Below are 72,089 nucleotides of genomic sequence, written 5' to 3'. Positions count from 1 at the left end.
TTTCCTCTCCTTTGTCAACCCCTCTTGCTCTCTGCCACATTCTCTTGCAGGAGGTTCATATAGCTTTCAGTTCACCTCTTCAGTCCCCTCCAGGAAGGGAAAGGGTGGAAGGGAGAAAAAAAACTTCCTTTATTACCTCTTTTCCCATTGGTTTGGCTGGTAAGGGGGTAGGAGCATGTGCCATGAGCTACCACACTGTTCACACATCCTGATACCCATGAGGATGGAAGTGTACAGTCCCACCACAGTGTGCCACAGCAGTTGAGCTCAGCTGTTGATAAAGGGTCTGATCTGCTGCAAAATTCTGAACACTTGAACAAATGCAAATATGCCTCATTTGCACAGGTGATTAAGTTTTCTCTATGCCTTTTCTCCTAATTATAGTAATTCTACATGACATTTTTATCACCTGCCTAACATTTCAAATGAAATGTTTTATTGCATTTGATGTTATTTAAACACTTACCATATACTCTTCAGTCCTACAATTTTCAATGTGTTCTGGTTATATTTTAAAAAATTTTAAAAAGAGTTGGGGTATGTGCTGTGTTTTTTTCCATTTTTAAGTGTTTAAGCTGTAATAAACACGAAGTATGTTGCAAATACATTTCATATATATATATTTCTTTATGTATTGTTAGGAATATATTTGTTGCATTGTCTTAGTTAAGTTTGTCACATTTTCCATTACAAACTTTAATTCAGGGTTTATAACTTCTCCATAAAATGTGTCCTTCAGTAGCAAACCCGACATTTAATTCTCCAGCTGAAAAGAGGAGGTAGGGTTTTTCCTTACAAAAAACAGATTAATAAAATAATTGTTTAGCAAAAATTTATAGTACTCAGAAATGAAGTGACAAAAAAGTTTGCAGCTTAAATGCCTTCTCTTAGACTGCTAAAAAGGTTTAATGCAAAAAAATTCCAACACTGAACTGGAATCTAAATGCAGTATATTTTAATTCTATAAAAAAATAAGAGCTTTCCAATATCAACTACTACTGATTAGAGTTTGAAGCAACTTTTTCCTCCACCGCAAAGCAATATAGTTCCTGATCCAGGAAAGTATAATTCCTGATCAAAGAAATAATTTCTGATCCAGATCTCAAGCTGCCATAATATAGTATATGTTCATTGTCTGTCTAGATCACTAATAATTTCAGCAGTCAAACATACTAGCCCAGACCAATTTTGATCTTACAAAATTAGGGCTAACAAAATAATGGCAGTCCATCCCTGATTGTATGATTTAAATTCTACTTCATATACCTTTTTGATATTCTACAACCCACAATAAAAGAATATTTTTCCTCACCTCTAAAAATGTTATACTAAAAGCAGACTGCTTGTCACTTTTTCTGTTTGTAATCAGAACAAGAAAATAGAGTAGAAGACAAATAATACAGGATAAAAGCATAGATGAAATTAAAAACTCAGATGGTTTCTTGATAATTTATAAGTAAATAAATATTTATGAAAAACAAATACATTCATTCATAAAGCAAGAATCATTTGTGAGTGAGTCAAATATCAGAAGTCTAAGCTTATTGCAGCTATTGGGTTCAGGTCTATGCATGATGACTGCTATTTTTATAAAAATTATACAGTCTTATTTTCAATTTCTCACATACTGACTGCCAGCAGTTTTCCTCAACTACAGTACTTTTCAGATTAATCTATCTCTGCATTGCCAAATTTTATGACCTTTACTGCAAGTCACCCAACAAGTGTTTTCTTGAAGTTTTTTTTTCCTGAGCAGTAAGACTCCTAGCTTTCATTCTTTCCAAACATAACATTATGGTTCACAACTTGGTTTAAAAAAAAAGTGGCTCAAAAATGCCCTGCTGTTGAGTCTTTAAAAGACAAAACAGGTCCTATATTTATTATATCAAAAAATTCCCCAAACTCATGACATTCCATACTTGACTGATGATTTGTGAATATTTTCAGGTTAGCAATGCTCTATTATGTGTTCCTCAAATTCCTGTCTGACCACTACATCCACCAGCTTCTTGGTCTTTGATCTTTTTTCTACAAATTTCACCCAACATTTTCAGGTTTATAACTTGAATGAAATGGTTTTTATTTGACCGAGGACTTCATTATACCTGTTTTCTAGCTAAACTTTAAAATTACTCCCAAGCTGTATGGTCATTCCACCTCTCAGGGATTACTAGGCAGGAATTCTACATTTTGTCTGTACTGAGCTTTAGCCCGTGGCTTCTAATTGCATTGTGTCATCCACTCTGTCTCTGGTAGTCTGGTATCCAGTTGCAGAAAGACTGTTTAAAAAAAAATATCATTAATACTAACATTTCTTCCATACTCAATAGCTTTGCATCCTAACAGATGTGGTTGGTAGCCCAGAAAGACATCAAAAGCAACATGCCCAACAGCTCAAAGGAGATGACTCTGCACCTCTACTCCACTCTGATGAGACCTCACCTATAGTACTGTCTCCAGCTCTGGGGCCCCAACACAAGAAAGACATTGACCTGTTGGAACAAGTCCAGAGGAGACCACTAAGATGATCAGAGGGCTGGAGCACCTTTCCTATAAAGACAGGCTGAGACAGTTGGGATTGCTCAGCCTGGAGAGGAGAAGGCTCTGGGGAGACCTTATAGCACCTTCCAGTACCTAAAGAGGGCCTACAAGAAAGCTGGGGAGAAACGTTTTAAAAGGGCATATAGTGATAAAAAAAGGGGGAATGGCCTTAAACTGGAGAAGGGTAGGTTTAGATTAGATATTATGAAGAAATTCTTTACTATAAGGCTGGGAGCTGGGGTTGTTTAGCCTGGAGAAGAGGAGGCTAAGGGGAGAACTCATCACTCTCTACAAAGGAGGTTGTAGCCAGGTGGGGGTTGGTCTCTTCTCCCAGGCAACCAGCAGTAGGACAAGAGGGCATGGTCTTAAGCTCTGCTAGGGGAAGTTTAGGTTGGATATTAGGAAGAAAGTTTTTACAGAGGTAGTAATCAGGCATTGGAATGGGCTACCCAGGGATGTGACGGATTTACTACCCCTGGAGGTTTTTAAGATGAGACTCGATGTGGCACTTAGTGCCATGGTCTAGTAACCACGGCAGTGTTGGATCAGGGTTGGACTTGATGATCTTGGATGTCTTTTCCAACCTGGTTGATTCTATGATTCTGTAATTGGTGAGACACTGGAACAATTTCCCCAGAGAGGTTGTGGACTCCCCATACCTGGAGGTGATCAAGGCCTTGCTGGATGGGGTTCTGAGTTACCTGGTCTAGTGGAGGTTTCCCTGCCCATGGCAGGAGGGTTGGAACTAGATGATCTTTAAGGTCCATTCCAACCCAAACCATTCTACGATTTTATGACTCTGTGCTATTCCATTGATCCTGTTTTCATTTTTAAATTACAAAGAAATAGTACATAAATTAACAGAGCTAGATCTGTGTTTTATTTATGTGGATGAACCTGTTTTTTCTGTTTTGTTTGGATCATGTTTTTCTTTAATTTCTTCTTCTCCCTGTGTGACATAGCTCCAATTCACACAGTGTGTTTACATTCATTTTTGCTTTCCGATGAATCTCCTTTTGGCCTCTTACACCAGACGATTATTTATTAATTTACTAACAAAAGTACAGGTTTTAAAACATCCACTAAGAAAATGAGAAACCTTCTATGAAGCCAAGATTTGTCCATAATTTGATTTTACGCTGTTGCAGATCATCCTCATATGTGATATTGAATTATAATGAGACTTGACAAACATGAAGTGGAACACCAGAAAAGACTCACCCTACCAATTACAGATCAGAAGCCCTTAATTTCCAGATTTTCCACTATAGACTCTTTCCTGGGGCATGTTTTCATTTGTAACCAACCATAGCAAGTGTATATCACTCTTGATTTAAAGTCAAATTTCTAAGAGCTGCCAAAGTTGCAGTTCAAACTAGCCATGTGGTCAATCAACAGTGTCTTATTTTAGTATTCTAAAAATTCTTTAGGGAAGCAATTGTGTAGAAAAAAATGCAACAGCATACACTGGAAATGCCTGAAGGAAGATATCTGATGATGGGCAGACACCAAAACAGATGCCACAACACTAGTTATAGACAATCTCTGTGTTTAATAAATTCAGATCAACACCAGAATTAATACTTCTTACTTAGGACACCAAATTTAGTCCCTCAAACAGCTATATATTTGACTTTCCTTCACAGGAAAATTATTTGGACTACTTCAAATTACATGACCAAGGTCCTTCTGTTGTGGATGATAAATAGGCACCTCTAGGAGTTGGGATCAACACAGCTCCCACTTCTTGGACTATATCTTAAATTTACTGCTATTAAGAGAATTACAGGCAAAGTTGGAATTAGCAGCAACATTTTTTTCCATTCTTCCTAAAGCATTTGAAGTACATAAGCCATAACAGTCCTGATCACATGTGAGTCTCTGTGGGGGTGTTTAAAAAAAATTGAGACATTTTAGGTAATTCTAGGAAATAGTTAGTGTTTGAAAGTAGGAGGTCCAAAGTGCTTTTTATGGTTACATATGGTTACATTTTATGGTTACATCTCTGATGATAAAAACATCAATGACAGAGCACAGTCTCAGACCTAGAATTCTACTGTCCATTCTGATAGACTGCCCCAGGAATGGTGTCAACATCTCCCAGAAACTGCTTGGGAATTGTTCAGAGAATAGCACTTTTTCCCAGTGAGGCAATCTCGTTTTGAAGGCAGAACAGAGAAAGTTTAGCCTAAACCATTTTTTAAACTCCCTCTCTCTCCCCACTCCCACTCCCCACACAAGCTTTGAAACCAGGGCTGAAACATCAATTGAGAAATTGGGTTTTTGGCTTTGAAATACCACATGCTAAATCAACACCTTGTGTAAAAACAGAAAAGAAATAACTTATTAAAAAAGAAAACAAAATCATCAGTTTCATTAAATGGAACCACGTTGGCTTCCACTAAGTAAAGAAAGGATCTGTGAAATGATGTTATACAATCAAGATGAGAAAGCTTACTATTAAATATATTATTAAATATAAAACATAGCATGATTGCACTTTTATGTCTTCAAGTGATCCATTTAACACAATCCAAACAGCTAAGTGTTAAGGTTGATCTATCACTAATTCTTTACAAACCACAGATTCAGATTTGAGGATCAGAAGAAAAATTAGTCTCATTCCATACACAAAAACAGTTATTTGGCTTTTAAAAGACCGATGATGAATATAAGGAAATATTTGTTTTCTCTTTGTCTCTTTCTTCCCAGCACTATCATCTATCACAACAATGATGAAGACAATGAAGGTAAGTGTAAATGAAGTGAGAAGGGCAGAACTTTTTGAAAAATAATTATTTTTACATTCACCAGGAGAAATGTGAATCCAGGTTTTGTTTCCTATGAAAAGCATTAAAAGAACTTGTGGACATACAATATGATGTGAGCTGCAATAAATCATCCTCTTAACTGTGCTATTTGTCTTCCCTAATTTTCCATTTAGTGAACAAATGATTAGTTTTTCCTTTCAGAGAGCTACAAACTACAGAATTTACAACTATTTAAAAAAATAATACTAGGAAAAAAGAAATATCAGAGTTGTTTCACCTTCTCAAATAAAATTTTATCCAAATCTCATACTTATTTTCAGAAAAAACAAACAAACAAACAAAAAACTGAAGTACTTTTGAGTGCTTCTGTAGTTTTTAGTCTTGTAAATTCCGACTGACTCAAGTGGAAGTTTCCCTGTAAGAAGACTAGAGGGATACAGAGGGAGGACCTCTCCATTAGACTTCAAAAATGTTGGTCTTGCACATTCTTCCCCAAAAATGTAATGTGCAATACATTTATTTATATTAGTAACCAAGAAACAATATTTATTTTGGAAGACACTGAGTTTCATTGCTGTGAGCAGAAATGTGGTATTCACCCACAGCCCTGGGCTGGGCACAGAGGGAAGGTAGTTTCAGGGCATTCTGAACTGGCACTCCCCCATGGAGTTGGCTGCAGTGTCATGATGTGGAGGCAACATAGAAACCTGTCTGCACAACCCCTCTGTCAGGCAAGCTTTGCCCCATGAGACAGGATTAGAAGTCTGGGTCTGCCTTCAAGTTCTAGTTCCTTAGGAAAAAGTAGTATTGAAAGGTCTTGTTTGGAGAGGCAACCCTCATTTTTCCCCCTCCTTCCATGCCTTATAGCCTCTTGACCTACAAATTTCTAGATGGAAAAAGTTATGCTTTTCTGAAGTTGAATTTTGATACAAAACATATTAGTACAATACTGCCAATCCCAAGCATTCAAAAATCATGAGTCAGACACCAAAAGTTATGAGACTGGCTGGCACTTCATATTTAAGAAGAAAGTGTCTTTTGTTTTGTTATTCTTAGTCTACAGTATGGTCACATTTTTAAGCTTCTGTCTGCAACCATGAAATCAGACACTCAACCAATAATTAATGCATCGTTTTATTTTTTTGAATGAAATTACATTGTTATGTAATACTTGATTTTAGCAGCTCAAGCACTAAAAAACTAGATGTTGCATGACTAGTCATAAAAATCACCCAGTTTGGCAACATTATCAATGGTTAGTTGTGTGGTTATAGTCTGAATATCATGGCACCCATGAACTGGCGCTGATTTCAAAATGCGTAGTGATATTATATAAATTATAAAGATATCACATTATGCTTCTGTTTCTTGGTGATACAAAAAGAGTTAAAAGCAGTCTGTATCCCAGAAATGACAGCAAATCACACCTTTTACTCTTTGAAATGATCCAAAACCACATATCAAGTCAATATTCGCGCATATTTCTGAGTGGTTTCAACTGCAAGCCTTATGCCAAGAATACCCTTGTGATTTGGATTCTATATTGAGTGAAAAATGCCTTATTCAGATCCAAACAAAATCTCAGAAAGATGTTTTTTTCAGACTTGTAATCTTGTGATTTGTGCAAGAATGCTGGGGGTTTGGGTCATAAAACCAGGAAAGACAAGTTTATAGATTTCTGTCCTACCATCAAAATCCTAAACAGAAATTCTTGACTAGATATAGCCACAAATCTGCAATATATAATTTTTATATTACGTATATAAATTACCACTCTTCTTCTGAACCACTCGCTACAGAGTAATGTTTCATGATTCAGAACCGATCTTGAGAGTCAGATAACTGGATTCAATCCCTTCCTGTGTCTGAGAAGGCTCACTTTTCCAGTCCCATGACATTCCCCTAAGGGAGTGGGAGGCTGCCCAGATGTGATCAATCTTATTTTCAGAGCTGGGTAAGTGTTTGACAATGCCAGCTTTACAGTGATTTTACTGTCACTGTTGATAGGTACAACATGGACTGTAGGACTACATCATAAAATGACATGATTCAAACTGGCTTTACTGTTGTGTGGGCACCCGGGCTCCACTAGAGGAGCCCCACATTGGGCTGGTTGCAGAACTGGACTCCATCATATGCTACCGTTAAAAAAATACTGAGGAGTTTTGTTGCAAAAGTGGGAAGCTACCATGCAAAGTAACTATCTGACAAAGTAACTATCAGCATTTCCCATGGGACAGCTAGGGCCCAGCTCACAGAGCTGTGAGAAACATCCACAAAACTCAAGAAGTAAATGTGATGATGGTTGGATATTGTATGCACTCAGTGCCGATTGCAATGTCCTGCTACTAGCCTCTGAAAAAAACAAAGGTGTCATTTCTACTGTTGACATAATTAATAATGTAGATCATGCAGGTTTACTTAGGACTTTAAATTTAACTATCTTTTTATCACCTTATAAACACTGAAACTGACAGTTAATCAGGCATTAAGTTGTGGTTAGGACTCTGTAATTGTTCTTTGGTCTCTCCTTTTTTTTTTTCCCAGGAGTTATTTACTGAACTACTTGCTCTTTGGCCTTGAATCATTCAAGATCTCTCATTTGCCTGAACTCCTCTTATATACCTTCACCCAGGCTCCTAGAGGTTGTCATCCTTTAGGTCAGACAGGTAAGACAAATGAGTAAGAGGCATACTTCATCTCTGAGTTTCGAGCCTCTGTGAGACATGAGGCTCACAGGGACTCTTACAGACAGTGGGTTCTGGCCTCTCCCTACCTTGTCTCATCCTTTATATCACTGACCTTGCCCTTCTTCCTAACACAGTTCTAGTAGCTCCTTTAACTCAAACCTTCTCAACTCTTCTGTCCATTAGTCTCTTTCTTTGACCCCGATTTCATGCCCTGGTCTGACCATCGCTCTCTGTTAATTTCCCAGTGGTTTTGTGGTTCCAGTGATCCTTGACCCCCTTATTCTCTCCTCCATCCCCCTTAATTAGGTCTCCCATTACCACACATACCCGAATGTAGCCTGGCATCACCCTGTCAGCAGTCCAGACACACTTTTTATGATGGATACCAGAAGAGGAAGAACAGAAAGAACAAAACAGAGTTCACAGGTAACAACTTGTCACGGTAATCACCACCACCCACTCTCTACTGTGGCAGCTGCTGCCCCTGCTCTGCCTGCATCAAGAGCAAATTAAATCCTCAGACTTCTCTATTTCAATGCAATTCAGGATATTCTACTTAAAATTCAATATAATTATTTAACATTTTGTTTTAAATTGGATTCTAATATTTTGATCTGACTATAAGTTCCTTAGGGCCTTTCCAGTCAAGTAATTTGTGGAAGAACGTTCCCCACTTAAAGTCTTTGTAGCTGAACTCTTATTCCTTACTATGAAAAATTACTTTTGGATCAGAATCTAGACAATCTTTTTTGATTATTTATCTAAAACTAAAAGCAGGAAATGATTCATTTGATTTCTGCCAATACTGGAGTGTTGCCACTTTTAGCTCAGGAAGAGTAGGCTTCCTTTGGCAGTCTTTGCTTGCATGATGATGAATGAAGTTCTATGTTTAGTGCTTGCTAAAATTTTATAGAGTCTAAAAAAGCAATCTAAACATGTTATAGGGAGTGGATAAGTTTTTTCAGATAACTATACCATAAGTTCTCATGCTGTGTCACAGCAATACCTTCAATATATACATAGAGGAGGGACTATTTCCAAAAAAAGATCTTTAAATTCTTGAAAATGCACTATTTGTCATAATAAGCAAATAATTCCCCCAAAGTGAATGCACATTCACAGTTACATTGCATAGAGGAAAACATAAATGCCCCTCCTTGTCTTAATGATATAGCACCCAAATTGCATGCAGTCATTTGTCACAGAAAAGCATAGACCACCATGAAATGGGCAGTTAAACAGCACAATAAAACCTACTGTAGACCTAAGCAGCAACTGCTGCCTACTGATGAACAGAAAAGTCTTAGAAGCCTTGACAATATAAATATTTTTCTGTAGTAAGAGTTATAATAATTCAATCATGATACCCTAATTGTGGGGAGGGAATTGGGCAGAAGTGATGCATTTATATCTGACGAAAGCATTCAAGTATCCTTTCAAAAATAACCATTAATTTTATGTAAATTGGTCTCACTGGATGGCGCTTGTCATTCAGACAAACTTGTTTTCAAGGTCTGATTGTAAGCAGATATGTCTGAGTAATTCAGGAAGTTTTTACAAATATTTTGTACTCAACTTCATTGTCCTCAACTTTGTTCTCACCTGCATTTGCATACTAATTACTTTTGTGATTTGCTAGACCATTTCTCTCAAGTGTTGCTTTTGATAACTCCTAATAGGCTTCTGAAGTGGCATGTTCAGGTGAGCCAGTTTTCATGCTGAGAACAGTCCCTTCATCTATGTACCTTCTCTACCTTCAACAATGTCCTCAGATCTGGATAGGGCTCTCAGAAGCTTTCCACCACTGTGAAAACTGTAGCTCATCTTGATGTTCTTTGTGCCTGGCATCAGACTTTAGTCAGGAAGATACTCTTGAACTAAAATATATATATATAAAAAATATTAACAGTATTTGGTATGTATTAGAACAAAAATAATGTTGGTTTAACACACAGTTAAAGCTAACTGCTTCTTTGTTTGGAGGGCAAATTAATATTATCATTTACACTCTTCCATTTATAGTGAGCAAATAACTTTCCTCGGGAATATAAATGGTTTAGAATATTAGCCCATTTTTGTTATTTAATGAAATTCGCCTAAATGTCTACGGTTAGTTAAAGATTTTGCCTTTACTGACCTCACCTGTGTTTGTTTTCCACAAGCAGATTTACTTTACACTGTGCTTTAATGAAATACTTTCCAAAATTAAGGTATTGCCAGGACAAATAATGTGTAATGAGAGTGCCATTAATTCTGTGACTATGGCTCACTAATTTTCATTCTCATGCAGAAAACTAGGGGAAAAAGAATGAAGACATACACAGAGACAGTGAATGATAATGGCTGCATCCTACTTCCTTTAAAAATGACTGTGGAGCCTTGTAGGCTCCTTTGTGTAGTGTATAACTTTGAATAAATGGTCCTGTCTGATAAGCTACCTCAAAGGCACTTTGTGCCAAACACATTTGAGACACCCAGTTCAGAGAGGTTTTGTTATTCTACTTTCTTTTACACTACTCGAGAAGCATTTGCATTCCTGGAATTAACTGTAACTGGTAAGATCATCTTTGAGCTGTGCTTCTGAGAGAGTTCATTAATTAAAAAAGGAAAGATGCCAATGGAATATGCCAGGATTAGTAAAAAGATAATTCTGTGGAGAGTCAGGATGCAAACATGGGAAAATGGAGAGTTCAGCTAGGGCCAGAGGCAATGACTATCTGGTGCATTAGTATTAGGAGGAAATAGAGATAGTGGGTCATTTTCACTATCATTCCACTTCAGATTTCATTCTGTTCTGCAACAGTCAGGTATAAAGAGTCTCAAAAGATTTGACTTCCCATTCAAAATGTACATCATCTGCAATTCTATACTCTTACAATTAATACACTTCTTCCATATGTTTTAAAAATATTGCCTACATGATATAAAGAACCAGGGTCATATGGAAAACGGTAGATGCAGTAACTTGACCCATATATTACAGATAACAAGATCTCAGTTCCATATTTGTATTTTAGAGGTTAGGTAAATAAAGGAATGGAGGCCTAAAAATGGGTGATAACAATGAAAAATATAGAGAACTATGTTTTCAGTGTGAGGGCAGATAGCCTAACAGGACACCTTAGTGTTTAAATATCACTGTTTCTTCAACAGTTAAATTTATGTTTTAGATTTAGAATTCTTCAACTGTATGAGAGTTTTGCATGTGTCATAAAGCAAACTGTAAAGGGGTAAAAATTAAATTTTTAAGAAAGCCTCTGGTGTTCACCTTTATGACCCTCAGTCTCTCAGCTCTCCCCCCAGTGGAGAAGGCAAGCACTCTGCCAATGCATATATAAGACATTTATAAGTGAACTGCATCCAAAAGCCTTTGTCCGTTTTCCCACTGTGTACATTTTCAGATAGTGTGTGGGCTACATGGAATTTCCCTCTGTTCTGTTGCTGAAAATTAGAAATGCTCACCTCTGTGACATGCAAACTGAAAATCCTGCAGAGTTGACCAAAACTACAGGTGGACTTATGGCCATTCCCCACTGATTGAAAAACACAAACAAAATGAATGCAGGGAAATCAATTGCTCCCCAAAGGCTCTGCTTTCCTCTCACCTCTTAACCCCTTTCTCCTCTTTGGCTGCCAGTCAATTTGGGTTTTCTCCCTTCTAACTCAACTGCCACAGAAGAGAGTCTTAATGGTCTGGATGTGCATATTTCTGTCTCATATCCAAGGTTCCCAAATAGGACCTTCCTCAAGCTGTCTGCTATGCATCTGCTGTTAACTGTGCTCTCAAAGGAAAGGTCTTTCATATGTCTGTTTCCATCAAAGACCAGCCCACTGACATCTTCCACCTGAAGATCCAAGACTCAGGTATGATCCCATTTTTGAAGCTACCTCAGACTGGCTCTGCCTCATGCTAAGGAAACGGTAAGTGAAAAAAAGCTGCTTTCAAACCCTCTATTTTCTCTTCCAAACTCTCCCTAAGCACAACAGCACTTCTTGCTTCCTTACAGTTTCAGATTTGCTCACTCAAGGTGTTCCTCCACTCACCCTCACTTCTATCTCCCAGCTGCCCACCCCAGTGGCAGCTCACGATAGACTCATTTGTTTCTCAAGAAGACAGATTGGAAGAAAGGATATATTTTCTTTGTTGTTTTCCTCTTATATCACTCTGTGAGGACATAAGAGACTATACATATCAAAGCTGCAAGAGGCAAGCCCTGAGAAAAACCTTTTCTGCTTTTCCTCAAAAACAGCTCTTCAGGCTATTCCTCGATTATACAATATATATGCCAAAAACCTAATCAGGAAGTCCTGTAGCTCTCTGCAACACAAAGAAATAAATAAAGAAAAAAATCTGTGATCACCTGAAGCATCTGAGTTGCTCATGTCAGGTGGTGTCAATCACATTTTATAGTCACTTTTATTGACATTTAAGTGCAAATGAAATTCTTAGGAAACAATGGAACAAACACCGGAAATGTTATGTGCAGAGGTACTTTACCTACTGTATTAATGAAAATTAATGTCTAACACATTAGGTAAGTAGATTATTGGCAAGTTTTCATGGATGTATACTAGTATGCATGACTACACCCAATGGCATTGCATAAGGTGTATTAGAAGACAGATTCTTTGTGCTCTGTAGATCCAACAATTAAAGATAAAAACTGAGGAAATCAAATGATTTTTGGTTCCTTCAGGAATATTTTTTGGGGGTATAAAATGTTTTCCTGAATAGAGGCTTAAACAGAGAGAAAAAGGGCAAGACTCAAACAGCTTATCAGAAACCTCATTCAACTGTGTAGCGTTTTGAGAAGCAGCTTCCTTCTACAATCAGCAGCTATGGAAAGATCTTAAAAATAAATAGAGAAAGCATTTTTACACTGATGACCTTGTCTGAGATTACATCATGTCTCAGTTACTATGAATGCTGGCTACAGCCTTGGTTTCTGTCATGTCTACTTGGAGATACATTTCTGTTCTGTATCAATAACATACCATGTGTATTTGAGCCAAGGAAGATTTGCTTCTAACTTCCATATTTACTGTCAAAGCACTGAACCAGAAACCTGAATTTCAGAGAAACCATTTCCTTTGTTGATGATTCTATCACACCAAAACAACAGTTTTCTCAGCCTTAACAAAAGTACAGGATAAGAGTTATAATGGGCTATTTAGACACACATAACCAGTTCACCTAGGGATAAATGACATCTGCTTTCAGGACATACTGTGTCTACAATGCCCTGTCTTTACACTGAACTTACCTCTATAGAAACAAATCTGGGTAGTATTTTGCTACTATCAATTACAGTATACAATACTTTGCTAGAATAATGATCAAAAGAAATACTATTCTTTTCTTATACACTTGTAATCTATCATCTCAACTTCATTAGGAGGTAGGTAGATATGCACAGCAGACTCCTGAATTCTGGATTTCTTGTGTTTCCTATTAGCTTCCTAAAGTATATGTTTCCATCAATGGGATGCAAATGTAGTATATCGGGAAAAAGAAGCAGATGGTAGAATTGTGCAACCCATAAAAACTATCCTGGGAAAACGGTGGCTATGACATCATATTCTTTTGCAATCAGCAGATGTTTCAGTAGTGTGAAAAATATTTACTCTAGCTGAGATCAGACAGTATCTATTTATTACCCTCATTAAAACTTGACTGCATGTGTGTCTCTTTACATGCAAAACAAGTTCTCCAATGGACAAGACTGCAACCTGCCCTGTGAGTTTAATGCCTTTAAACTCACATCCTGCTATACAGATGCTGCAGTTTCACCAATGAACTTAGACTAGGAAAATGCAGGACAAGGTCAAAAGACCGAGGAAAACTTGTATCTGGGAAGAGACAAACATTACCTCCATCCCAGCACTTCACTGGAGGTGAACAGTCTTCTTGTGTTCTGGGAAGACTTGTGTTAGAAGACTGATCAATCACATACATGGAGCCTGATATTGTTTAACTCTGAGGTTTCCAAACTACTCAAAGCCTGAAAATCTCTTTACTCGCCTTTTAAAGCAGTTTATAAAAACTCTTTTTTTCCCTTTTTTTTTTTTTTTGGACTACAGAATCCAAGGAGGACAGCAAGGTGATGTAGGGTCAAAGAGCTCTTTCCTGCATTATTCTTCAATTAAGGAAATTCACTAAAATTATTTAAGACATTCCAGGTTTATTCAAATCTGTTTCTCTATGTGAAGCCCTAAAATGGGGGATATGCGTTTCCAGTAAGAATGTAAATTGCAGCAGAGAATTTCTCTCTGTCACTTTGAAAGGGTGTTTTTTGGTCTCTAGTAGGGAGAGGAATCTCATATTCCTCTTCTAATTCCATGTAGAATTATTTATTGTGAATGATTTAACTTCTGTCTTTCTCATACACTAAGAGATTTTTGTTTTTTTCAAAAATGGTATTTTCACAGATTTGTTTTTACACCCTTCCTCCAGAAAAACTGTCAGAGGCTATTGGTATTACAATAAACTTAGTCATAATTCAACATCCCCACTGCACTCAGGTTTGTTCCAAAACAGAAGAAAAAGACCATCCCTATCAGAAAATAGATGTTGGGTTTTGCTGGGTTGGTTTTTTGTCATTTTTTTTTTTCAAAGGGAAAGTATACCTCCATCCACATTTAAATCGTGATATGAAGAAAGCTTAATTCTTCACTGTAATATTTAACTGTGATCACCGAGCCATCATTTTTGTTGGAGGACAATCTGACAAATTCTGCTTGCAGGTCACTGCCCCTTACTCAAATTTAGAGGGGTTCGTTTACATAGCCAGCATTAAAAGTATCACAGCTTCATTTCTCAGAAGGCTTCCCCCTCACTTTCTTTCCAAGAGAGTAATTTTTTTTCTACAAATTCAGTGCTACATTCCTACCATGGAGTCTTTCAATGCCAACTCAAAAGAGGTTAAAAAGAAGCACTTTGGCAAAAGCTCCCATGCTGAGCATGCAGTGTATAGATAGAGAGGCATCTCTCCACAAAACGGCAGCAGGAAGGCTACTTTAGCATCAAAATAGGCCTAAATAAGATGTTTGGTTTGGGTTCCACTGCCTGCACAGGTGTAGATTTCATATATTGTGATAGAAAGGTAAAATTGGACAGAAATTCTTTAACAAGCTCCAGCTTGTTCTTTAAATGTAAGTTCTGAAGAGTGGGAACATATGGAACTGCTTTGTAGACTCTTCAGGGCTAGACATCTGTTTGCTGGCTGCTATTGCAGTGAACTGGGTGTTCACTTCAAGCACTAGATAACTTAAATAAAATACAGAAATAAAGTACATTTCTTCAGTCAATATTGACTGTCACAATACCACAATCTCTAGGACTGCAGCCTGTAACACTCCTCCCCCGTTCTCTGCTAAGTTCCTACTTTGTCATGAGCCTGGCTTCTCTTTCCAACAAAAATGTGAAACTACTTATGCATGTTAAAATAGCCCTCCTCATTTGGGAATTTCAGTGGCTAGCATGGTATCACAGAGGCAATTCATGCTTATGGGATTTACTGGCTTCAGTGTTTTCCGACATTTCCTTGAGAGGTAGCCTAGTCGTTGTAATTAAAAGTCTATATGTTTACAAAAAGAGACCAGCACTAAGCGAAAATACCTGAGACTTTTGTAGGCAAAGCGCATCCTATGAAAAACTGCTCTTTAGCGGCGGAATAAGAATTCTCATAAATGTATTTAACTTCAATATTGGCCTTATCCTCCTGGTGCTGCTGGCACATGATTATACTTCCTCTACCTCTGTACCTCCATACTTCATCAAGTGTAATCACTGTTAAAGTTACTCTGGAGATATGCTTGGCAGCTCTACGATCCTGATGTGAAGGAGTATTATACATTTTCCAGCAGTAACACCTAGACTTGCGGGTTGGCTCCTAAAATGAATGTAGTGGCAATAGTCAGTTGTTTCTGTTGATAGATGCCTCAGAGGCAGCCTTGCTGTTTGATTACACTCCATACTCGATTTATTCTTAAGTCATTTGGGTTTTTAAAATTTTCCTTCCAACTAAAATGTGAAACTAGAAATGTGAAACTAGAAATGTGAAATTTTGAATGCATATTAAAATGGCACTTCTTGTCTGGAAATTTTAGAGACTAGTATGCTATCCTACAAACATTTGCTTATAATTTGATTCAGCCAGATAATGATCCTCAAACAGTCTGAAAAAGATTATCAGTTGTACTAGAAGCTGACACATTCCATTTTCCAAATAATAAGACAGAGGAATAAACAAATTCACAAGAGGTGTAAAATGTTGAATTATTCAGTAATAATTTTCCTGATGAAAAGAGCACTAGTTGGTTTTCTAGCAGGATACTGAGAAGCATTAATATTTCTCTTAAAGCTACAAAGTTACACTATTTAATCAGATTTCTCTTGGTATGTAAATGTATACTTGTATGTCTATCTCCTGATATGGAAAAAATTTCCATTCTAAACCCACTAATTTTACCCAAGGCTATTACTTTAGAAATATAATTTATATCAAGCTACCTGATATCCTTGAAAAAATAAGTATTACACAATCAAATATTGTCTTGCAATAATATTTAAAAGGCCGCAAAACTGAACACTGAAGTTAGGACAGGAAGAATTAAATTGATTATACAGATATTGTATTTCTCTCTATTTATTTACTTTAATACTCCTTTTTCAGAGAACCTGAGTTGATTGAGTACACATCTGGATGGTACAAATGGAATGTGCAAATTTTCAAAACTTTGTCTTATTAGCTAGTCACTTTTCAATCCTAGCTCAAAACGTAGTATACCAATATCCTCAAAGGAATATCTCAGGAGATTTTTATTTTGCTAAAATGGATCTTGAATACCTAAATCTATCTTCAGTGTGTCTTCAGTATTCCCTGGTTATGCATGAGGAACTCAGAACTGGGCAATCCTCACATCTCCCTCAGCTGGTGTGTGAAGTCCAGGTATGACATGTACTGGCTCTGGCTGGGATGTAGTTAACTTTTTCCGTAGCAGCCTGTATGGTGCTGTTTTGAAGGACTAAAACAGTTTTGCCTGTTGCTGAGCAGCACTTGCACAGCGCTAAGGCTTTCTCTTTTTCCCATTCTCCCCATACCCTGCCCAGCAACAGGGCTGCAGGAGCACATGAGACTGAGAGTGGACACAGCTGGATATGCTGAGTCTAATTGAAAAAATAGGGTAGTCCAGTCATGCTCATCAATATCATTGGGACAGCAGAAGGTGGAGGATTTTGTCTTCCACAGCAGCCATAATTTAGAGGCCATTTGGGCTCTGGTCTGTTAGTGGGAGGTGGTGAATTATTGCCTTTGTGTCACTTGTGGGGCTTTTTTCTCTTACCTTCACTTATAAACCTGTCTTTATCTCAACTCACAAGTTTTCTCACTTTCTCTCTACCGATTCTCCCACTTGTCCTGTTAGGAGGAGGAAGTAAGTGAATGGTTGTGCGGGTGCTTGACTGCTGGCCAGGGACAACCCACCACATAAACTCACTGGATGACATGAGACCTATCACAGGGCTGTATTTCCACATCTGGCCATAAGAACTATAGCAATAAAACCTGTATAATATTTCTCCCACACCATGTCCCACTCTCCTATTCCCTGCTTGACCCCACCAGGGACCCATGAAGACATCATTGACCTCCTGTTGGTCACCTTATTTGACTTCCCTTTCCATAGAGTGAGGAACTCAATTCCTCTAAGTCATGAGAGAACAGTACAGAATTCATTCACTAAGAAGTAGAAGCACACCAGGTTTCACAAATAGTCTGAGTTTGCACCTGTAAATTGAAAACAAGATTGTAATTAGAAGTCCATGAAAGTGAATAGATAGTGCTATGAGTGCCTTCAAAAACAATAGTTTGAAAGAGTGCCTCTTTCAATTGAAACAAATATTCAAATTGAAGGGGAAAGAAAAGGCATTTATTTTCTTAGGAGTAAAATGAGCTTGAACTTAAAGACTGAATTCTATGAGCTGAACCCCTTAATACACATGAGGTCTCTAAATCCAGGTATTCCATTAAATTCCATTTAATTCCATTAAATTTGGGATTCTAGGTGTATAGCCACCACCAAACCTGGTGATGCTGGCTACTCTGCAGCACAAAGACATGGACCATCAGAGATGTACAGCAGGGTATCCTATATGTCTAATTGGTATCAAAAACTTTTTTTTTTAACCAAAAACATGACACACTTGTTAAGAAAAGGTATTTCCAGCTCTCTAGACCTGACTGGAGCATTTGTTAGGTATGATTTCTATATTTTCAATTTAGTTGGAAAGTCACAACAGATTTTTAAAATACACTGACAATCCCAATAGTCTGATATGTAGCCACTAGATTTGACTCATATCTTAGCAATCATGAAAGACCCAAAAAAAACCCCTAGACATAAATTGCATCAGTTCACATCATATCACATCACAGTGTTTTGCAGTGTTCGGACTTTTACAAACCTTTCAAAACAAAGATTGTTCGTTCCCATCCTCTTTGTTTTAAAATACAAATTAAGATACAATTTTTTTCTAAATTTCTTTCCCTGTATAATCATGAGGCTATAATTCTGAAAGATGCCTAATGCAACATGACTAATGTGCCTGCTAAACTACTCCAATGAGTGAACATAATTATAAAAACTGTGAACTACTGAAAGAAAATATATTGGTTTTTTTGTAATGACTAGCTCACCTGGGTTAATGCTGGGTGACAGCTAACACTATGAAGACAATGTAGGTCTACATTATGCTTTTTTATTTTTTTTTTTTTAATGAGGGAAACCCATATTCCAGGCTTATAGTTCATTTTGCTTTTTTTTATGTTGCAAGTGGAACTGGAATCAAGAACACGTAACAGTGGTCTAATGAAAGTAATCTTGTCTCTGTCAAAGGACATAATAAAGGAGCAAAGCTTGCAGGAGAAGGTGACGTCTTTTATTATGCCAATATTTTCTCTTTCAATATGCCATGATTCTTTAACATCTTTAACTGCCATGGCTACAACAATGTTTATACAACAGAGGAAAGGCTTTGCTTATTGCATTGATACCTAAGATATACCAACATTATTGTTGAGGTGGGGGACAGATTCAGTATATGTACAACTATAATTTAATACAATATTCCCTGTGGATTTCTGCATGCACATTGCCACTAGCACTTTTGCAAAAATATCAGGAAAAAATAACAGTCATTGGTATAAGCAGAGAATAGTAGATTATTAAAAATTCCCCAGATCCAAACACTCACTTCTTTGAGAGCTTAGTGATGTCACAGTTGGGAATATGTAGAGTTCCTTGACATTTTGCATAATTAATCTTATGAAGGAGGTGGGGCATAAAAAGGCCTCCAGATCAGCAGCTTTTTAAAAAAGAAATAGTTGAAAATTCATAGTGCTGGTTTGGAGCACTTATTTGGGAATTGCTGTACAGCAACAGAGCTGGTTTTGGTAAGTAAACCAGTTATGAGGGAGGAAAAAAGGAGAACTGAGAACTCAAGCTGATGCTGAACAGCATGAATGTAAAAGTTCGGTCAGCGCATACAGTGCTGCTGCTTCACATAAAGAAGAAACCAGCACAAGGGGAAACTCTCCTCTTTGCCCATCAAAGCACTTCATATAGTCACAGTGTGAATTTACACAAATATTTATGTAAAGAAGTACAGCAGAGCAGTAGCAGTTAATAATTGCTACATTCCAACAGCAAAAAGAAAAGGTACCATGGACTGAAACCCATCTCTTCTGTTCTAACCAGTCCCCTATCTTATTCCTATTTATTTTATTGTGATGGTTTTCATAATGTCCCAGGAATCTCTGATTTTTGCTTATCCAGAACAATCAAAGAAAACATATAGAAAAAAATCCACAATCTATGACTAGGAGGTAATTTGGGGGTTTGTTGGCTCAGAAAAAAAAATTATAAATGGAAAGTGAATGTTAAGTGATGCAAACGACTTTCAGATATCACATTAGCTAATAAATTTCTTTAAAGTAAGTACTGTGCTTTTTGTATCTGTTAAGAAATTCACTCTCTCTCATGGACCTGTGGTTCATTTTTCATTATCAAGGGGAATTATAATTTATTTTGCATGAACCTTTAAGGATTATACTATTTCCTGTTCAGTGGTTTTATTTTCAATTTGATAATGAAACACCCATAAATTTAAAGTTTTATTGGGGAGAGGGGATTTAGCACCTGGCAACTATATGGAATGCATACTCAACTAAGAATTAAAAATCGACATTCCTGGAATTTTTTTTTGCTCTGTCATTTGTACATGGGGTCAGGGAGATCGACCTGTGCACAGGCAGAGGATGTGAGGGTGAGCAGGGAAAGGCTCCAGAACAATTGTTCAGGAAACCACCTTAGAGATGGAGGTGGTTGCAATCAAAGCTTACTACAAACTTCAGCAGCTCTGAGGTGAGAGCACTCAGGTTTTTATTACTGAACCCTCTGAAGAAAAGCAAAACTAATAAGAAAAAATATTCATAAAACCTATATTCTAATGGATAAGTGTGCTGAGATTTTAGTCAAATCATCCAAAGCCACATATTCAAAAGCAACGAGCACTGTTTCTTGCTACCTGCTCAGTGTGCTATGTGCGTGTGTTTCAGTAGGGAACAGCTTTTCAAAGTGCTGGGACTAGGAGAGTTCTGAAGTTGTGGGTCCAGAAACAGCCTTGGAAAGTCTTGGATTTGGTCTTGAAAAATTATGAGCAGTGTCATTAACAGGGGATGTCATTCCAGAGGCAGTGAAACATCAGACTGTGAAAGCTTAAACACAAATATACTGTTGTCAGAGCATCTTTAAAATGAGCTTAGAAGCTATCCTGTCACAGATTTTATGAGGTTTAGATAGTAGTTATTTCTAAAACTCCAGGTACTTGAAATAAAAATGTGGTTTATTGCCATGTATTATTAACATTATTGAAGAAATACAAAGAAAGAACAGCAATGACAGTTTCTTGCACGAGTTCAGAGACCACTTCTAAATTAGTTGTAATGATCTTTGCTCATTTACAAAATACTAAAGATTGCAAAACCTGAGATGTCTTCAGCTTACCTGTCCTAAATATTCAGTACACAAATTGATAGGTTGCCCAACATTTTCTATGAAAAAGAAAAACCTAAATTAAAAATAATAAGAAACACAAACAGGAATGGGCAATTTTTAAGCTTTTTATCACTTTAAAAACCTTTTTTTCCAGAGTGTCATGGTTTGAGATGTGTAACTCACCTGTTTTCCAAGTCCCCAAGATCTCAGATTGATCTTTATCACAAACAGAAAACTGAGTTGTTTTCAAAAAACAAGGTGTACACTGACTCTTTCATGCTATACACCTTTCTACTCCTGTGGTCAAGTACCTTGCAGTTATTATCACTTATTTGTTCAAGTGGTGAGGAAATATTAAATATCACAAGTCCTCAGCAGAGATTGGACAATAATTATCAACAGATGGCTGGCAGTAGGTTTTTGAGAGAGAGAAAGAAATTGCCCTTCCTTCCAAAACAACCCTCTACGAGAAGCAGTAAGCAACTCATTGGTGAGAGTTTTGGTTAAAATCAGATATACCTACCTGCTTTCTCAACATGGTTTTTGTGTTACTTTTACCCTTTCTTATTTAGCTGTGATGAGCGAGCAGGAACACTGCATGTCTTGCCTTTTTCACAATGATGATATTTATATTTGAAAAACCCGAGAACTTCTCATAATTTGGTCTCCTATTAAAAGTAATACCATTACCAGTAATTAGACATGGACAATTTTGCAAAACTGTCTTAAGCCTCCATACTCATGATCTTAAATGACTCCACAGATGTGGAAATACACAGTGGGACAGAAGCTCCACTGAAGCTATTGACAAAGTTAAGGTAATTTATTCCAGGCTCCCTTTGTATATGATATGGTTTGTTTTCAGAATAAACATGTGGCTAATCAAACCGCTAAACCCTGAGATATTTACTTCACACATCAGCCCTTCCCTCAATATTTTTAAAGCATGACTGGTTTTTAAAGCAATACTGGGAAAAAGTAAAGACAGTAGAAATTACCTTACCTTACCCATCACACTGCATTTTCTTTTGTCTTGCGTGCCTGAAGGGCTCCATCTGGGTATTGCACTCCAGGTGCCTCACTTTTAAATGCTGTAGAAGCCCTAGCAAATTAATTCATAAGGCTAAATCCCAGGGATCCCCACCAGATTTCTGCAATGAAAAAAAATAGCATATGTATTTTCTCTTACTAAATCTGGTCTTTGTGGGCTTCTACAGGGAAAAGTGCTTTAGAGATCATTATAGGAAGATGATTTCTACACTCCTTACATTGCTATATTTTGTAGGGAGAACCCATACAAGAAGTCCCAAATCATTGTAGCAATTCAGTCATAGTCTTTTTAATTATTGAATTTGATTATTGAACTAAGTTTCTGAGGTGCATTCCTAGTGGTTCTCAGCTGCTTTGCTACACAGTATCACTCAAACCTGCCTGGAAGGCTGCTGGAAGGAGGACAAATTTGTCTTCACCTGCCACAGGTGCTCAGCCCTGTGCTTTACTCACACCAGCAAGATTCTGTCCTGACAGAGACCCCAGTGCCATTGCTTGCCACATGTGAAGCCTGACTGGAGTAACTGGTACTTGGTAAGACCAGGGTCCTAAATGCAAAGGGCTTTCATGCCAGAAAACATGGCCAAAGAAGAGCTTTCAATTCACCCCAAGGTTAGTTACATCCTCCACCTATCTCTCCCACTTAGGGCAGATCTAAAGGACCCTTTTTTACAAAGCAACCCCTGGTTTTCATTCTCTGTTGCATTTGCATTTGCATCACGTTTCTGGAATGATACAGTTTTTATTCCCTTCTCATTGCAACAACGGCAAAATTAAAAAATAAATAAATAAAAAAACCAAACAAACAACAAACAAACACTGGACCATGAAATTTGTACTGCGTTATTGTGAGTTTCTTTCATCAAAAATTGATGTTATTTTTTTTCAGAGTCAGTCTAGGGACATAAATATTATACAGCTCTTGGGTTGACAGTCTGTTTACAGATGAATATAACTTTAAGAGACTATTTTAAATATAATGGCTAGAGTATGTCTTTATTAAAATCCACATAAAAATAATATCAAAGCAATAAACTAAAGCTCAAAGGCAAAGACAAACCTGTACAGCTGGATAAAACTTTCTCCAATTGTTTCTTGCTTCTAAAACATGACTAATGTGACTCCCTTCTCTACCTCACTTTATGTGAAGTCACTGAAAACATATAATCTGCCTGTTCTTCTAGTTTATGCTATTCTGCAAAACAATTTAAATGTCATATAATTATGGTTTGCTACCAGGAAACTTGAAGTGCCTCTTCTAAAGTTCTGTGATGGGACTAATTTATCACAAAACAATAAGCAAGTAAGATCCAGCAAATTAAAATATTCAATCAATTTATGTACTACATCATATATTATTTTTCTGAAAGATCTCAGTAATTAATGCGCCTACACAAAATAGTTATCAAACTACAGTTTGGACAGATTTCTGAAAAAGGTCTCTCAATAATATTTTCTGTTAAATTAAATTAATTTAGTGCGTCACAGAAACATTTGTTCTTGTTTTTTTCCTAAGCATCATAAATCCAAATGAAATGTTAACAAAATTTTTAAAAATCAACACTTTTACCCTAGCTGATGTAATAAAAAATATTTTCATATTTTCATATAAAAAATTCCTTTAATCACTTAGTTTGGTATTTTTACATGTGTTTTGATAAAAAAGAAAAAGGTCTATCCAATGAATTTCTCTCTAAAATTACTAGTAAGTTTGGAAGTTGAATGTCAGATAACTAAATAAAAGAAAGGCTTGTTGCAAAGACAGGACAGGGTGGAACAGGTAAATGTGAGCAGTAGCAGATGAAAAACTGCACATTCTGGACCTCATGCAAGTATCTTGCACACATATGCACACACATACACTCAAACATGGATTTGGACTAAAATTTTTTAAAGTCCTACCCAAGACAAACCAGCCAGGCCAGGAAGTCTGTTCTCTTTAACACAAAAGTAGAAATAATGAATAAAAATACTTGGAAGTCCTCCAAGCATAATTTCTGTTTCTCTTCCTCACATATCCCTGCAGGCTTACTCCTGCTCTATGGTCCCTGTTCTCCCTGGTTTCTTACCAAGGTCTTATATTTGCACCACTGCAAACAAAAAGCAACATTCTGAATTATAAATGCAATGGAAATCTGTGCTCTTAAAATCTTCTTACCTTTTCTCAGGGTGCATTTTATGACCCCAACAAAGATCCCATTCAGGACAACCACACACTGGTCGTGAGGCTTGGAGTTAGGTCACTTTTTTTTTCCCTTCCGTGTTTCCCCCATTGCCTCATATGACCTTAGACAATTAATTCAGTATCTGGTGTCTCAGTTTCTCCTTGTGCTAAACCCTGGAGGAAACACTTCCATGCCAGCACATTTTGAGATCAAAGAGTAGCTTACACAAAACAGGAGTTTAGTACCTAAATCCTAAATTGCATCTGAACAGGTTCTACTTTCTTCTAATCCTGGAGGCACCTAAATATTCCAGTTACACCTCCGTGTAACCTGGAAGCTCCCAAAGTGTGTAGAGGTCTGTCTTAACACATCCTCCAAGCTGAAGACCTGCATGGTTGTTTCCTGCCTCAGCTTGATCAGGATTCAGATTCCACCCTCCTACATTTCTCGACCAGGACACCCTCCTGAGTGGGATAGAAAACTTGAGCTGGTACCCTCCAAGGCAGAGGAGAGCACTGGGCACAAACTCATTTGTGCTTCAAAAGAAAGAAATTTACTTCTGCTTATTTGGTTTTAAAGGAGACACTAAGAAGAGGACTCAACAACTACTTGCAGCCTTCATGTTACAGTAAGACAGGATTTCAGGCTACCCTTCACCTCCATGTTTCTTGTTGCATATCTTTTATGTCTGCTGATGACATGGAGAACCCATTCTCAGGTATTTCATAGAATCACAGAATAGTTTAGGCTGGAAAATAAGATCATCAACATCAATTGTTAACCCACTGCTACCAAGGCCACCACTAAATCATGTCCCTAAGTGCCCCATCTTCACATCTTTTAAATACCTCCAAGGGCGGTGAGTCAACCACTTCCCTGGGCAGCCTGTTCCAGTGCTTGACAACACTTTCCTTGAAGAAATTTTTCCTAATATCTAATCTAAACCTCCCCTGGAACAACTTGAGGCCATTTCCATCCTATTACTTGTAACCTGGGAGAAGAGACTGAATCCCACCTGCATACGACCTTCTTTCAGGTAGTTGTAGAGAGCAATAAGATCCTCCCTGAGCCTCCCTTTTTCCAGGCTAAACTCAGCTGCTCCTCCTAAGACTTGTGCTCCAGACCCTTCACCATTTTCATTGCCCCTCTTTGGACATGCTCCAGTACCTCAAAGTCTTTCCTATCATGAGAGACCCAAAACTTAACACAGGATTTGATGTGTGGCCTCACCAGTGCCAAATATGTGATTGTCTCCTCTGCCATCCTAACCCTAGTGACTTTAAGATTCTGCTGCCTCAGTTTTATCTGCATAGCTACAACTTAGTTGCAATCATAAGTACAATCTTGAGTCATAACTGAGGAGCTATTGCTTCTTTAGCTTGTAGTGTTGCCATGCTGGCTGATCTAACAGCTTAAAATATGATCACTTCCTCTGCTGCATGTTAAACACAAGATAGTGACTGAATATTAAAAGTCCAACAAACCATTTTAAAAGACATTTTTAACATATAAAAGACAACACTCTGAACTAAAGATAAATTATAACTCCTTACAGAAGCATTTTCAAGTTTGACTTAGACCACCTCCAAAGCTGTAAAGTAGTTTTCACTGCTTTTCCATGACTCCAATCCTATGCCTGTGATTAACTATTAAAAATGAGGGCAAATTATTATGTGTATTAATGTCTTATGCTAGACAGAATCTCTGTTGCTTTGCCTTATTTCCAGACAAGCAGGTATTAACTAGATTGTCCTGTGTAGTTGAAATGTGGAATGAAGTTAGTTGCATTCTTCAACTTTAGGTACAACACAGCTCCCTGTGAAAACATGACAACCTAAGTGACTAAAAATGTGTTACAGTTTCCAGGGCCCTGGAATAAATCTTCATGTTTAAAATAGAATTAGCTATTCTTCAAACAGCATGCCTTGAAAAATTATTCTCATCTAAGCAGGTACAAATGAACTATTAATGAGGCTTCTGTAGGAAAACAAAAAGAATAAATAATGTGAGAATAAACTTGCTGCAACAAAACACATGTGCTGCTCTGACTTTAAAATTCTTCTGTGAACTTGTGACATATTCTCTTTAGACGCTTACATAAAGAAATATTGAGTGCTGTCCATGATTCTGTTTAGCTACCATTAAAAAGACATTATTCAATAACACAAACATCTTAGTTTCACCTTCTCTAAGGTTGGCGTTGTTCTTGGTGGGTTGTTTTTCTTTTTTAAGTCTGAAAAGAGGACAAGACACAGCTATACTGTGTGGCTGCTGGACAGGAGGTGCCATTGTGGTTACCAGAGTTTTATTTATCCTTAACCCTAAGAAGCAGTCCTTTAACCAATAGCCCTCTCTATTGCCTTTCCACTGGAAATTTAGCACTATACTTTGCTCTATTCCCAAGATGGTTTTTAATGGCTGTTTCTTACTACAGAGAAAAAGCTTCTTCTGAGTTGGGCATGTTCCAGTGCAACAACTAACGGCACTTACCAGAAACTTATACTGCAATCTTTTGATGCTCAGAGAAGATTCACTAGTAATGGCAAGTCTTTATGGCAGCTTGATGGTGTTGCTTAGATGAACGACTCATTTCTGAAAGAGTCAAGTGGGAAAAGAAAAAAAAGCAAGCTGGACATTGGGAAAGAAAAGAGGTTTTGCACTGGACACAGACATCTAAGCTAATTTCCAATAAATGTATACAGTAGTAGATGTGACATGATTAGTAAAGTATCATAAAGACACAATTCCTGAGCAGTTGTAAACATATATGCACACAGATCTGGTAGTCACAACCTGTTGCTATCAGAATAAATAGCATCAATAATTTTTAATGGTCAATCTGTTAAAAAGAATTTCTAACTGATTACTGGTGTAAAAGAAAATAAACATTATGCATACAAATCTTATTTCCCAAAAACTGAATCACTTTTGTCAGGTATTTAACTTAAACCAGCAAAACAGACCATCAAGAAGGCAGCATTTAAATGGATGCCTGCAGCAATGACCAGTCAATGGCCTCTTTATTTGTTAAAGATGGATTATTTTAAATAAATTACAGAGCACTTGCACTGAATAAACAGAGTCTCAGTGGCTGTGGCATGCTATACATGCTTAATTGAGCCACAGAAATCCTAAATGACTACTGAGCTGTGTAATCGCCTTTGATTTTGCTGATAGGACCTGATTCTTTAGGTAAAAACCAAGCTATTGAGGACTGAAAAGCAACTCTACCTTGAGGAAAATAGAAAGTTTAATCTGGAATATATACTTATAATATTTCGGAAACCACAGGGATGGAGTGTTCCAATAACTGAACACAAGGCAGCTTCAGAAGTGAACGATCTGCATGTCATTTTTATTTGAGCTTGATATGTTAAATGTCCCAAATGTTTATGTTGTATAAGCCCACTTAAACATTGCAAAGTGCAACAGATTCATTGGCAAAATAAAAAGTATAGCTTTCTTAGTCTTGCTTGCTGTCTTTTTTGCATTGATACAGGGCATTATGCGCACACATGTACCCAGGGGTTTTCTTAAGTAATCGTGTAATTTGACAGCTTTTGGGGAACCTGTTAATGTGATTTACTTTGAGTGTTACCTATGGCTTCCATAGGCTGAAGTAAAACACTGGGTCAGAAACCAGGAAAAGATGATTTAACCCCTACTGATCATGGTGTTCATTTTGAGATTGTGTGTTGTTAACTCTTTAAGTTCCAGTCTTCATGTCACTCAGCCAAGAAAAAAATCCCATTGAAATAGGGCTATACTTGGTATACAAGTCTTCCAGGATCAGACCCTTCCCTTGACATAAATGAATCCTGATCTAATGGCATATGGAATTCATTCTGACAGAAGCTATGACCTTAAATAATATTACTTCCATTTGTCAATATCTCTAGAAAATGATCTGACATTGAGAGGCAGTTTGAAAACTACATTGAATAACAGCAATTAAAAGAGAGATTGATACTGTTGGGCACTTTAATAATGATTGCATACCTGGGTTTTCTCTAAAGAATTTCAACACCTAGCACTTTCTTCACGAAGCAAGGATAAAAATGCTCAGCTGTGAAATTCTTCTCTCTCCAATGAAGCACAATGAGCTACATTTGCAGTTTCCACAATTACACTGTATATTTGGAAAAAAAATATATATATCTGTTTAGCCATGTCGGTAAAGTAAATGCTTGCCAACATCCAACTCTAACTGATAAGCATATAAAACAGAAAGTTCATCCGTACACAATGATGCTAGAAAATTAAACACATAGTATAGTCTAAAGTACTCTGATGAACTATGAAGTTTTTGAAAATAAGACCAGGGTGCTTCAAAGTGTCACAAACTGGTCAATCAAGGATGCTTATCAACCTGATAAGCTTTGTCCAAAGCAGCTGAACTGTTCCTGTATGACTTCAGAAACCCAGAGGAAGAGGCTTTAGAGGAATTTGAAGATGGTCTTGGTGCAGTTTTGGTTACTCTCTTGATATTTTTCATAATATGTAAGAGAAGATCCAACTGTCGCCAATGTCAGACCTTCCTGGAGGGAAAACACCTGGAGCTTGGCCTGCCTCCTGGGCCAGAGCAGCACACAGCAGGGAAGATACAAAGAGCAAATACAGCTGCCAAAGCTCTGTTTAGCATCATGGCACTGTTTTCTCAGGGAAAGGGGAAAACACTTAATGTTCCCCCCAGTTAATTTCTTTATTGGAATTAATGAGCAAAGAAATCTGGAACTTGTTGCTGTGTTGACTTGTGGACATAACAATAAGGTAAATCCCCCAAGTATATAAGAGAACTTTGCAAGGGCAGAAGGCTTTGCATGTTTTTTTCAGGTTGTTCATACCAACTCAGAACATAATTATATTTATGTTTTCTTTGGCAGTACCCTTTTTTTCTTTAGCCACAGAGACACATTCTCAGGAGGCCACCAGTTGTGCAGAAACCATGTGGTAAAGTCAGGTGTAAAATTCAAATAGCCTGGTGCCATGCAGTTATTTGCTGCTCCAGCCTGGGGATTACACAGCAATGTGGCAGCAGGTGAAACCAAGTCTGTGAACTTTTTTTACTAGCAACTCTATGGGAATAGTAGTTGTGCCCATGAACCCCACAGCTGAAGTAGACACACTTCTGTTTCCTTGGTGGCCTAAAAGTAGAATCTCCTGTAAGCAATTTGGACTAGTTTCCCATAGGTCCTTTTAATTTTTTTTTTTAAATTTTTCTCTTAAATATGGTTCTATGCTAGTCAGAAACCCTTTTGACTGTGTGTGCTGCTAACTCACAGACACATCTGGCTGGGCTCAAACATTCAAGTCCTTTTTACAGTTCCCTTTGGCCAGCGAGCTCAGCATCTTACAGTGACACTAATTGAGAAGATCCCTCTGCTCTCTCCACAAGCCAGATGAGCTCAAATAACGGAGACTCTGCTAACAAAACTGGTAAGGAAAAATTTGCAGAAACAGGATAGGAATTATTCTATCTCACACAAGAGAAGTCCAGGCAGATATAAAGGCTACATAAAATGGAGACTGCACATCTGTGTAAGGAGAAATACATTGTAAATGGTTAATTTTACTAAATCAGGAAACAGACTTCAACATTAAAATTCTAAGACGCAGTTAATAGAAAAGACTCAATAGGACACAAGGGAAACAGCTATATGGGTGCAGAAGTATGCTAACCCCAGAAAAATAAATCCTATAGCAAGTATGACCACTGCAGAAAAGGCAGCTGACACAGTGAAACAATCATAGGAAACTTACAGCCCTGAAGGGACCAGGCACAGAGATCACCAAAGGAGTCTGCAGAGAACAGTCTGTAACATGCTGAAATGAGGGATCAAAAGGTTACTTGGGTATCAGTTATCTTATAAGTGAGAGAACACTGGTAGTGTTGCTGCAGAACTTGGGATGTCCTAGATCCTGGATATAGTCCACAAACTCTGTTTAAAAAGTAAAAAAGTCATGAACCAAAAATAAAGTACTATACATAAAAGCAAAGGGGACAAATTCATTCCTTCCTGGCACAGGAAAAGTTCTATTATATAGATTTTTTCTCCTAAGCACGTATTTCCTGCAAATCCCCATCCATGTCCAAATATTGGGCTTTACAGGCTGAAGAATCCAACCCTGTGAGAGAATGCACTCCATATTCCACAAATCAAGTCCTAGAACAAATATTGTGAGATATATTAAGAAGGATATGCTACATTTATTTATATAATGACTTTCAGACCAAAACATTTCAAAGTGTTTAACTAATTATTGATCAGCACAGATGCCCCCATGAGTGTATTCACTCAGCAAAAGGTCACAGACATCCTTATGTGAGGAACAGCTACAATTAATTCCCAGGTGGGGGAGGAACACATAAGATATCTGCAGAAAAGGGACAATTGGTAAATGTTACACCCCCCTCACGCACCTTCTCTGCCAGTGTCAGGCCCTGCAGTGGTCACCTTTTTAAGTCAGTAGGGAATTAAGCTGCATAAAAATAAACAATTTGTGGAGGATATGCTAGGATAAGAAGAACAGGAGCAGAGTTTTAAAAATTACACCAGGCAGTGAAGAAAAACATCACTTATTCAAATTTTATAGTCACTATAGCTACCTTGCAGTAGCACTTGAAATAGGAAGGTTAAACTCTTCCCTTTGCTATTGCATAAGATAAGTTATTCAGGTTTTAAAAGTATTTGAAGAGATTTTCACATTGGTGTTTCCAATTTCAGCACCTGCCTTCACGTGCTGACTCCCAAAATCCCTTCTGTATGCTGACATATAGTGCTCTGAGTATGCTCTTTTGATTGGGACAGTCTTGCAACAGTTTTACTTTAACCTCAAAAGGAAAGCAAAGGAACTACCACAAAACAACAACATCCAAAGGAGGGAGTTAAAGTAAGCCTTCTAGACACAGATTGCTCAGTCTCCTCTCAGGCTATTTGTAAGCAATATCTACAATTATTTTTAATCTTTCTTATACTTTAATGGATCATAAGTCTAATTTATCTTTGATTGTCAATTGGTGCTATGTATATGTTTTATCTCCTTTTTCTATCTCTATTTCTACTATCAATGATATCAGAGCAACACTGCAGCCTACAGGTATAAATGGATTAGTAATTAGTGCAGATCCTTTTCCCTCCATGTAGGTTGCAGGTAGCATCCTCTTTCAGCCTTCAGCAATGCAAATAAGCTGATGTTGGCAGTATATCGTGAACTGCTCACCAGTCACTTCCTTAATGACTTGCTAATTTTCCTCTCTATATCCTCCGCATGACACACTGGAACTTCATATGCTTGTGCAGACCAGTGTAACTGAGAATGCAGCCCATGCAGATAGCCCTATGATTTTGGTTTTATGCCAGCTCTTGTTTCACTGTTTTCCCCTTAAGGAATCTGCTTGTAATTTTTAATTTATTCTCTGATGGTGGCACAAATATAATTATTTAGATATTTAACTTCTCTATCTACTGTTCCTCCTGCTAATCTTCAGCTGCCTGAATTTTGTCATAAAACAGAGATTAATGTTCTTATTTTCTATTCACCATTTCATTGTTGTTCATTTGATTCACTCAAGCAAACATTATACAGCTCTTAATGTAATCCTTTTTATTTTTTTTAAATTAAGAATAAAAGAAGTTGTATCCTTAATTTATTCCCAGAACATTGTTTAATACATGCAGAACACAATGTAATCTTTCTTGGATTTGGATACTACTCTCAATGAGTTTTAGAAGCATTAATAGCTGAAAAGTACCATTGTATCCCAGAGTATGGCAACCTCCTTAAACCTCCAGAAATAACAGGAACATTGTTTTTCTTTTGTATCATAACACTGGGATTTACCAGACTAATACAGTATGACCCTCATTCCGAAAATCATATTTTCCTATCTATTGACTGAAATAACTGCTGTGCAACCACAGACCGAGGAACTCCAGTTTGTTTTGACTCAGTAATACCATATGCTCTAGGTAGAAAGTCCTTAAGGCTGTCCTCCTGGGGTGTGTGCCTATGAATTGCTTGCCTAGGAGTCACTGCTTTGTTGACAGGGTACTTACTAACAGCACGGCTTCAGGTTTCAGAAAGTGGATGACTGAGGTCTTACCAGCTCAGGGCTGCACAATGGCTCAGCACCTTTCAGTGTGCAGAGCCTTGAAATGGAGCTGCCAGCTGCACAGGGACTCCAATGTGTAAATGTCATACATGAGGGTTTAATACTTACAGAATGCTTTTTCTTGGCCTGATGACCAAACTGAAGAATATTAGTAATAACGAATTATTAAAATACGAAGAAATATTTTAAAACAAAACCTATGTGCTTGATCTCCCTTCATGCATACAATGACTGGCACTGTTACCTGGCAAAGAAGCAATTCGGATTCAAACTTTCTTTCTTTAAAGGCTCAGGAGAGCCTAGCTGGTTGAACTATGTGTTATCCCACATTTACATCTGCCTAGTGTAGACATTGCTTTTTGATTTTCACTGGCACTTATTATTAGCCTTGAATCAGCAATGTGTTAACTACATTGTACCTGGGCTGACTCTCATTTTACTAGCTTGGTTCTAGGGTTAGAAGAGCAGCCTCCATTTTGGTGACTTCTGGCAATTTTTTCATATAATCTGAGACACAGCAGTACCATCAGCAAAGGAGATACATTCACACTATGTATAGTAGCAATACTGCAGCAACCTTATCACAGGGAATCATCCAGATGGTGTTCAATCAGTAATGGGGATTCAGGAAGAGAAAGCAGTGACTTTCCTTATGGTTGAAGGGAATTAGAAATAGAAAGCAGAACCTGTGTAAAAACTGAAGAAGTAAATAATTATAGTTACAATATGAAGAGTAGACAAGGGCTCAGAGAAAGAGAATAAGTCCAAAATATAAATTTTGAACAGAAGAAACAAGGCTTTTATATGTTCTGTTTGATTGCTTTTCTTAATTTGGAGTTTTAAGAACAAAACCATCTGATATATGAAATGCATTACTGAATACCCCTGTGCTACTCAGATCACACAACAGTCTCTCACAAGCCGGTATTTGCTACTTAGTGTGTTTTTAAAGAAAACCCATCAGTGAAGCAAACCACATTCTGGTACATGTTCGACTGCTTTTGCAGTTCAGTTCATGAGGCAGTCTTTTTTCTTTTTTCTTCGTTTTTTGAAGGTAACCTAAGGAGATGGAGCACAGCCAGGGAAACAGCCAAGAGAATGGACAAGAAACATAAGAGAAATAGAAAGACCTGGCAAAGACAAAACACAAAGGAAAAGAGTTGGTGAACAATAAATGAGAGCCAGAAATACAACAAGGATTTGGAATAGATGTTTATTTTATTTCAGATTAATAGCAAGAAAGAACCTATTACTGTGGTACAAATTGCTCAATGCCCCATGCAGTGCCAATATTATGCCATTCATTATACTTGCAGGTGTATTATTTCTAGTTCCCTAGATAAAGAAAATGTTTTCCATGTATTCTTTTGTATTTTAAAATGTGTTTTTTTCACTGCTATATTGCCAAAGGTTTTTATTCTTCCAAACTCAATAGCAACTAATCATTTTCCTGCCTGCACACTAGGAGTATGGTTACTATTTTGTGCAGGTAATTCTTCCATCTTTATTAGGACCACTCTAAAATTTTGATCTGCCCATATTTCAAGTTCTTTCCTAAATGTTTGTTTTCCCCTGTGAGAAATGTCTTTTTATAAAACCTTATTCTTGTTCCTAAATACAAACCTGATTTCCCACTATTGGGATGGAAAGTTCCTTACTATCAATATTATGCACTTTCTTCTCAAAGAAAATTTGAAAAATAAATCAGCACATCAAAGTGAAATCTAACTTATCAACATCTTTCCCTACCCACTTGCAATTGCTGCAAACTTCCTGCTATTGCCTGACTTCTTAATGTTGCTGCTCAACAGCAGCTATGGAGAGGATTTAGGCAGAGATAATAGTGTCCAAAATCCAGCAGGACAGCAAACAATGCTGGAGGGAATTGCTCCATGGTCTCTGGTACTACTTTATACTACTGGTTCTACCAGGCACAGCCCAAGGAGCCTTTTCTGAGTTAACAAGTGAGTGTCCCAGCTTTGATTAAAGACTTTCAGCACTAACTCCTGTATTTTACTTGGGTTTGACTTCTGTAAGTCTAGACATTTAAGGTTGTGGTGATTAATAAGAGATCACTCTTTCCTTTGGCATGTAATCCTCCAAACTGAGGGGAAAAAATAAAATTATGTTACTGCCTTATTCTTCCATTAGCATTTTAAAAGCACATGGCCATGACAGTATGAAGAAGTCCAATCCTCTTTTGAGAAGAAATGTTTTAGACAACATTCCAAGGAAAACCAGGTTGTAATAAACCTCCACTTGCTTTACCATTTCTAGGAAATGAGAATTTATCTTCTGTCATATAATCTACTATCATAGCCATGTCCAAGGAAGAGATGTTCTCCAGGTATTTACGGAGCAAACAAAATACGTAATGAAATTTGATGCTATGCTTTGGTATACTGTAACATGCACTTTACAAGAAAGATCATTTTTGGAAAAAAAAAAAAAAGCCATAACGTCAGTCCCTCTACTGTTATTTTCTGTCTCTCGTGTATATTCGCATGCCCACACAGACACACACACGAATTGACTCGCTCTCATGGACCACAGACATCATCATCCCTTTTCCTCACTCATCCTGCCTCCATGCTGTCTTTGGAAGCTCAGTCTTCTGCCATGCCAATTTTATCCCTCTTTTTCATTCAGTACTCTGAACAATGTTGCTTTTCCACAGCAGCTTTATATCCTACCATATGTCTGCTACTGTGTTCTTAATCCTTATCTTACATACCACTGGCCCCTTGCTTCCAGAGAACTTTATAACTCCACAGAACATTTTCATTTCTCAGTGAATTAATTTAACACATGCAACAGGAGCTAGAAACCAGAAATAAACCCCACAGATCAACCAGTCTGCTCTCTGCAGACCACCAACAAATTCTCTATGAATTTGTGAATGGTTTGGATTTAGACCTTGTTGAATTGTTGCATAGAACACAAGGTTTGACAGCTCTTCTGTTTGTGTCCAGTAGGAAACTTGGCATTTACTCTAAAAGAAACTAGACCTGGAATCAAAAATAATGTAATATGGCCAAGTTTTCAGAAAGATAGTGGTTATGAGGAAAAAGGTTGCTAGTGGTCGCTTTTGTAGTCAGGTCTACATGGGCACAGAACCTCATCCAGTTTTGTCTTTCCTGCATTCTGTGGTGTTATGATAATCAATATGTCCAAAAATAAATAAGACTCACTCTTTCTTCAGCTTCCAGAAATGCCTGCTCTGGCTAACAGAGCGATGCAGAGTGGAAGGTCCCTTACACAGAGGTGTTTCCTAGAAGGTAATTTTGAATCTAATTTCAAGATCAGGCACTCATTTCCCCATTTAAAACATGGAAAGAGAGACGAAAATGTTTAAGCTTAGCAAATCAGTGCTACAATTTTATCTGGCAGAGCTAATCTTCCTGTTTCCTGGGGGAGGATTAATTTGTTTCTTCTCCTTCTTTGCTCTTTATTATTTCCATTGGAGAATATAAAAGTGCTATTGAGAGTTTTGAAGGATAAACACTATATGTGGTAACTGCTTAAAATAAGAATAAAATTTATTGAGAGTGCAGACATTTTTATCACATTAATGTGACCTATTAATGATAAAGGAAATTCCCTTCATTGAACGAGCTTTATGTTTACAAATGTAACAAGAGATGTTTTAATTCTCACCATAAATCTAAGGAAGTTAAAATCTTAACCCCAAGGTACTTAACATAATTGATTCTGCTTTTAAAGGGAAAGTTGTTAACATTTATATTGTTTTTGTTACCTACAACATGGAGATCAGCTATTTCAATATTGATTTCATTTTATAGATAAGGTTTAACAGGTATTTCAAAGAAACCTACATGTTATAAAAGTAAGATAAAATTACACATGCTACGAAAGAAAAGGCTGCAAATGTCTCTATTGTCACAACATAAGTAAAACATGGAATTGCATGTGACCAGAAAATCAGTCTTATACTCTAAACATATATAAATTATCAGACACAATTAATTTGATTGTATTAATTTAATAAAGACAAATGAAGACAAGGCTCAAGCATTCTTCCTTTCTGACAATGTGTTTTGCTGCATTTTTAGTGCACTATTCATCATAGGTTTTTTTATTAAAGTAAGTCAAAATGTTCTCCAAAATTGAAAGATTGTTCACAATCAATGTGGAAAGAGTATGGTTTGATGACGAGTGCATGGAGGGGTGCAGTGCTGTCACTAGGGACTGCCTTTATACCTTATACTGGTCAGGAACTTCTGCTATTGGGTATATCTCAAAGTTTCCTTAAAATACTAATTATTAACCACTTCGCTACAGTAAGGAAGTGCTCAAGGGCCCTTGTTGTCTCTTGTATGACCAAGAATGTGCCCATCAAGTGACAAAATGTAGACAGCATCTCTCAAAGGTCATGACAGATGGTTCTGTATCATCCTAAGGATGCACCTATATATTTAGAGGATTTGGCCAGTCTGAGATGAGCATCATTTCAAGACTTTCAATCGTCTCTTCTAGTGTTTCAGATCTATGGATATATGAAAAATACACCTTTGGTAAGTACATTCTCTGATAATCACTTTACTAGTTAGCTCAACTAGAGTTTAAAACCAGTTCCTGCATTGTTGCATGAGTTAAACTTACACCTAAACCTATAATGTCATCATGCCTTTCAGGAAACCCTCAGAAACTGGAGCAGAAATTGCTTCTGCCAAAAGAGAACCACTTCAGACCCAGGAATCATGCCAGGTCAGTAATGCTTGTTGGCATTGATAAATTCTACTAGGGAACATGAAAAGCAAAGAATATAGAACTTTTAAGAATGAAATATCATATCCCCTCATCTAAAATTTCTTCCTCACTAGATAACACAGGCCACAATTTTAATATATTTCAAGATTCTCTCTCCACTTAAAAATTATAAGATTTCACACTTTTCCCTGTGCCACTTCCGACATCGTGACCCTTTTTTCTCCAAGAGCCTGTCAAGTTAAATGAATGATACCTTTAACCATCCACAGCAATTAAAGTGCATGGCCTGAAACCAAAATTTTCTGTGTTTCAGTTGCAAATATTTGTATAGTTTAAAAAGGAAAAAAATTACTTAGCAGTCAAAGTTTTATAAACAAGTGGAAAAAATTATTGAAGAGAGTGCTTTATTTTTAATTCAAAGTCCAAATAAAGAATAAGTATACTCTGCATTGCTATATATGTGTATCTCAGCCATCTGTTAAAAAGAAATCAAGTTCAATAGTAATTGGCAGTATAATAATCACATTCCTTCTGCCCTTTGCTCAGGCACTATGCCACATAAGTTTGATGCCATAAAATTTAATTTTTTCATTTTGAATGATTTACAGTGGAGTAGAACCTATAAATCAGAACAGTAACAGGGGTTATGAATAGGGATGTATGTTTTTCCAAAATGTCTAAATGAAATATTTTGAAACATGGTAAAAGAACTGCACAGTTCTCCACCTGGCAGCCATAATTGAAGTTAATAACACTTGTTTAGACAGAAGGAAACTCTTTGACACCTAGACTTTTTTTTTTTTTAATAAAATGATCAAACAATCATCATCTAGTCTTAAGAAATCAAAGAAGTTAGTTCTGGCAATATGTTATATGAAGACAGTCTTGTTTTCAGCTATGTTTCCAACTATGTCTAATAATTTTGAAAATACACACCAATTCCTTAGCACAATTTCTTATTTTAATCATACACTATATTATAGATCCTACTGCAGCACTTAGGAGCCATTACCATGATGCCAGTGATGGGCCATATGAAACACATCGTATGAAGAGGCTTTGATAACTTCAGCATGTACTAGATTTCAGATGCACATTTAAATTTCCCGTATGTCACAGGCAGCAGATGATATGATACTACTTATTTCCCCACAGCCAGCTGCACCAAGCCTTGGAATATTCCTGTTCTTGTCCATGATGGCATTCAGAAAGCATAATCCCATAACTGGATACAGTTCCTTTGTTCAAGGAAAAAGGAAAAAGAAAAAAGAGAATGAAACCAAACTGATAAAAGTTTTGAAGTTCCTTAAAAAATGGCTGAACATCAGAGTCCTGTAAAAGCACTGAATCCCTCTGTTCACTCACTTATTTCTTCTGGGCCTGGGTTTTTGGTGTGCTTGATAAACCTAAGAAGGGTACAGAGAGACTGATGAAACTCCTGTCTTCTTGTCTTGAATCTTCAAACAACCAGACTTGCTCACTCCTGGAAGTTGTGAAATACTTCATCTTTAGTTCTTGAAGTCTTCTATGACCAAACTCTCATTGGGTTCTCAGTAGGACAACATCTATGCCTTTTGTTAGCTTCTCTAGTCTCTTATGTCCCCAAGAATCAGGAATTAAGCACATTTGCAGGCAGTCCTGTGGTGGAGAGCTACTTGCTTCCAACCACCTCTATCTCCACAGTGAGAGGGAGGAATCTTCCAGACCACCAAAGAACTGCTGAGTAAAATCTTTATGAACAGACACCTCACAAGTAGGGCTGGTGCAGTAAGAAAAGTAATCATCCTCATATTTGAGGCTCTTGTATCACACTTTCCTTATGTATGTGTCTTCTGCTTTCCCTGTTAAACTGACACTATCTCAACCCCCAAGTTTTCTCACTTTTACTTTTCTCATTTACCTGCCCTGAGGGTAGTGAGTGAGCTGCTGTGTGGGGTTGAGTTGCCAGCTGGGGTTAAACCATGAGACCCATCTTTACATCATGCAAGTTTAAAATTCTCACTGTGAAGAATAATACTTCTTTTCCTAGGTTTGTTAAATACCAATCACTTAAATGCTTCACAGACTGTACCAATTAAACCTAAGGTGAGACTATAAACACATTAATTCAGAATAAATGGCTTGCCTTTTGAAACATAGCTTATTTGTAGGCAAATTTGAGTCAGTTGGGAACAAAGTAACCTAACCGATCACTCAATCAGAAATGTGTATGCTCAGCCAGGAATTTGCATTAAACCCAGGCTATTGCAAGCTCATGTGTCTTGCAAAGCCTGAAGCACATTTACATGGTAGAGGTCCGCATGGATGTAACTTATGATCACCAGCAACAATGACCTATGACCATCATAAGATATTTTTTAAGTGTTGTAAAGGATCTGATCCTTCATAGACTGTTCAGATAAAATTCTTGTAGATTTCAGAGGGAAAGGAGGATCTGCGGCATTCCAGCAGCCCAAGTGAGCACATGGCAATATGAAAAGCCATCAGATGATGATGTCACATACCAGGGTCTGCCCTTACAAACCCAGGAAATACCTATCAATTTATATCTCATCATCTTAACCCTGAACTTCTAGGTAATAGTTTTACCCCGTATTCCCTCCTTTCCCAAAATGTTGTCCTGTTGCCTCTTAACTTGATTTACTCTAGTTATTTCAGCTGCTGACTTTGGCACTTTATTCTCAGCTCTAACCAACTGCAGCATAAAGACATATGACTGAGCTGCTCTGGTGCAGAGTTGCAGAGGACTCATTCACGTCAGCTCCAATTCAGGTGAATAGGTTTGTCCTTGTAAACTGGGTTAGAAAGATTTAACAAAGAGCCTCAGACACCATGGGCAAAGATGTCCACACCCACTAAGCCCAGGGTGGAAAACAAGGCTAAAATACTATCAGCACTTGATTTAGTATTTGCATTTGATTTAGCTGTTTTATGTAGAAGAAAAATCAATCAAAGGAAAAGGCATACTTCATAACCTCACAACTCAAACAGTGCACTTACGTGCAGCTGAGGGAAGTCCTGCATTTTGTCATTTGAAAAACTTCCTAAAATTTTATACATTTTTCACTCAAAAATCAAACACCAAGTGCATGTGCATGAAAGTCACAGATTCCCCAGCTGGGCAAATGGAGTTTGTTTTTCCAATTTCAACTACAGAAAACTCCTCCTCATATAATTCACTTCAAAGTCTAAAATTTGTTCCAGTGATAATTGCTGAATTTATGTGTATTTAGAACCCAGTACTCAAATAAAACAGCTACATTGGGTGATTATGTATAAACACTGTGCCAATTTCTTTGAATAGGAATGTAGTAAATTACTACTGATTACACAAATACTGATTAAAATTTGAAGGCAAATAAATAATGAAGAGGGATGTTATTTATTTGTCCAAATGCTCTTAAAAGTGTAGTCATGCCAAGCACAACTTCCAATGAAAGCAGTGGATGGAAATACAGCGTTACGTCGGTGGACAGCCTGGAATGAATCATTAGGACAGCAGTGATTGCTGTATTCAGGTTTGCTCTGTCTCTCTGTTTTTCCTTGTTATCTCTATAACACTATAAGCTGAGCTCATACTAGGAAAATTCTGACATTAACTTGCACTTGCAAGTCCTATTCAGCTTACTTGGGTTTTCCTTTTGTGCAAACTGATGGAAAAGTGAAGATGCAAGTCAAGGGAAATATTCTCAAATCTTACATATTGCTCTTTCATGTAAGATCTGCAAGTACCTCCTAAAACCTTTGGATCCAAGTGCAAATCTGCTTCTTGAAATGGTTAATGCCTCTCCTAAACACTGTCTTCAATCTATTTTACGAAGAAGGCTATTGACAGATGGATAAGTTCTGCCTAGTGCCAGACAGAGAATTATGATTTAGATGCTCAAGAGTAAAAATTTCATTTAAACTAACCCAATCCATGGGAGACTGTGGTAATAGTAGTTAGCATACACAGAGGATAAAGTTATTGGAGATCCGTGTAATTTATAGTCAAGTCTTAGGTGGATATCTGCGTTGACAACAGGGACATGAAGCTGATTTATGTGAGCTGATGCTATCCGAGCTCAAGTAGCTGAAATGATAATAGTGTTACAAACAAAAACTAGGATCTGGGCTGATGTACAGCTGGACATGGATGTTTTATGCAGTGTCTGTGCATTAGCTGTGAAACTGATCCTTGTGAACTTGTCATAAACCATGATGGCCCATACAGAGCTTTAGGGCTCTAGGCAGCATTTCTGTATATCTCTCTATACCAACATCTTCTCATACAAGCTCAAAACAAGGCTTCATTGTGCTCTGCACCACAGGTGCATCTCTTCTTGGGTATATTTAGTCCCATTATGTCTATCCTTTTTAAAAGCAACTTAAAAGGGAACTCAGTGCTCCAAGCCAGAAGAAATAGGTACAGGATTTTTTATGACCATGTTTCTAATGTGTGTGTGTCAGGGGCAGGGGGGAATGGGTGTTTAATAAAATTTTGAAATTGAATCATCCAGAACACTCTAATTTCTTTTGGCAATTGAGAAAGAAAAGCTAAACCAGATGAAAACCTGTGGTTTAGACACCAATACCAAATTTCATTCACAGATTTTCATGCAGATTTTTATTAGAGACAGCATACATCTTAAATGAAATGAGCTGTTCCATCAGCTATAGAACAGTAAGATTCAGCTCACCCTGGAGAAACCTTTCACCTTCACATGTGCTTGATATGGATATATATAACCAGCCCATAGACATTGCAGAAGCAAACCCTTTACTAATGACAAGAAAATTTATAAACACACATACAGACTTGAATTATCAGATGTGACCATTAAAACCTGGAATGATTTATATGCTATTTCACATAAAATACACTAAGGTTACACACACAATTTCTTTATTCTTATCTGTTATTTTCTTATTCCACCAAGCATACTGGATAAACAGAAACAAGCTTAATGTCCCAAAAACAGAACTAAAAATAAAACTAAAGATTTAACTGAGAACTAACAGATTAATCTTTATTTGCTACTTCCCCTTAAATACTTGAGTGAGCAGGTATATGGCTATCTTATTTATAATCTGTAGGAAAAATAAAATATTAAATCAAATTTCTTCAGTAGTTTACGTGTTTTTCAGCCCTGGAAATACTCACCATCCCTGCTTTTTAACTACACCATTACTTAATCAAAATATTTTAAACGTAGTCATAGGAATAAACAGAACTAAACTGAAATGTTATGGTGTCTAACTTTTCTGTAGCTTTCTTTGTCTTTTATTTAAAAAAAATGCTATGGTACAATGCAGATAACAAAAATATGATGTCATTGGGGAAACATATGCTTATTTTTAAAGATTCTGCTGGGAGTCCTCTGTATATGTAGAACTGCTCAAACTGAAACTCAGGTCTTGTCCAGTTGATTTCTTGCAAACCATAAACCAGATTTCACTTGTCTCTGGTGTTATTTGTAGAAATACGTATCAGTGAGATCAGAAAAATATTCTACATTCTCTTTTTAAACATGTCCCAATAAGCAATCTGTTATATTTCTAGTAGTGCAGCATATTAAGTTACCTTTTAAGTTCCTGCCAGTTGGGAGCTCCTTCATTCAAAGTAGAACCCCAGTTTAGCTTCAGGCTAGAATTTAGCAATAATCATGTTATTTTAAGGCTATAATTTCGACTTTCTATAAATTCAAAGCGTTGAGTTAAGCATGTTCTGTTTATTTGTGGAATATTTTCTGACACCTTGTTACACAATTAATCTACAACCTCAGTTCTGACCCTTGTCCTAAGAACAGAGGCCTGACATACATAGCCCATGCCACCTGTAGCACAATGTATTCTTTCACTCTTATCCCACTCATAGATAACAGTCGTCTGAAACAAAAATGGTCAGACTGAAAATCAGCTGTTCAACACTGCCAGTAGAAACAAAAATGTACAGTAGTGTAAACAAGAGAAAAGAATGGATGAAAGAAATCATTAACAGCCACCCACATCTAAAGTCTGTGACTCTATTTAAGTGGGTAAGGATTTTGTCTTAGCCTTCAAGTGGGCCAGAATTCATCAACAGCCAAAGGCAAATTAGGATCTGCATATCACCCTGCCTGAATGATGTTATTAGTAGCTCCTGCAGTCAGGAGTTATAGACACGACCTTCAGCCCTTTCCTTGTCTCAAACAAGAAACAAAACCAAACAATCGAAAATCCGGTTTATGCTCTCAATAACACAACAGACCATTATCAAAATACAGACAACGAATGAATGTAAAAAACAAAGCGAGGAATATAAAAAATATTGAAGAGGTATTGTTCCCTGCATTATTATCACCATCCATTAAATTTGTGCTTTTACTTTTACCCGATAATGTAATCCAGTCCAAACAGATGAGATTAATGGTCCTGTCTTCCCAGGGAGATCCATTCTCAGCTGGTGTTACAGTAAATGGCAATACTAACAGACAAAGAAACAGTACCTAGATGTTACCCTCCACCATTTTCACCTAACCCCCTAGTACGAGGCATTCTGGTAGCTATTTGTGGCGGTGTTAAAAAGGTACAAATAAGTTTTAATAAAGGGTTTATTGTAATTGTAAATAGTAAATAAAAGTTGATGCTTACAAGATACTAGTAGTTGTCATAGAATAGATTAATAAACAAATGGGGTAATAATTCTGGGAACCTTTAAAATCATCCAGACAAGTTAAAGAAATTGTTCAGTCAGTAGTAAATCCTAATCTCTTTATTCCCTTTAGCTACTTCACTGAACCCCATTCCCTTTTACTTTGTAGTAAACTTTCTAATATTTCATTTTCACTTTAGCTAGAGCCTCTGAGAGATCTCTATGAATAAGAAAACTGTTCAAACTAAGTAGAAGCTCAATATTTGTCTGTCAGGAAAAGTCATCCCCACTTAGGGCACTCGAGAGCAGAACAGCATGGGCATAATAATGTATAGCAGCTTTTGTACATATATGACAAATGAAGCAAGACCTGATTAATTTTCCAGTAGTTCTAAAATGGTCTGTAGTTTCCCTCACATGTCACTCCATTAGTTCTTAGCTCCTGAACTTACCACTTAGAAAAATTATTTGTGATTTGCTGAGTAATAAATGCGTATTTCTAGTCAGCAGAAAAGTTTCCATCTCCCAAATCTTGAAACATGCAGAGTCTGAGATCCTATTATCGCTTCTAGATTGGGATTCTCTGTATGCAAATCAACATTTACAAATGTTAAGATTAACTCAGAAATGCAGAGAAAAAGCTCAGAGAAATTTCTCTGGAAGAACAGTGAAGTAAAACTTGATCTCATAAAGATTCCTAGCTTCAAGTTCAGAGAAAGACAAACATAGGCCACTGTTCTGGGATAAAAGTTTCAGAGGTATTATATAGGTGCAGCCCATATGAACCTTAGGCATTTTGAAATGTATATATTTCCAAACCTTAATGACCTGGTTCAGCTGTCCTGCCTATGCTGTCTCTACACTGAAAGCTGAAAAACTTGTGGGTGCCCAGGCTCCTACCTTTGGTACCTTGTTTAGATGTTTAGAACTGGAGTAGACAAATATGTCTCCGTACAATCCTAAACAAACATCCACTGGTCAGATTATGTGACCAATACATCTGTTCTAGAACAAGTAGCAGTCACAAATATTGAGGCCATGTTGCTGAGAACGCAGCTGGGCTGGGCAGGGCATGTCTCCAGGATGAAGGACCAACCACCGCCTCCCTAAGATCCTGCTCTATGGTGAACTTGCCACTGGCTGCTGCATGAGAGGAGCCCCGAAGAGGAGATACAAGGACTCCCTGAAACAACATCTCAGCCTTGGCCATACTGATCACCATAACTGGTCTACTCTGGCCTCCAATTGCGAGGTCTGGAGACACGCCATCTATAACGCTGCTGTCTCCTTTGAGAACACACGCAGGATCACTCTCGAGGAGAAAAGACAACGCAGAAAGAACCGTGTCTTGCAGAATATACCATCTAAGGAGTCTTTCTGCTGTGCCTTTTGCAACCGGACGTGTCTATCTCATATTGGCCTTTTTAGCCACCAGCGTGCTTGTAACAAACGTGGATAGAGCCTTCCCAAATCTTTGTTCACGAAGCCGAGCCATGATGATGAGACAAACATGGGCCTTGGAGTTCAAATGAGTTGCTCGGGGTAGTACAGGCTGGTTTGAACAAAGCCAGAAATGGAAACAACTTGGTAAATCCTAGCTGTCTTGCAGTATGTCATAGAATCACAGAACCACTGAGGTTGTAAAAGACCTCTAAGATCATAGTGTCCAACTGTTAACCCAGCACCACTGTGTTCACCACTAAACCATATCCCCAGGTGCCACACTCACACGCCTTTTGAACGCTTCTAGGAAGGGTGATTCCACCACTTTCCTGGGCAGCCTATTCTAATACCCAACCATCCTGTCAGTGAGGAATTCTTTTCTAATGTTCAAGCTAAACCTTCCCTGGCACAGCTTGAGGCCATTTCCTCTTGTCCTGTCACTCATTACCTGGGAGAAGAGACTGACCCCCACCAGGCTACAACCTCTAATGATTCAGAGCCAGGATATTGCCCCAAATCTGTGCCTTAGAAATATGAACAGTTTCACTATTTCAAATGCTGTGCTCTGCAGACATAGTCCTGAGGCCTCATCAGCAAACGCTGAGCAGAAATTCTGAGACTTGAGCATACTTTGTGTAACACTGCACTTGAAATATAAACTGTTTGAGTGTCACAGACCATGAGAAATCTTCTGGATGGTTAGGCTTTGTTTCTAATGTGCCCTTACCTACAAGACACTTGAATAGAATCATAGAATATCCTGAGTTGAAAGGGACTCACAAGGATCACTGAAATCCAACTCCTGGCCCAAGAATCACACCATGTGCCCGAGAGTGTTGTCCAAATGTTTCTTGAACTCTGTCAGGCTTGGTGCTGTGATCACTTTCCTTGGGAGCCTGTTCCAGTGCCCAACCACCCTCTGGGTCAAGACTCTTGTCCTAATACCCAACCTAAATCTGTCCTGACACAAATTCAGGCCATTCGCTCAGGTTCTGTCACTGGTCACCACAGAGAAGAGATCAGTGCCTGGCCCTTCTCTTCCCCTCACAAGGAAGTTGTAACTGCAATGAGGTCTCCCCTCAGTCTTCTCTTCTCCAGGCTGAACAGACCAAGTGCCCTCAGCCACTCCTCATACAGCTTCTCCTCAAGGCTCTTCACCATCTTTGTAGCCCTCCTCTGGACGCTTTCCAATAGCTTTATATCTTACATTGTGATGCCCAAAACTGCATGTTAGTATCCTAGTCTGAAAACAGAGTCCTCCTAAAAGAGAAATTAATAAAATCTGCAATAAAAAAAATCAAGAAATGAAAATAAAGCCCCTGGTGTTAACACAAAAAGGCAGCAAGGACCCCATGAAGTTCAATACAGATTTGTTGATTACTATTATTTTATACAAAAGATGTTTAAGTACCATTATAGTAAATAGCAACCTAAAATTGACATGGCTACGAGCTGGGCCCAAGAAGGGCAGTCACACTTGTCCTCTTGAATGCTAGAGTCAAAGCAAGGGTCGTTATTTGTGAAATGGTTTACGTGACCTGGGCAATCTGACATTTTAATGATCTAGCAGGTAGATTTTTGCTCAAGTTGTGAAAATAGGCTTTTTGGAGAGTGGTTATAGCAGCCCAGGAACAGCTGCTCCTCAGGGCTATAGGAAAGCTTTTATTCCACAGGCTGGCCTCCTTTCAGTGAGGCCCTCTCTTTAACCTGTAGGGATCATGCAGGAAACATAAAAGTTACTGAGGCCTCACTGACCTTGTCAAGGCCACGTGTGGGAATTTTTAATGTTTGAGTTGCTTCAAAATTATAGCAATTACTAGAAATATTCCAGGAAAATAGGACTTTTTTTTTTCCTTCTGCCAGTTCAGATTTCCCAACTGAAATTGTCATTTTCATCTGCTAGTCCTTTAAAAAAATAGAATTATAGACACTCTTTAGTCACTGGATAACAGATGTTATAGAACTTTGTGGCACTCAGTCATAATTAAGACAGGCCTAATATGCATCTGTCAGAAACCATTGACCTTTTCTGATGATGGCAGGGAAAAAGCTTTGATACTCTACCACACATTTAAGGATTTTTGAAGGAAAAATGTCAAAGGTTTGGGTGTTCTGGCAGGAAATTACCTCTTGCGTTCCTAATGACAAATGTTTTTAGCTTAATCTAAGTAAACAATGAAATGGTGTTGCTTCAGTTGGGATTTCTAATCCAAAATATCATCTTTCGTATGCTTCCCTAGCAAAGAATCAGGGAACTGTAGAATTTATATAATTTTTAAGGTGACAGTCTGTCAGAGCAAAGGAGTAAAATGCAAGTGACAGCTTTCACATACAAAATGTAGAGAAAAAGGAAAATTTGAAATGGAAATTTTTAAAAAAATTGGTTTTAAGCAGAATTTAAGCCCATAACTTACCTTTAATATTGTGGTTAGCACAAGGACAAGGTAATCACAAAGCAGTTTGAAAAAGGTTGCACAGTTCAGCAATAGTCAGTTGAAACTTGTAACACTGCTAATGATCTGCTTTATTCTTAGGTCTCCTATCATAACTTTTGGCTAAAATTGGATGTCAAGTACCTGATAGAGATCCTTGTTTGCAAAGTCAAGATACTGAGCTAGAGTTACTCCGAATGTACAAGTACCTAAAAGGTCTCTCTGTTAATACAACCTAACCATGTAGGCATTCCATGAGCAAAAGCCTGTGAGGACTGCGAGGTGGACAGATAAAGAGGAGAAGGCAGCAGCCAGAAATGCTGCCCAATGACTACAGCACTGATCTGACATTTCTGCAATCCTGGCTTCAATTTCCTCCCTGACCAGGCTCGTGGTGTTTTCTTGGATGAAAGTATTTCAGCACAGATCATAGAAGTACCAAGGCATGTAGGCATTCAAGTCCCCATGATATCAGCATAATTGGAAATCTTATGCCACGACATCCCCTTATGAGCCCAGGCCTTAATATCTCCTGTGTCAGGCCTCTACATATAAAATGGTAGTAATATTCCTTTTCCTCAGGGAGGTGTAGCAAGGATTAATGAGTTAAAGATGAAGAAGATGTAAGGGAGGGTATTAGATGCTTTCAGCAGAGAAAGGTAACATTGTTTTTCAAGTCCTATCTCTTTCAGAAAGCCACACATGTGTGTGCATGCATTACTGTATTTATTTAACAGAATTTCTAAATCCTGTATTGAGGAGTTGCAAAGAACATTTTAAAGGTCTTATTTCAGTATTTTACATTCATTTCTTTCTTTTATCAAGTTATTTTTATTATCTTTCAAAGGTGTGTCCAACCACTTAGATTCCATGCTCCTAAACATCTTGTGGATTAGCTGGCGCACAGGAAAAAGGTGGTGTTTTCATAGCTTGATTCTTTTAAGCAGGTTACTGTGTTCTTTAGCTTCAAGGAGAACAAAAATTTACCTAAGCCCACACAGAAATTCAGGCTTGAAAGCCATACAAAAGCCATGACAAACAAACAAAAAGCTTATTTTGGAGATGAAGGAACATAATCTTTTCCCAGTGCATCTGTAGTGTAGACTGCAAGACAAATGGCAGTGAGCAAAAGATCAAATAACATTCCTCATTGCCTAAAACAAATAAATAATCTAATACCAAGGATTAGAGATCAGATTGTTTAATATATATCTCTCCTTGGCCATTGGAGGAAATGTACATGTTTAGCCTCACGAAAATTTGCCCCAAATGCAGAGTGCGCTGCATAATCAGATTTCAGCTTTGAAATAGCTTTTGCTTTCCTACTCCAGAAAGAAAGCCAGTGCTTCCCAATGCTGCCCTGGGAATGCCATTACTGCACCTACCTAAACAACAAAAAACAGAATGGAAAATAAACTCACATGGACAAGAGGAGAAGGGAGAAGCAGTAGCCTCTAGATAGGAAAATAAAAACACCCCAGACAGTCAGATGTGGTGGTGCTTGAGTTAAAGAGACAGTGCCAGGTGATTCACGTTCTGTGGTTTCACAGCACATAATATTACTCATTCTTTTGTATTGAGAGGGCTTTAATAATTTTTAAACCTCTCATTGCCACACTGGCAACTTAAAATCTTGAAGCACATTCCTAGTTTTTTTTGAAAGACAGTGAAAATCACTTCAATTAAGGAAGTGGTGTTCAGAAGGAAAATAATGACTTTTCTCCTGATTTGGTTTTTATGCAATGACATATAGATGTTTCCTTTAATCTTTTCCTTTTTTGGCTATTAAGCCCTACTGTAAAATTTACACTACCTTTATTATGAAGTACCAGACCTTTCTTCTTAAAGTTATTTTCCAATTAAAATAATGGGTATGGTAATTTCATCTGAAAGCAATTTCCTGCAATGAGATTCAAAAGAGTAACAGAGATATTATTTTCTCCAATTAAACATAAATATATTAAATTTCTTGCTAATTCTCCAATTTCCAATCTTAATTAAACATGACAATATTCATTAACAATATCTTATGTTTATATAAATCAGCCTCATCACTGAAATATAATGTTCTTCCCATTAGATATATTCTGATTTTCTCTGACCACACACACCAAGGGCTTAAACTGGAAATTTCAGGAGTAGTCCCAGAGAAGAGATCTGAGCTACTCACACTGACTTGGTTCAAGACCAGGGTCTCAGAGCTGCCATATTCTCATGTTCTATCTCTGTCTCCAGAACCTGTAGTCAAAAGTTGCCAAAGAAGACATTAGTCCTAACTTTTGACTCCAGATGAATAATCAAGACTTGATTACCTTCACTTTCACTATACCACTGGAAACTGTCTTCATTTTACCTTTGGTTTTAGTATTCCACTGTCCCCTGTCTGTCCTTTTTCTCTGTTCAGTGCTACTCCCTTCCTAATTTATGATACCCAGGAACATGGATGGAAGCTTTTTGGGTTTGTTCCATATTTTTCCTGTTCATTTAATTCCTTTATTAAACATTACTTTCTTTTCCCTCTACTTTTATGGCAGGCTCAAATCTCCACATTGATCTACAAACACAGCAGATGGTATGGAAATTTGGACCCAAGCCTTGTGAACAGCTTCTACTTCTCTTATAGTCCAAACTAAATGCCCTGATCTGGCAGGAATTCAGAAATCCAAACAAGAGTGCTGATCCCACAAGACTTCAGCAAGTATCACACTGCGAGAAAGCAAAAGGGCCATTTTGCTTCCATGGATTGGCTTCCACCTTCAAAGTTAAGCATGTATCTTAGCTGCCAAAGGGAAATTGCAGTCAGAGCTCTCTTTCACTCCTGCTAATCCCTTATTGCTGGAATAGCATTTCACTTTCTACCCAGAGACCATGTCCACACACAGGTGTCACCACCTCTTGCCCATCTTCTGCTCAGGTTGTACCTGGAGCCATTCAGCTGCAGAGAGAAGGATCAGTACCTACATATGCAGTCAGGACATAACTGTGACAGCTGACAGGAAAGTACTGGATGGAGCTGACCTTACCTCCAAAGGTTGTTTTGATTTTTTTTCTCCATCTGGAGGGCAACGCTGGGATCTGATATTTATCTGAACGTTCGGCAAACACTCGATGCTTTGTCAGGACTCGGTATGAATACTGAATTCTGAAAAACTTCAAGTGTACCATGAAACTGGAAAAATTCAGCTGCATGCTGAGAGGGGTGGCTGGGATGGAGGGTAAGGTCATAACCAGGAGTGATAGAAACTATAAATCTTGAAAAATTGTTATTTGACCAACAAATATTCTTCCCTTGATGTCCATTAAATTTTACAGTGCAGGCAGTGCTCAAAAACTCAGAAGTAATGTGTTACATGCAGACTTGATGGTAGGCACTTGAGGGGGAAAAAAAACCTTCAAAAAAGATGATGAAAGGCTTAAGTCTAAACTGAGATGTTTCTTACTTAAAATCATGCAGATTCAGAAAGAACTGACCACTGTTGAAGGGAAGGAAAATTTCTCCAGAGAAGAAATCCCAAAGCTTCTTTGTCTGAGCCTGGCCAACTCTGGGTACCCAAAGCTGTCTGGAAGACTTCACTGGCCAAGTTGTGGTTTATATCCCACTCTGAAGGAGGAGAAGAGTATTTTAAAAGCTCTTAAATACCTCATTGAGGAAAGGCAAGCTCTTGATTTCCCGTAAAGTCAGTATGCTTAAGAAACCATCACTTCATTCAGATAGTTCAAATTTCCACTGTCCACAAAAGTAGCTGTGATGAGACAGCTCTCATAAAGCCTAATTGTCCATGTGCTATTTACCTGAATAGGGTAGAAGATATGATCTGGTCTGTTGGCATCTATCCTCATGGCTGTGGCTGAAAGTTTAGTGCTACAGCAGGGATTTCTTCCACGAGCTGCAGTGCTGTTAGGAAGGTTACAAATCACAAGGAAAATTGTGAAAGTCTGTTCCTTTCCCAAAGCCAGTCAGAGGTAATTGTTGTGCTCATTGTTGAGGATCTCATGGGAGACATGTTTTGTCCCAGACTCCTTCTCCACAGGTCCTCTGAAAGGGTCAGCGAGCTGCTCTGCTTTCACACAATGTCTCAGAAAGCAGATGGTACCAGGCAATTTCCCCACATTTGCTCAGTGTGCATCAGCTGTCTTAGAGACATGGATGGGAACTAACAAGTAAAGCTCAGTGTTGAGCAATTTTGGCTGAAGAGAAGAAAGTAGCTAGAACACAATTGGATTTAGTGGTCTTTGACTACATTTACCTTCTATGACAACAGCTTGCAACCTATAGGGGTTTATATCTCCACCTGCTGCTCAAAGTTTATGTAGCACCAGCTACCTTTTTCTTTTCTTTTACTGTGTCAGAGCTGTGGCCCTTTCTTTCATAAATAAACGTAGACTCCTGACCAATACATAGTCTACAAACATAACTGAGGGAAAGCAGGTGTGAAAGTCAGACTAGATAGGCAAAGATGAACCCCAGTCCTACAAAAGGAAATCATTAATCAACTAAAGAACATAACATGCAGCTTGCCTAAAGCATTTGAGATTTTCATTTGTCTCTAAATAATAAAAGGCTTCATAGGGTTCCCAATGCCATCACAACTACGTAATTTCTACAAGTTGTTATAAAGTCTTCAGTTATGTCAACAAACATACAGCAGACATGTTCCCATATCTCAGCAGATATAGGAAACCCACTGTACAATGAGTGTTACAGATGCAGAGATAGAGCTGCCACTTAGATCTATCCAGAAACAGTTAGGCTGTGTTAGCTCTCAGAAATGGCATTTGAGCAGTGGTTTTGGAATTGTGCTGACTTCTTACCAGTTTCCAGAGGGAGTCAAGGTGTGAATGATCCATAAGAGTCTCAGATTTCTGCCTTTATCATGTTACTGGAGCTATTGACAGCAGAGGTAACCCAAAAAGAAGTCCTACTCCACACAAACAAGAAAGTTTCTCTAGTTAAAGGGACATCCTTAATTTGCTTCTTACCCTTGGACCAATAGATCCAGTACCTTCACTGGGAAAAGACTGTGATATTACACTGACTTTGTAACCACAATCAGCAGAGAAAGGTGTAGAAAAACAAGGACTAAGGTCTCTTTCTCAAAACTGTTACAGTTTTCCAAGTACAACTCAGATTTCTAGGTGTCTCCTGGTTTACATGTCCCTGAAAAAATCTCAGAAAGAAGAACAAGCAGAAAACCAGCTGAAGTCTGAGAAGTAAAAAAGAGGAACTTTTATAGCCCTCTTCAGTTAAGGTGCAGACAGCAGTTAACCCTAAGTTTCTCTCCCCTTGCACATAAGGGGTCATGGGTAATCACTTATGACTAATTGCACACTTGTGTCAGGGAGATGCCTTTTCACATCTGGTTCAGATAATCCCATAGTCCTGAAATGTTCCACCAAATGTTGCAAAAAATACAACCTGTGCAGTATAACAGCTGGCGGATGACCTGAGCCTGCAGACTGACACCTAATAACACATTTGTACCCTGCAAGAAGATCTTATTACAGCATGGTCTTTTTACACGATGAAGGATTATCATCTCCAGGATGAAAATTCCACCTTTAAAGTGGAGCCATAAACGTTCGAGGAAATGCTGACTGAAGAACTGACCAATGTGCTGTAAAGCCAAATGCCAGACTTGGAGAGAGAGGTCAGGACAGGGAAAAAGATCCTCATTATAAAGTTTGAGTAGCAGCTTCTCAGTCAGGGGTCTGAACTTCCTGACACATCCACAGCTTCAACCTGCCCCATGATTCTTTTTCATAAAGCATCCCCTACCCATCTCACATGCTTTCTTTCTAATCTCTCTCTAATTTTGTCAGAAAGATTAATAACAGTTAGATATGAAGTCCCAGATAAATGAAAATTGTGAAAATATTTTTTTTACTCCCAAGAAATTAGTGTTGCAGAATGTCAAATGGCTTCACCAAAAATGTCCTATACTTCATTCATAAGTGCTGACAACACTTTTTCATCTACTCTCTTAGTGTTTTTAATTATTCATTAGTAGTGAAATAATTAGCTCTAATTAGTAGTTAATTATAATTTTTTGTTTCAAAATTTCAATCAATGTATGACTTCTGTAGGTATAATACAACTTATATAAGAAACAGTATGCTGCCCCATTACAGACTGCTCAGTTCAGCTAATAGCACAATTTTTATTGCATGCATGACCTTCAAGAAAGTGGCTCTCTGCACCCAAAGCACTCTTCCAGGACATTGAATTACTAATGTAGTTGCACCTTTTGAGGGAAGGTAGAATGATTTCCCCAGTCTCCAGAGACATAAGCAATTAGCCTTCTCAGTTTTGGAATACCTGTCTTCCAAGGTAAAACCATTTCTATAGACAGTATGTTCAAACACATATGAAGATTTTGTACTTTATCAAAAAGATAAGTGAGAAAACTGGTGGAAAGTATGATAACTGTGGGGGGTTTTTACCTTCAAGGTCTCTAATGTTCAGTCTAATGATGAGGGAATTGTGTATTCAATAAATTATAACCACAGTGGATGTCTATAACTATAGAAGTAGCTCCAGAAATTTTAATATATGGGGATCTGCATTGAATGAGGCATAGTGAGCCATGCAGTTCAAAGCTGCTTCCCCTATGTTGGTGTGTTCTAAGACTAAATTCAAACTGACCTACAAAATTTATTGTTGACAAAACCCTAGGTCTCACTGTTTTAAATACTTTAAAAAGAGAATGTAACAGCAGATATATAAAATTCTGTACTAGTCAAGAATCATGGATTTTGTGGAAGTGAGAGAAAATAATGTGCAAACACTCTTGCACATTAAGGTAATGATAATGATGCTTTAATAATGTTGAAGTATAGGGAAAGACAAAAACTACATCCAATTCCAGAGAAAAAGTATAGCAGAGAGAAAATAGAAATTAAATAAATCATTAACATTGAGAAAACAGTATTATAGCCTTTAGATCCCTCTACTCTGCATTTCACAAAATAGTCCTGCTGGTTATAAAGGTTTAGCTTGTGTTGCAGATTAGGAAGGCATGTATATAAAAATATAATAAAACCTGAAAGACAACCTTGTCTGTCTAAGGTACCCAAATTGCCAAGCTGTTGTTCAGAGCACTGCATCCTCTATGCTACAAGGCCAGCCTTCACACTTTTTGCCTAAATATCCCATTTAGCTCCCTAGTGTTCTTCTAGAAGGACCTCACATTCACTTTATCTGCCTGACATAGAATCATATGAGAGCACCACAGGAGAGCTCTGATTGCAATGCACCTGACAGGTCCCTCCTCCAGAGAGGGACAAACTCAGGTCTGTGCTGACACATGACAGTCCCAGGATGCCTCATCTGGCATACACTGAGGCTTACTTAAGGTTACACCAACTGATGGGCTTATATTCACACAGCAGTCTGAAAAAAAGACATATTCAGGTTTGACTACCAAAATACAAAGTCAATACAGTCAGCAAGACTGAAGTGAGTATTGGAACGAGGTAAGATGTCCTACTCAAAGTTGACTTCATTACTTAAATAGAAGTTAAAAAAATAAATACACATTAAAAAAACCCCACACACCAAAAGAGAGGCAAGATTCAATCTTTTCTGTAAAAGATATGGAATACAGGCACAAATTTTTGGTGCTATACTCTGTTTTCATGAGAGACCCATTACATTTAAATGCAAAACATTTCTCTGCTGTGCCAGATACTGTTTCATGGAACTACAAGGTCAGTCCTTCTAACCAGAGGAGAGGGATCAATATATGGTGAATGATGCTTCCTTTATAAGAGCAACGATATGACCCTTGGAAAAAAAAATTGTTTTTTTTTTTCTATTAATATAATCAAGTATAAATTCCATCATTTCAAAGACTTGATGCTACAGGAACCAAAATCATTGCAAAACCATTGCACAATGTGGACAAAAGTAGATCTCCAACACACAACTGGAAACCCACGTTAATGAAACCAGCTGGGAGTTCCATACATCCCCCAGCACATGGGCTGTGTGTTCCACAAATCACAGACTGCAGATGTAGGCTAAGCCCTAAAAAGTTTATGTTAGGTGAGAGTCCACTTTATGGGTAGCACTGGCAAGACTCCACAAACCAAATCAATTTTTCATAGTGAAATACACTCCTAGAAACTAAACCCAGCCCAAAAGTATAAACCAGTTTGTCAGAGCTACACAATACACACTAAGCTGAAGAGCAACACCTTGTACATTTTGCAAAGTTAAAACTATAACAAAAAAATAACTTTTAGAAAACAATAAGGAAAAATTAGGAAAAAATATGTAGTAATTACATAATGTAACAAAAATTCCTGCAGTTGGGACCCTATTCATAATCCCATTCCTTCAGCAGTTCTGCTAAGACAGAACACGCTGGCAGTTCCAAAGAGCATACATGTTTATTCACATCATATTGTGCACTCTGCCTCTTATTCATGCTAAAATATTTTATGTCTCTGGCAAATAGAACCTGAAAGGCCATGAAGGGGGCAGTTCTTTAGGTTTATTATAGCAGAAGGCTGCATGCAAATGCACTAGACATATTACTTGTACCTAGCTATTTCAAAGAGCTTTTCACATTGAAATATATCAGAGGTATAGGTACAACTTTGGTATACAAAGTCCAAAACCACGACATATCACAAGATACACTAAAATTTAAAACACTGTTTGTTTGACTAATGTAAAATATGATTTGCCTTTCTTCTGATCCTGGAAAGACAACACAAGGTAAAAATGAACTTGTAAAAATCATAGAACCATAGAAGGGTTTGGGTTGGAAAGGACTTTAAAGATCAGCAAGTTCCAACCCCCCTGACATGGGCAGAGACACCTTCCACTAGACCAGGTTGCTCAAAGCTCCATCCAACCTACTCTTGAGCACCTCCAGAGATGGGGCATCCACAACTGTTCCATGCAACCTGTTCCAGTGCCTCACCATCCTCACAGTAAAGAATTTCTTTCTAATATGCAATCTAAACCTACCCTCCGTCAGTTTAAAGCCATTACTACATGCCTATCACTACATGCCCTTGTAAACAGTCCCTCTCCAGCCTTCTTATAAGCTCTCTTTATGTACTAGAAGTGGCTCTAAGATCTCCATGGAATCTTCTCTTCTCCAGGCTGATCAGCCTCAGCTCTCTGCCTGTCTTCATAGGAGAGGTGCTCCAGCTCCCTGATCATCTTCATGGCCCTCCTCTATACTCGCTCCACAGGTCAATGTCCTTCCTGTGCTGCAGACCCCAGAGATGGATGTCATACTCCAGGTGGGGTCTTCACCAGAGCAGACTAGAGGGACAAAATCACCTCCCTTGATTTGCTGGACACGTGTCTTTTGATGCAGCTCAGGATACAACTGGCTTTCTGGGCTGTGAGCACGTAGTGCTGGGCTGTGTTGAGCTTCTCATCAGCCAACGCCCTCAGCTCTGTATCCCCAGAGCTTCTCTCTATCCATTCTCCACCCAGCCTGTATTTGTGTTTGGGATTGCCCTGACTCTGCTGCAATACCTTGCACTTGGCGTTGTTGAACTTCATGAGGTTTGCACAGGTCCACTTCTCAAGCCTGTCAAGGTCCCTCTGGATGGCATCCCTTCACTCCAGCATGTCAGCTGTACCACACAGCTTGGTATCTTCAGCAAACTTGTTGAGGGTGCACTCAATCCCACTGTCCATATTGATGATGAAAAAAATTATTTAAAGAAAAACCTAATGGTAGTTTGATACCACATTATTACAAATGGGTCTGAGGACTGTGATTCCTGTAATTTTCGGCAATTATACAAATACAAGTAAATAATTCCATCACTCTCTGTGGCCTCTTTATCCTGTGCCACTATAGCAAAGGCAGCATAAATCAGCCTCTAGAAATTCCTAGAGTTCAGGAGTGGCAGACAGTAAGCACAGGCAGAGCCATGGTGACCTGCTGCATGGGCAAGCTGGGAGGTTGCTGGTGAGAGCTGTCATTTCCTCACACTGCTCTAATTTGTGCCCTGAGGGTTTTTTTCTGTCATGCTCTGTCTCACTGGAAGTGAAGATCCTGAACCCTTAACTGCCGTTACCTGCATTTTAGTTGGAACTAGGAAAAACGTCTTGATCTCACACGTTTTCCCAACTTGGATCCACAAAAGAAACTTTTAAGAACCCTTATGAAGACCAGAGACAGGCTGGAAAACTTTAAGAAATGGACCTTAGTCTCAGTGGGTGTTCTCTTGTGTTGTCTACAACCATGATATACAATTACATAAATAGTAAACTACAGCTTTAAAAACCTCTCATCCATAGGTTTCCTTGTGAGCTAATCAGGTAAAATACAGATCCAGGTTCATGTTCATCCTTCAAATTTTGTTCAGTGGTGTTATTGAATAGGTTTGACATTGCTCCCCCACTCCTTGCCTGAAATTCTGGGTACTCTTGGCAGGTAGATTGGGTTGCTGGGGGAATATTTGCAGTGGAAGACAGAATTTTTTCCTATATATTCCTGTTGAGACCTTCAATAAATTAAATTGGTGGTTTTGAAGTTTTTCTGCCTACTTGCTACCATAAGTCTCTAAATAGAGCCTCTATAGTTTTTTCTGTATAACCCATCTTAGTGTTTATAAGGTGGTAGAAGTTGTGGAACTTACCTGCAGGCTTGCCAAGGTCAGTGTATGAGCATAGCTCTGCTTTATTAGACTTTGGAAACATTCCCATTTGGAGGTTCATTTTCAAATGTATAAATCTCAGTTGGTAAAATACCATGACCTTCTAGCAACTTCTAAGCAAAAACCTACACTCACCTCATACATCAGCATAAATCTAACTCATATCACCTTTTATTCCTCCTCCTTCCACAGCTGGTCCAGCACTCAGTGGGAAACTGCTGAGTTTCACATCTCAGGGGAGCACTTTGCTTTGCAGTGGTTGCCACTGTACCAGAGTGGCAAGAGCCATTTTTATCTCTGCGGGTTTTTGCCAGAAAATAAAAAGATCCTAAAATTACCCTGAGCTCCCAAAATAATTGCTATAGTAAATAATTCTGAGCTATAGAAAGTATGGTAAAGAATTGCTCTGCTTCTTCCCCTTACAACTGCAGGCAGCAAGAGATTCATTTTCTTACATGATTTCTGCAGAGCTGCTACATGGACATTAAAAGAAACTTTAAAAAAAAATAAATCTAAGGCCAGTTTTATTCCAGCAGGTGCAGGGAGAAACAGTTTGCACCTTCATGCATGATCAAGGACTACTGTTCTCTGTGATAGCTCTTCTCTCTACCCAAGGAAAATCACACAGCACTTTCACTTCTCCCCACACTTTAAAACTCCCCTGAACTCCAAGTCATCCCCAAAGAAGCTCCAGAACTACTCATAAATCTTTCTAGGGATGTACAGAACAAGCCTTGTCTACTGGTACCAGCCAGCTTGGCTTAGATGATCCTTATCTGAGCCAATTTCACTAACTCCTTGGATTGTGGCAGTCCCCAGAGGAGGAAAGACTGCAGACATCTGCATACTTACTCAAAAATTCACATCATGCAGAGGTCCATGTTGGTGGGTGTTCCTGTCAGGGGCATGTTCAGCCAATTCATATCAACTGTGACTGAAAATGTGGAAATTCTACCACATTACCTCTTGGGCTTGGACTTGTTCCTCCTAAATCTAGAGGATGAGGTTAGAGCTTACCTCTAATGACTGATTCTTTTATACAATCCAGTAAAAACAGAAAGCTTGTACCTTTTTTACTTCCAGAAACAAGGAAACAAAAATAGAAGAAAAGAAGAAAAGAAAGGTTCATAAAAATGTTAGCTAAGCAATTTAACTCAAATGTCACATTTACAACCTCTTTATTGCCAGCTATAATGTAACATGCACTTCAGTCCTTGTGACTGAATCTGCTCATGACATACTGTAGGCTACATTCACTCACGGCATTGCTCAGTTGAAAATATATGCTTTTATAATCAATACAACTGTGAAAGAGGGGCAATGGACAAATATATTTATTGAATTTTCAATGTGAAAACCATTTTTATTCTATTTTTCCACTGTTTTCAATGTTGATGCCTGCATGTTCTAAAAAGAAAAAAAAAATGTTGGGGAATAAAAGAGGGAGACAGGAGTAAAAGAAACTTAAAAAAAAAAAAGGAGGTAAAAGAGGTAAAGTAAGACAAAGTAAACAAAATTGAAAGTGCAGAAACCTACAAAACATAGGAAACCAAGTAAAGGAAAGCAAGAGGGAAAGGGGCAAGCATGGCACGGGAATAGGAACTCTAAGAGTCAGCGTAAAGACTGGTTAGCAAAAAGTGTCTGCAAAGATACTTCAAAATCTTTTGTGGGTGCAGGGACAGTAACACTAAAAGTGGTATTGAGCTGGGAGAAGGCGACTCCATCAGGAAGAGCTTTTGCTTCTCACAGTTGCAAAGTTAGGAGCAGGGACTGCTCTGCCCTCTGCACTGCAGCCTGGAGCCAGCCACCAGCTCTCCCAACCCAGTAACTGCTGGGGACCAGAGGAACCCTGTGCACACAGTCACACACACATGAGCAGAGAGGGAAACCTATAGCCAAGACTGTTCAAAGCATTCTTTTCTGAAAAGCTTTTATTTTTAAAAAGTGCCAGAAATTCAAGTCCCCTGCACTATTATATTCCTTCTTCCTCCCATGAACGCCAACATGTACTCAGTCAGCCTTGTGCTGAGGAGTGCACTCCTACCATCTTGAAGGAAAAGATTAATTTTAAGCCTCCTAAAATCAAAATACTCTGTTACCCTGTCTGAAACATTACAGTCAACTTCTCAAGAGCAGTTATAAATTTAACAATAGCATACGCTGTTAATTAGTTTACAAAAAGCCATGCACATTCTAGATGTCCAAAAAAGATAGTTTCCTACCCAAAGAATCTAGTTCATGGCATAATGACAGCTCACTGGATAGAAATGAAAGTAAATGGAGAAAGCAAACAGCAAGAGAGGCACCATTAAAACACAAGCAAGACATTATAGATTGGCTAGGAATAAAGTGGGAGACAAAATAGCCATTCTAGCATTGAATCTACACAGCTCTTAAAAGAAAGCTTTTAATTTAAAACCAGTTCAATTCACCATAGTTAAATCTCACTGAACTACAGAATCATACAAATCAGATATTTGTGTGTGTGCTGCCACTTGTGTAATTTACACTCCAGCCCTAAGTGATTACTGGATCAGCCAGCTGACATATGGGAAATATTTTCACAGAGTTGTGACACGGGGAAGTTTGTGGTTTAAAAAAAAAAAAAAAAAAAAAAAAAAAAAAAGCGGGGGGGACGGTGGGGAAAGGTGCTGTTAGTATGGAGCCTGTGCCACTCCAGCTGAGTGAAGCCAAAGTTTCACTTGGAAGTTTTCCCACCAGAACTTCCATCCTCTCAACCGTGTTAGCTAGAAAAGTCTTTTGCATTCATAATGCTTTGCTTTCACAGGAAGAGAGACCTATTGCTGCAGAGCAGCAACTGCATCCTTCTCTAAAAATCTACCTATTCAAAGAGGTATTACCAGTTGAAATATTACTAAATGAAAATAAGAGTTGTCAGGGGAACTCAGATGTTTAGCTCTACTTATGTTTGCAAAGTCGATTTAAGAGGAGAAAACTCAGCCGCTCCCGCTAGTAATGCTGGCGACACATTCGAGTTTCTTTTCCTTTTGAGCTAACAACGCTACGCCACCACACTGCAGTGCCAGGGAGCGCCGCAGAACAGCAGTGCCGCCTAAACAGAGCCTCTAAGCCAGGCTCAGGTTCAAGATCATGGCCATCACCGGTCACTAACCACCCCGGGGAATTTTTGCCACAAGCCACCTCAAGTTGCATGTCCTGTCTAAATACACGCTGTGCAATTTAAATCCGCTCTCCTGCTGCTCTCTGGGCATTTTCAGCTGAAGATGTTTGCTGTGCTCAGTGCCTGCCATGCTGCAGTTTGTTGCTGCTGCAGGCTGTTGAACAGATGTCATGGTGCAGTTCATAAGTTGCTGGCTCTCAGTGACAGGAGAAGCAATACACATAAACACATTGTATAAAAGAGCTAGGCTGTAAAGTCCTTTTAAATCCACCTGAATGATAATTGCTCATGTATCGAAGGAAAGTGAGTTCACATTTAGTTTGTCTTTGCTGGTGTTATTGCCCCAAGTGCTGGGTTATGTTGCAGAAGATGCACAATTCTGTACCATGAAATACCAGCTCATTTACATGCTTTGGGCCTGGTCCTGTCTCATTTAGTCAGCTTCCCTCAGCAGGACAGCCACAGAGACAGGGGCTACCAGCCCTTCAGGCTACGTCTCTGCCCAATAGGTTTTTGCCATTACTGAATTAGCTATAAGATATGGCTTCTGCTCGAATAACTAGCGAGAAAACTGCTCCAAATTCTTCCAATGTTCTTCATGCTTTCAAAAAAAAAAAAAAAAAGATTTGACACTTCATATATGAGATGAACCAAACCAATTCATGGAAACGTACATCCTATAACCAGGGAAAGTATTTTCTTACCATTGGTGTTAGTAGCTTATGAGAACTGACAAGATCACAGCCCACAGTGGCGTGGCTAAATGACTGCAGAAAGAAAAAGGCTTTTGTAAGTTTGTTGGAAAGAACCTACTTGCAGCCCTGACTTCTGACTGAAATGGAAGAAATATTCCACTTTCAAATGTGAATCAAAAAAATATTGCTAACATATTTCTCACCATCACCCAAATGATTTGTCTGATAAATATGCTTTTTTGCTAATTCCTCAGACGATGAGAGCTGGGTGGTAGATTTATACAGCTAAGAAAAAATTTTGAGAGGAATCCAAGCATTTTGAGGTATCTGAACTTTTCCAAACTTCCAGACCTTTAGAGCCTCATTCCTCACTACTGAACACACAGTAGATCCTCTAACAGTGTCATTACAGCTTACCATGACTAAAACCACCCAAACCCTACATCTTTAAACTGCTGGCAGTGGAAATCGATAATACCTTGCGATTTTATCCGGGGTAAGAGTTTAAAATGTATGATTTCTGAACATTCAATGATCATTATCAAGAATATTCTTTCTGGATTCAAGAAAAATATGGGGAGGGGGGTGAAGAAAGATAATCTTTGACACTCTTGTCCCCTTAATTTTTAAAAAATAAAAAGACAATCAAGTTTTTTAACTTTCTTCCATTGGTTTCCTATAAGTAATGGAGGAGCCAATGATAAACATGATGGTGTGAGGCAACTCAGTACTAGAAATTATAAAGTACTCAAATTTTTATGTAGGATCCAGAACTTAGGAAAAGTTGTAAATTGCTACTGACAAGAGAGTTTTAAAAACCAAACCAGGACATCTTCTTCCTAGAAACTAAATAATTGAGATAGATATGCAAACAATATACACATGAGAAAGAGAAATAAAAATTAAGGAAATTATCACTACATCTCCAGCCTCACTGAAAGAAATATTATAGTTGTGGAAGAACCAAAAGATACCAAGGTCTTAAAGTAAAAAACATCTACATTTATTCTGAACAAATGCAAACAAATACATTTGTATCACAGACATACTGAATAAAACTTATTAAGTGGTAGCTCCAAGGTCCTGGAGAAGGGCTGACAGCTTGCAGTAACATCTGTAAATCAGCTCTCAACCTTAGGAGTGCTGAGTTGAAGAGTGTGCTCACAAGCATGATCAAGTCAGAGCCCAGGTGACTCCCATCAGCCTACCTCAGGTACCAAGAGAAGCTAAGTTCTGAAAGCACAGACTTCAGTGCAGGCTGTTCAAACCCAGCTGGGGATCAGGATCTTTTCTGTGTTATTTGGACTTCCTGCACTTTGTTTTGTTTGCCATTGGTACCCAACTAGATTGATAAAATGAACAGATTTGGCCAATAGTGCTACAATTGCTTCTCCAGGTTTGGTCAGGTCCAACTATTGGTATGGATTACAGTGTAGGTATGCATAATGCAAGAAGTTCAGTATCAAAAATTAAAAAAAAAAAAAAAGAGTAGGGCAACCACAGAGGAGCAAGAGAAGTCCCTTGGCTAAGTGACTAAGGATTGACAATATAGCTGTTTTCTGCAAAATTATTTCATAGCTCTGAAGTCAAACAGCAAGGACAGACATACCTCAAAAAAGACATAGTCCATATTCAATAACGCTTACATTTTGCATCCTTAGAAATATCCTGTAGTTTTTACCACAAATATTAATTCCTGCCCTAAACACTCTGTAATTTTGCTATGTGCTTTTAAGCAGCAGCCATGTTTTGACACAGGATCGCTGTATTCCAAGGGTGAGAAAAATCAATGCGCTACTGTTTAAATGGTCTGTAGACTGCTTTGAGAACCAACCAGCAAAAGTGCCCTGCATTTATTTCATTATTTATTGTTATTGTGCAGAGGTGGCTATAAAGTCTGCTGGAATTCATTCCCCATGTGGGGATCGCTGGGCTCTGTGCATGGACAGAGGGCACCTCTGTCCAATTAGGAGCTTTCCAAGGAAATATGGCAGAGGTATCCACTCCAGGGATTGAGTTTTATTTGCTTTGCTTCTTAAACAGAAATATCAACCAGTTTTCCAATGCAGGACCAGACCTGACAATCACTTTGGAAGGCAGGTCTTTTTTTTTTTTTATATATACCCAAAAAGTAAAATGCATGAAATTTTCTCTCTGTCAATATCAGTAATATGTATTAAATAACTACATGAACCATGTGCATTTCATAAAAATAACTAATACTTGGTTTCCTTAATAAATACATATCTTTCAGATAAATCTGGTCATGGATACGTGATGCTCAGAACTCTCAGATCTTCTGGATTTATTCATAAATGATATATTCCTAATCCAGACTGAAAGAGAAACTCTACAACATGCAGAGATTGCACATATCCCATGACTAGCCCAAGTTCTTTGCTGGATTTTAAAGAGTTTTATCTTTAGCACAAACATGCATTGCTATTAAACCATGATCACTCATTTAGTACAGATTTTTAAGCCAGTGCAAGCCTAGACAATAACCCCAAACAAAACTGTAAAATGAGCATATGACTCATCCTTCCACAACTATTAATAAATGCTACTTAGTGGCAAGAAATTTTTTTATGGCTCTGGGAGGAAATTAACAATATTAAAATGAACACATTTATTAGAATTTTTTTTTATTTAAAACAATTGATAGAATTCTCAAATAGGCATAAAGAAATCTGACATCATAATTCAGCTTGCTTGAAAGGAAAATTATTGGTTTTACTCAGCAGATAATCACCAAGCTGCATTGATATGTTTTGTTACTCCATAAAAGTTTGTCAATATTTTGAATCCTTTTTCATCCCACCCCAGAATAAAAATTCAGATCAAGAGAATTTTTAAGAAACTATATACATTAAAATTTTATAATAAAAATTTTTCTGAAAAAGGGATTCATTTGCTTCCAGAAAGGTCAGGAACACATTTCAGCAATTCCATAACTCTTCTTTAAGAAAAATCACATTAGGAGACATAGCTAAACTGTATTTGTCTTACAGACAACTTCTCTTTCCACAAGCTGGAATTTTCTATGCAATGTGTTTCACCAGAAAATGCCTGTCTTCACTATTTTAACTTTAGCATATTTCAGATTATCTAACTATTTCTAATGATCATGCTTAGAAAGAATTAATTATTTTAATCTTTTTTTCTTGAGGTTCTGGTGTAATTGCTGTGCAAAAAGACTGGTATTTTAGGACCCTATTTTAGATTCCCTCATCATGCCTGAGAGTGTAACACTGTGTAGCATAATTCAAAGTTACAGATTTGCAGCCAATCACTGGAATATAGGGACCAAATAGAGAGTGGCTTCACAACTCTCTCCAGGTGAGCTGTTAATGGGGTGTTTCCCCATTCCAGATCCTAGAGTAAAGCCTGGTGCAAGAGAATAATGACAAATTAGTACAGCAGAAACATCTGCTGAGTAGGTTTGTTATTTCAGGCAAGCTATTTTGCCATTGGCTAGAGCTCCTGAAACACTGAGTGGATCCAGGAACTTCCCAGACCCTTGTTCTCCACAATCCATTCATTAACTGAGAAGAGAGGGTGCAAAGGATTAAAGCTGTCACTAAAAATAGAGTCTCTGGAATGTTGAAAAGACTTAGTATAGTTTAAGCTCTTCCAGTGTGAATGGCAGTACCATGACAAAGACACTCGTCAACCTCTACACAAGTCATGGGAAGCTCTTTCCATGCTTTTGGTTATGATTAGGTTTTGGTGGGGTGTTTGGTGTGGGGTTTTGTGGGGGTTTTGGTTTGTTGGGTTTTTGGTTTTGTTTTTAACTAACAGTAAAATAAATTAACAGTCTCATATACATGGTTCTGGGTTTTATACCCAAGTGTCCACCAATCAGTAGGTATAATAGAAATTTGAATCACTCAGGAACACAATAATGATAATATATTATATCCTGCTTGTTCTCAGTACTTAAGCAATGTTTTTGAAGTGATAGGAATGTACAGAACAGAGCAGGGGCATTCTGACCATGCAGTGTAAAAGATTGGTTGCCTTCCACCCTGGGCATCAGTCGTAGGAACATAAAGAAGTTTAAAACTCCAATATTAAAGACAAGTTAGGAATACCAAAGAGTTAGTAACCAGCCCAGGTCTCCATGATCTATTGTCTTTTTCTCTGACTCTTTTCTTCTACCTTTTTCCTCTTCTGTCTTCACATGGGCCTTTATATCTTTTAGCTATTTCCCTTCATTAGCACACAGCTGTTTATTAGCTTGCTACAAAGATGTTGCTTACATACAGCAGCAGGATATCAGATACTATAGATAAATATTTTCCTTTTACAATTGTCTTTTGTATAATTTCAGGTAATTCTTGAAGACAGACTTTCATTTGTACTACAGGCTGTCCAAATTAAAGACACTACTTAAAAATATACATGCTAAACACAGTTACTACTATATGTAATAAATACCACTATATACTTCACTATCTGTTCTGAGTAACTTGTTCAAAATCTCAACTTATATCTGTACCAGAAAATTAGCTAGGTTGTCCAAATTAAAGCCCAAGGATTTAGCTAAACTGATCAGCTTTCTTTTACAGTAATAAACAGATGGAAAACCCAGAACTGGATTCCATATGAAACTTTTAAGAGATCAGATCTTTAAATCTTCATTTTTCTATTTGCAAAGTGCAGCTGACAGAGAACGTTTCATACAGACATGTTTTTCACAGCCTAGTACTCCAGAGAGTAGTGACAACTCTAGTGACAAACTGCTGTCATCTGACTGTCGTCACCATCCTCTAGTATCTAAATATTAGCAAACTTCCTAGGAATTTGCCAAGAGGTGGGCCACACATCAGAAGTAAAAAGACTTGAATGAAAGATTCTCTGATTGCCTACTTGCTATGTAGAGACCCTTTTAAAATGCAGGACTTCTGGAAAGAACTGCTGGACTCTTGCCTTTGGGCTGAAAAAACCTGTAAATCCTCTGAAAGAAAGGGAGAGGTAGCAAGGGATAAACAGGGGTAGGAAATTTCAAGGTATTTTAAATTATTTCCTGTCCTTTTTTTCCTCAAGAAAGAATCTTATATTCATGGATACAGATTTAAAAATAGCTGAGTGACTTCCTGGCTGAGGGAAACAGAAAGATACAATTCAGGTTTATTGGCTGCCTAGCAAACATTACATTCTGGTTTTCTCTGCACATTCACACAAGTAATTGCCTGTACATATATAGTCATAGAACAATAGAATCATAGAATCACAGAATATGCTGAACTGAAAGGGACTCATTAGGATCATCAAGTCTAGCTCCCGGCCCTACACAGGACCATCTCCAAGAATCACACCATGTGTCTGAGAGTGTTGTCCAAACGTTTCTTGAATTCTGTCAGGCTTGGATCTGTGACTGCTTCCCTGGGGAGCCTGGGGAGCCTGTCCCACTGCTCTAGTGCCCTTGGGGGGGAAAACTTTTTCCCACTATCTAACCTAAAATTCCCCTGACTCAGTTTCATGCCATTTCCTTGAGTCCTGGCACTGGTCACAAGGGTGAAGAGATTGGTACTTGCCTCTTCATTTCAGTTCAAGATGTGAAAATTATCTTCAAATTCATGACAGGCTTGTTCAGTTATTTAGATGCCCAGTGGTTTTAGAAAGCCTCTGCATATCCTACCAAATCATACCCTGTTCTTTAAACAAAACAGTACTCCAAATATTCAGATACTTTGCCACTCACAAGAGCAGAGACTGAATCCACTGATTTCTGTTTCGTTAGTATTCATTTATTGCTGTATGATAGACAACATTTGTAAATAAAACGTAACTTCTCTTGTTTTATTTTGTTTTTTAACTTCAGAATCCCATTACCAGAGAACTTGGGAAAATGCTGAGTTCAATCCCATGCAACATCATGCAAAGAAATTAATGTATCTTCCAAGGGTGTTGGAAGAACACAACTGTAGAAAACCCAGAAGTGCAGATTATTTGAAACAAGCTGGAAATGACAAACCTACGTGACTTCATGTTATGAATAAATGCCACACTGGCACGTGAAGGTTCTACTGCATGTGGCCATTGCTGACAGTTGATGCATGGTGCATAATCCATGCAAAACCCCAGTGGGAGAGGGGACCAAATTGTTGTCTTCTCTTTTCTGTGCTGCTTAGGCATATTCACTTGGCTGGAAATAATCAAGTAAATTAAACAGATTCTTCATCTCTGCTTCTGACTTAACTCTTCAGTCCCAAAGCTATGCCCAAAGCCAATTATACAGAACCTTATAGGGTAAATATCCCCATTGGTACAAAAACAAACTCCCTACATGTTGTTTATTTTTATGAACTCCTGAGAATCACAAGAAAAGCCATCTTCGCCAAACACACTCATATACAAAAAAATGGTCGTATGAACACATCAGCAAAAAGCTGATGCAGAAAAGTAGAATCTAATTCAGTCACAACATTCACAAGGAAACAGATTTGACTAAAATATGACTTAGTCAATGCTTAAGTTCTCAAAGTAGCAATGTAATTCTAATGTAATTCTTACAAGGAACTTTCATAAAAAACAGTTTAAACAGAAGTTCCTTTGGTCACTCACAAATAAATATCCTACTTGAATTCCTAATTCCTCAATTTTAACTCAAAAAAAAAGGCAAGGACATGGTTCACTCACTGAATCAATTTTGTAGGCTCTTATTCAAGAAATGTTTTCTGCAATGGACATTAAGGGTTTTGATAGACCTTTCAAGATCCCTGTTTCTCTCTTTTACCTCTGGAGGGAGGCACCTCAAGTAATATCCCACAGGCAGTGAATACCAGAAGTTGGATTGCAAAGATTTCACTTTGCTACACACATTTCCTCGAAGCAGGGCTCACAAGAGAAGCATGTGGGGGGTCCTCCACAGCAAAGAAAAAAATAGAAAATCTCCAGTTGGAAGGCTCTGTATGGACTCTAGGATCTCACATCCCAGTGAACGTGTCCAAGTGATCAAACAAACTCACAGCTAGAAACAGTAACTCAATCCCCTCTTCCAAACACATTTTAGCAACATATGGAAGCCAGTAGATGGGTTGCAACAGATAAGTGACCACACATAACAGAATGAAACTCATCAAAATAGTGTAACAGACTGAGAACAACAATAACAACAACAACAACAACAAAAATGGAGCAAATAAAAGAAACTAACAAAACTAACAGACTGAAAAGCAAGCATACTAGAACAGGCCAGGTAGGTTTGAGTGGAACCCCATTTACCTTATTTATATAAAATTTTGTTTGAAAGAGGATGTCTGATATCAGCAGGTCCATCACCTTTCACATGATCATGGAAAGGGTTTATAGGAAACAAGTAGCATCACTGTCTAGAGCAGGTATCGGAGAGCACAATATCAGAGTAGGAGTAATCTACCTACTTAGTACTCATAGCAGTTAGTACAAGAAAGCAGAGAATCAGGTGCATACCTTTCTGAATCCAAATTATTTTCAAAAGAAATACACCACACAAGAATTTATAGAAGTGAAAGGGTGACTCACTGCTTGCATTTAAGTTTGTTTAGGAAATTATTGTCTTACTTGCAGGGTTATACTTTAAGTAGGTGGTCTCCCATTTTTGAATGAACATTTGCTTCCTTTTTTTAAGGCAGCTACACAGCCTATAAAATATTAAGACTTGTTTCAAAGTCTTGCCATTCTGCGCTGTTTAAATAGTACAGCTCTAGAAACCAACACATTTTGAACACATTACCCACCCACATCACCAGTCATTAAAAGAGCAGCTGTGTCCCAAGGTCTCATGCAGACTGGAGGAGTTTGGAGATCTCAACTTCAGTGTGGGATCTACTGACCCAGATTGCTCCTCATCTGGTGCACTTACACAGGAGATGAGGCCACTGTTTCAAACACACCTCATCACCTCCCTTTGCTTCATTCTTTGTGCTTTTCACAGGCTGACCTTTCCAGTCACCTGCACATTTTAGTTTAGAGGTCTTTGTTTGTTTTCTGAATAGCTCATATTTGTGGGTCTCCAGCATGTGCCCTTTGACTCCATCTTCCCAAAGGACAGTCATTTTGGTCATACCTACTTGCTTTTCCTAAACCACAAAACAACACTCTGAACCTTATCATAAGGTGGTTACTTCTGCTGCTAATCTCCAGACACACAGCCCTTTACATCTGTTGCTGTTGTGTTAATTCTCTTTGGTGATGTTTTACTTCCCAATGCTCCTTTTCTGTGAGCATAACCGAGACAGACTTCTTCCAGATTTGGTCAAATCAAAAGGACTTTTTTGCTTCATCCTCTCTTTAAGAATGTTTTCCTGATGGTTTTAACTGTAGGAAGCTGCATAATCAATAAATGTCTGCTTCTGTGATTTTGAGGTAAGAGAGTAACAGTGCTGAGTGCCACCAGAGATACCTTCAGGTATCCCCTGCTCCACAATAAGAGAGATACACCTTTCCAGGGGTACATGAGTCCTTCAAAGCTTCTGTGTGATGCCTACCAGTCCCACAGGCTAGGGAATTCTAACAACATGAGTGCCTATGGCTGGGCACAGAACTGAACTCTATCATTTATATCAGGCTCTCAATATGCCATTGAAAATAAAATAGCCTGAGGATCCTTCATCCCAAAGAGGGTACAACACAAGAATTTAGACGTTCAAGACAAAGGTGTAACATAATGTCTAAGCATATTTGTACCCTGAAGACTACTAAGCATGTAAACTGGCCAGGAAATAGCAGTAAACACAAGCATTCAGGGACTGGAGACAGCAGGGTCTAAACCAGGGACTAAGGCAGTTCTCGACAAGGAGTGTGAATCTAAAGGAAAGCTAAAGGAAATTTGCAGAGGGGCTAGATGGAGAGATTTTTAATAATTTAGAGGAAAGACAACAATAATCTGTGGTTAAAGAGGAGTTTGCAATAACAGCTTTCAGATTTAGAAATCTCCCTGTAACTTGTGGATACTTAAGATTTGAAAGAATTAACAAAGATGAGGGGTTTACAAGGTTCTATGTGTTCTGTGTTCTGTGTAAAGACACATACATAGAATGCCTTTCCTTCCTTGCCCTTCAGATTCTTTCTTCTTACAATAGAAAGAAAAAGGGATATATATAACAAGTAGATAGTGGTTACAACTTAAAAGGATGGTTACCAAATTTTACATTGAATAAACTCATAGTAGAACATGAAACTGAACCCAAAAGCCTGGATTCCAGGTCAGTAGTATTCCTAAGCTTAAGCTAGAATAACCCATTTCTCTAATACTGTTTTGTGCATAAACACACATACACGACATGTGTCTAAGACATAGGATTGAAAAATCTAGACTCTGTTCTTAGCTATGCCAAAGCTTTTCCACTTGAAGTTAAACATTACTTCCAGATTGCTTAAATCATCGCGACTACATTGAAATCCTTAATCCTTGTTAGTGACAATGTGTACAGTCTTCAGACATCAAAGCTATATTAAAGCATTCTAAACTACAAAAGAAAAAAAATCCTCATGTTCTGTGTCTTTTTTTTTTTGACCAAATAATATGTAACAAATAATATCTTTGCATTAAATAGTATTCTAGAGAATTTTTAAATTATTAGGTTTAAGACTGTCATCTATCACCCTTGATTTTTCAAACAAGCTGACCATCTTTGGCTCACACTGATTTCAACCAGAGCTGCATTCCCTTAGTTTGGGTGAAAACTTCACACCCGTGTAAAACACAGGAGTAACAGAGAAAATAAAGACAACATTAGACACATAAAGGGACAGAAATGAAACATCTATATATTCCAGTAATCTAAATTTGATCTCCTTTGTATTCAAATTGACATTGAGAGGGAAATCTTGTCATGCTTTTGAAAACAGCTCTATTGGTAGCTGTAGAAAAGCTGTCAGAGGTACCTGGCCTTCTGCTGCTGGGTCACTCTTGCGGAAGATTTTTAGCCAGTTCAGCCTCCCACTAATAACAAACAGATGTACTTAATGCTACTGAATGTAAATATTATTCTAACGCACTTTTGCCTAGTTTTCCATGAGGCCTTAT

This window comes from Manacus candei, unplaced genomic scaffold, assembly GCF_025592945.1.
Source record: "Manacus candei isolate 608988 ecotype Guabito, Panama unplaced genomic scaffold, ASM2559294v1 h1tg000048l, whole genome shotgun sequence".
Classification (NCBI taxonomy): Eukaryota; Metazoa; Chordata; class Aves; order Passeriformes; family Pipridae; genus Manacus; species Manacus candei.
The sequence above is the reverse complement of the archived record's forward strand: the minus strand, read 5'-3'. Positions refer to the sequence as shown.